The sequence below is a fragment of the Sapajus apella genome, unplaced genomic scaffold (assembly GCF_009761245.1).
Source record: "Sapajus apella isolate SASKATOON/1434 unplaced genomic scaffold, GSC_monkey_1.0 scaffold32, whole genome shotgun sequence".
Classification (NCBI taxonomy): Eukaryota; Metazoa; Chordata; class Mammalia; order Primates; family Cebidae; genus Sapajus; species Sapajus apella.
In genome coordinates, this window is record NW_022436972.1 from 7,762,005 (window position 1) to 7,834,093 (window position 72,089).

Genomic DNA, 72,089 nt, shown 5'->3' on the forward strand with positions numbered 1-72,089 from the left:
CTGAGATATTCTCTTCGACATGGAGTCGCATGAGGTCACCTGGTGGTATTGGCTGGTAGCTGCTCGGGTCTACAGGGTCTGAGACAGCTTGACCCACATACTTGGTGTCTATGGACTGGCTGTGAAAAGGATCAAAATATATGATCCAAAACCTGCCACTTAGACATATTGCTTATTTTGAGCTGACGGCACTTCAGAAGCAAAAGATACAGGAAGGAACTTAGCTCTTTCTATCTAAAAGCAGATCATACAACTTCCCCTTAGAAAAGTGCTACCCCTGCATCAGGGAGAGAGACTAGGAGTTGATGCTGAAATGGATCTGTACCAACAAGCCTTCTAAAATAATCTTTCTCTTCCATTAGTTTACTTCATCTATTTCCAAATCACTTTCTCTCAATACTGCCCCTAGAAGTTTAAACCCCGTTTCCTCTGTCTTGTCATTTCTCCATAAATTTATTGTTCTTTGATATAGTTGGTATATAAGCTCTCAGTCCTACAGCTTTTTGGAGGTCTTCATTTCGGAGGATCTCATGTGCATATAAAAATATTACAATTTGTATGCTTTTCTACGATTAATCTTCTGTCAATGTATATATTTATATAATATGTAATTATATAAAAATTTACATATGTAATGACATATGTGACTATATATAAACATAAATAATATAATTACATTCTCAGACTCAGACATAGAACCTTAGAGGGTAGAGGAAATGTTTTTCTTCCTTAGAGCTGACGTTGCTGTCTTTCCACCTAGCATGCTGTGTGTCTGGGTAGGTTAGACTTCCTCACAAGCAGAGCATTCCCAGGGCAGTCAGGCTTCTAACATGGGGGCTCCGGCTGTGAGAGGGAGTGTTTCCAAGAGATCAAGGATGAAGCTGAAAGTCTTCTTACCACCGAGCCTTATAATACATGCACTTTCATTTCTGCCACATTGTACTGGTGAAAAGAGAGTCCCAGGGCCAGTCCGGAATACCACGAGCCATGGATCACAGTGGGGCTCTCCTTGGGGACTAGCTATCACAGCCACTGAGACTCAGTTCCTGCCTCTATGAAGTGGACTGTGATTACAAAGTGTTTGTGAGACTCACATGGAAGAGATATAAAAAAATTTTGAAAATATTGCATTTCTGCTGTAATACATAAGATGACCTGTGTTGGACTTTTCTACTACCATTTCCATTTTATGAATATTGTGTGTGGTATTTTATTTATAAATAGCAAATGTATAATTATGCTATTTTGACATTTTATAGAATTGTGTGTATATAATTGCATATTATAAATAAATATAGAATACATGTGTATCTATAAATATATAACACACACATACACATATATACTACACCCTATGCCATCCTTTGTATGTAATGAATTAATTTTTTTCTGTGCACCTAAAATGATACTGTTTAGATAGTACCATCCTCAGGAGAGTTGAGAAAACAATAACTCAGTTTTATATGTGGCTTGATTCTGCCACAGAATCTCAGCTGGGAAAGGCCGATCTAAAAGGTTGAAATTACTTTGCATACATTAATCTATCTGCTATATAGTACTATCCTTTTAAAGTATTATATTACCTTGAGTTTAAATATGAAGAGACATGTTCTCTCTGACTATGCACACCTCCCTTCCACCCCCAGCTGCTGTCTTTACCTAATATAAGTACATTATTCCTGTGTGTGCATGTATGTACATGCACACACACACACACACAAATGAGGAAGGATAAGTGTACCTACATGTGATGCATAGAATCAAATCAGGCATGGATCTGCTAGCATTCTCATACCTCGTCTAATCATTAGGCTCACTTGTTAAGAAGCTCAAGGGCTGAAACTCGATTGCTGATTAGAATTCTCCTGTGGAATCCTCGCCTCTTCAAGAAAAACATCAGCAGCGTGAGATATCTGCCAGCCTGCAACCTTAAGCTTGTCAGTCATTTGGGAACTCCCATGACGCCATGAATTTAACACATTATTTATTTGAGAAGTCATATAAATTTTACAGCCTGTATCTAGCAAAGCAAAGATTTTTGAGATATCCGATACGTGATTTTATAGGATTTAGTTAGCAGCCGAATATTTTGGATTCCTGGAAGAAGTCTTAGAAAATTAAGCCTTCAAAATTTCACAAAACTAAAATTCTATATATCTGTAATAATATGTTTCTCTGACACATTTTATGAACCATCCTCTGCTAAGATGTTTGATAGCATAGGCAATTTTCACAAAACATACCAATCAGATTCTGTGTTTATTGGTAAGGGTTCTCCAGAGGAAGAGAACCAATAGAATATATATAGAGAGAGAAATATATAAAACGGGATCTATAGAAAATTCGCTTGCACGATTATGGAGGCCGGGAAGCTCCATGATATGCTGGCTACACACTGGAGGACCGGGGAAGCTGATGTAATTCAGTCTGAGTCCAAAGTGCTGGAACTAGAGGAATTGATGATATAATTCTCAGTCCAAGGCCAAAGGCCTGAGACCTGGGAGAAGCTCTGGTGTGGGTCCCAGAGTTCAGAGACCCAAGAACCTTGAGTTCTGATGTCTGAAGGCAGAAGAAGATGAATGGTTCAGCTCCAGAGAGAGAGTGATTTTGCCCTTTCTTCATCTTTTTGTTTTATCTAGGCACCCAACAGATTAAATGATGTCTTTCCACATATTTTAGGGGGATCTTCTTCATTTAATGTATAAACTCAAACGCTTTTCTCTCCTGGAAGTATCCTCACAGACATACCCAGATATGGTGGGTATCCCTTAACCTAGCCAAATAGATACAAAATTCACCACCAGATGCAGTGAGAAATACTAACATCTCTTTCCTCAGTGGAAATTGCAGAAGCTAAAACATCTTAGCATTACTGTGCATATACTTTGCATCTTACTAAAGAATCATCTGCCAATAATGTTCAGGATTTTTTCCATAGTACAGGCTTAAAAAAAGTTATTGTTGTTGTTTTGGTCTAAGGTAGTGTTCTGTTATATTATTTCCTCAAGGAATATTGCATAAGTAGAATAGTATTCTGTTTCCATAAGTACAGAGAAATTCAGGAATGAGGTAAGTATTCTGTGTCACTTAACTGGATGGATCTAGTGATTCTTGATAGTCCTTTAATTGTGGAATTCAGTCTATGTGTGGAAATTCAGAAAAATCCAACCGTCTTTCTTAATGTAGATGATCAACCTAAGGTCCAAAATCAGTATGTAGAAACCGCAGAGGAGATAAGATTTCAGTGCTACCAAGTTCTCAGAATTTCCAGAAACTTGATTTTCATTTCGCTATACCAGAAGAAACATATCCTAAAAGAAATGGTGGAAAGTGTGATTGAAACAATTAAGAATCATCAGGTATTTGAGTTATGTTACTTAATATATTTTCTTAGTATTTTAGGTATGAGTAGGCGGGATAAGAGGCCACAGCTAAACAAACAAGTTTGGAGAAGCATTACCTAAGGAACAAGGAAGGATTTGTTGCCATGGAAATATCAGTGTTAGAAAGAAGTTAGAGGCTGTGTTGGACAAGAAAAAAGGAGGTTTTTTTTAGGGAAAGTGGATTGTTCTGACGCTGAAGCTTCTCAGCTTGTGGTGTGTATTATTTGGGGTACCCTTGGAGATCACCTGGTGGGAACCTGGCAGCTGCTGTTAGGGATGCAGAGGCTGTTTGATCAAGAGACTTTCTTGACTTTTAGAAGCTTCCTGGGGGCGATCCCAGATGGCTTACTTAGCAGGAAACTCATTTATTTATAGCCACAACTACTTTGCCAGGTTCCCTAATGTCCATGTGAACAGGACCACAAGCTCGTAGCTGCTCCCCTGTAGTCAATTTGCAAGCCCATTGACTCTTTCAGTCTAAGATGGTGCCATTAGGAACCATGTCACTTGTGTTGTTTATTAATTTGTGGGTTGGATTTTGAATTAAAATTAACTCAGCAAAGAAGCAGATTGGATTAGCATGGTAAGAAGCTCTGAGTTAAGGGCTTTAAATTCTAGATTAAGATAAAAACTGGAGTGGAGATTGTTGGAAGAAGTGGAATACTCTGAGAAAGGCTGAGGTTCAATGGAAGGTCTGGGGTTTTGAGGAGAGTGAAGAAAGGCTTGAATAGCAGCACAAAAGATAGAGTTAGGGAGCTATTATATATTAGTGGAAAAATGCAATCTCTCTTACTTGGGGGCATATTAACGACTTTTAGTTTATTAATTGGCTGGAAAGATGTTCAGTTTCACTCAACCATAGGGTCCCTCGGTATCATGGTGAGGAACGGTGGTTGAATGGGAGCCTCAAAATGTGGGCAAGGCCCAGATCTCAAAGGCCCCTGTATGCTACCTAAAGAGTTTTCTCTTTTATTTTTTTTTCAGGCAATAGAAAATGTGTAGAAGTCTTCAAAGAGGGATGTAAAATAAGTAGACTTACTGTATGGGGAAGCAAACACTGATAACAAGAAATAGAAAAAAAACCTGATACCTATTGCTAAGGAGAAAAGAACAATAGCCCGGATGAAAGATGGTGTTAGACCACTGACAGCAGAAATGAAGATAAGAGGCCATTTATTCTACAGCTCAACGGATATTTGTTGAGTACCTTTTTTGCACTAAGTGCTAAGTTTTACGTACAAGGAATACAAAAGTGAATAAAATAAACCAGTTACCTGATATATTCTAGTGGTAAAGACAATAATAAATAATCACCCAAATTAATGACATGATTCTTTCAACTAGAGAGAAGTTCTTTGAAGAAAATAAAACCGGGTATAAAGGGAGGGTGACTGGGCTAGGCGGTCTCAATGAGGGAGTGACCTAAGATTTAGGACTTGACTGACAAGAAGGAGCGAGTCATGTAATCTAGAGGAACAGCATTCTTGGCAGAGGAAGCCACCAGTGTAGAGACCTTAAGGATCTAGGTGTGTAGGAGGAAGAGTACAGCGGCTGGAGCAGGTGACGGTGAAACTGTGCTTAACAGAGAGTTAAATAAACCAATGACTAAACAGAAATTCTTCGGTTTGGAGGATGGCAGATAAAAAAGAAACAACCTGCTGAAACACTAAAGCTCTCTCTGCTTATGAGATGGAAGAACTGGTTGAAATGGATTGGAACCAATATGGCTAACTGGTATCTACATAGAGTGAGCTTGCTGATGTCACAACCTGAATTTCCACCACATATTTTATAATAACTCCCCCTGAGTTTGCACATATGACCCATGAGATAGCATGACAAGATAACTACACATGCCCAAGGACCTTACAGACATCCCCTTTCCTCCCACCGATCACCTACTAATCTCAGGATCCACCCCCTGGCTGCTTTGAAGCCTGCAGGGCAGACAGATTTGAGCTCGACACTCCTGCATCCTTGTGAGTCAACTTGCAGTATATAAAGCCTCAAAAACCTGGTGTCACAGCTTATAGCACAGAATACCTTTTATCTGACAACAATGAGAGGGGTTATAATGGTATGGAATGGGGCTGAAGAGGAAGGTTTGAAGGCTAGAATTGGGAGTTTAGATTCTAAAGGCAATGGGGTGACCTCATTTGGCTTACACTTTTAAAAGATCACTAACTGGTATGTGGAAACAAGGAGGCCAGTTATGAGACTATTGTGGTAATCCAGATGAGAGATGCTGATGACTTTGATCAAGATACCAATTGCAGAGACAGAAAGAAATGGCAAATGTCAGCATATAAAAGATATGGCAGACCCTCAGCTTTTGAGAGGAAGGTGTTCAGAAAATTCCTCACAAATTTTTAACCATGAAGTGTGTAATTTTTAACTTATTCAGAAAATTCCTCATAAATTTTTAACTTGTGACATCATAATGGTAATCAAAAAGGTTCAGATTTTGGAGCGGTTCAGATTTTGGAGCATTTCAGATTTTGAATTTCCAGATCAGGTTGCTTAACCTGTGTAATTTTTATTTTTGAGTGTTTATTTAAATGCATTACTTCGTTTGTCCTTTCTGTAACATGAGATATTGTGATGCCTGTGTTAACATTTAACAAACAAAAAAGCTTTAGGACATCAAGCAGCTTCTCCAAGATCACACAGTCAGAAAGTGACAGAGCCAAAATGAGAATCCAATTGTCTTTGATTCCAAACTTTCTCTCTTAACCGCTACATTTACCACCTTAATATGCTGTAAGGTTGTTATAAGAATTAAATTAAATTACTATAAATAAGAAAACATAATTGGTCAGCATAGTTCTAGCACACAGAAGTAACTTTAAAAAGGGCAGGAGCTTTATAATTGTTTAATCATGAATAGTAAAATTATCTCTTCCTGTGGTTTGAGTGTGTCCCTCAAAGTTCATGTGTTGGAAACTGAATTCCCAGTGCAAAAGTGTTAAGAGATGGGACATTTAAGTGGTTATTGGTGCATGAAGGGCCTGCCCTTATAAATGCATTAACACTGTTATCACAGGAGTGGTTTTGTTTTTGTTTTTAATAAAAGTGAATTCTGTCTTGTTCTCTCATGTTCTCTTGCCCTTCTGCCTTCTGCCATGGAATGACACAGCACAAAGGCCTTTGCAAGACACTGGCACCTTGATATCGGGCTTCCCAGCCTCCAGAACCATGAGAAACAATGTCCTTTTGTTTCTCAATTACCCAGTCTGTGGTATTCTGTTATAGCAACACAAAACAGACCAAGAAATCTCTACCTTGCTCTTTTTGTTTGAGTGCTCTCTGACATTTGGAGATTAAATCTCATAACATATATTACATACACACACACACACACACACATAAACAAATCTATTGAATAAAGATGTATGTGTTATTTTGTTATGAGAGATCAATGGGTAGTATTATCATTTTCAAGAGGAATTTAGAGAGTAAAATATCGAGGCAGGAGCCTTAAGGAAAGTCTTCATGAAGCAGTTGGAACCTAACCTGGGGAAAACTTACCTGGTTCTTAGCTGGTAAACACAATTTCTCTAAGTACTTCTTTTACAATAGAATTTAGCTTAGGCACTGGATGAATATGACTCATTTAAATGCTCAAAACCATGAATTATTCAGTGTAGCATTATGGGTAATTTTAATGAACCATCTTTAATATCTGTATTCCTTTGTTAACTGCTTCTACTGAATTTAAATAAAAGTCCCATTTTATTCCAAATTTAAATCCAAAAGAGATTTGATCTTTTCTTCCTGCCATTTTGCAACCAATGTAATTTCTCAGAAGTGCCTGGAATTGAGATGTTGAGTTAGATGAGAAAACTGCATATGAAACTAAATGAAACGCCAAAGCAGAAGGGGAGACTTTGGAGTGACATATCCAGTTAAAACCACTCAAATGGCCTTTCTCAATTCTTGAGACTTCCTAAATCACAGTAGCTGATGCTCAATCACTTGGAACACCGTAAAATCAGAGGTAAAAAAAAATTAATTCGAAACATCAAAAATGGCTCACACAAAAAGATCTACATGTATTTATTAATATCAGCTTTATTCATAAAGCCCCAAAATGAAAACAATTCAAATGTCTATCAACTGGCAAATGAATAAACACATCGTGGTACATCCATGCAAAGAAATACAACACAGCAGTAAAAAACATACTGCTGACACATGCAGCAATAAAATCGAAGCCCTAGCATCATGCCAAATGTAAGAAGCTAGGCACAAAAGGTTACTACCTACTACATTATTTTATTTATATGATATTGTGGAATGGAAAAACCATATGGACAGAAATCAGTTGATTTGTTGCCAGGGACCAAGGATGGGATAGGGATTGACTGCAAAGGGACAGAGGGACTTCTGAGAATTGGATGCTGTGTTAGCTTGCTAGAGCTGCAATAACAAGGTACCACAGAGAAATTTATTGTCTCACAGTTGTGGAGGCTAGAAGTCTAAGATCAAAGTATTGACAGGGTTGGTTTCTTCTGACAGCTGGGAGGGGAATGTGTTCCATGCTCCACTCTTAACTCTGGTGTTTTGCTGGCCATCTCTAGTGTTCCCTGCATGGCAGATGATGCATCACTTTGATCACAGCCTTTGTCTTCATGTGGCATTTTCCCTATGTGTGTGTGTGTTCATCAGTTCTTCCCTTTTTATGACGACATTGATCATATTTGATGAGGGGTCCACCCAATGCTAGCAGGACCACATCTTAACTAATTATATCTTCAATTAACCTCTTCCCAAATAAGGTCATATTTGGAGGTACTGTAAGTTAGGACTTGAAGAGGAGTGAAATGTACTTTTTCTTTCACCTTTCTAAGTTTCTGGCTGGGACTCTGTAACAAAACAAATTAACAAGAGAAAAATAACCACATAAATTTATTTACATGTATATTTTATATATAGGGGAGAAACAGGAATGAATAATTCAAAGGGGTAATTGAACTTGGATTTACCAACTTGGGCTAACACAAAGGAAAGATGGTTTGGGGCTAGAAAAGCAAGTTATAGGAAGGTGACCAGGAAAAGTATGATAAACAAGGTTATGATTTAAATGTTATGCAGATTTAAGTCAGTCCCTTCTCCATTGATAAGAGTATCTTGTGATAAACAGTCCTCCTCTTCCTGGTATAAAGAGGGAGACGCCCTTAAATGCAGATTTCCTTCATAGATGTAAATTTCCTTTATAAATGGAAACTTACGCTCTGTCTTTAGAGATTCTCTTGTGTCTGCTGTTTCTCAAAATAATTAGCTCAAAATAATTCTTATGCCAAAAAGGCATATTTTGAAGTGGCACATTCTGGTCTCCTACAGACTTCAGAATATGAGTTTTGGGGTGACACAATTCAACCTATAACAGAAATGTTTTCTATTGATAGTGGCAGTAATTACACAGCTGCACACATTTGTCAAATATCATCAAGCTGTACACTTAAAAAGGTAAATTATACCTCAATAAACCTGAATTTCAAATTACACATCAATCAACTTCACTAAAAAAAAAAAGTGGCTCAGGTCTCTACTATTTCCTGCTTGGACAACTGCAGAGTCTGCCAGTCTGACCTGTCTCCTGCAGTATCATCCTTCTTGTCCTATATCCAGGTCACTTCTCTGCCTAATACTTCTTTAGCTGCCAATTGTCTTCTGCATAAAGAATAATGCTCCTTAACCTGGGACACATGGCTCATGTGACACTTTCATACTTCTCCAATCTTGTCCTTTGTCATTGCCTGGCTAGCACATTCTTTCATCAGCAACTGCCTGTGGCTATCTGTAACACACACACACACACACACACACACACACACACACACACACTGCCCTTCCCATTTCTTGCCTTAATGCCTTTGCTTTTGTACATACTTCTTTGCTGAAATGTCTTTCTCTTCTCTTTTTCTAGCCAAATCCTATACATTATTTAAATCTCCACTTTCTCTGACCTCTTGCTCTTCCCACTCCCAGGCTCAGTTAAGTGTCCTCCCCTGAACTCCCTAATCCCTTATGCAAAGTTCTATTGGTGCGCTTACCACCATTTGATAATTACCTACATGTGTATCATTAGACTGAGTTATTCAGTGAGTATAGCAGTACTTCAGCCCACTTGTAAGCTATACTCCAAGCTCAGACTCCCCTCAAACTGCCAGTCTCCTGCCTCCGAAGCTATAGTCACATTTCCTTATTCTGTTCCAGTGTCTTCTCCAAAGCCATAGAAACTAGCGCCAAGAGAATGCCCTGTACAAACTTTCAGCTAATGGGAGACGAAAGTTTTCTTACATTCCCTTTCACATTTCCCCACGCCCACATGACATGCTAATTCTCTTTATATGAACAGTGCTGGGAGGCATTCTAGATACAATACTGTTTAAAGACATGAAACAATTCCTTATAAAAACAGAAGTGTGCAGAGTCAAACCTACAGAAGCAGTTTAGATTAAGGGGGATTTGTCTTCTCTGTCCCACTCCTCTCGCTTCCTCCAATCCTGTATCCTGGCATCACCTCCCAGACAAATACTGCACCAGTTGTTGTATCTTCTTGTTGTAATGTCTATTAGTATATAATGTCTTTATTTGCTTGTTGTAAACTTTAAAAATTTAAAGTATTTTTTTTCTGATATTACTATATCTATCCTTGCTCTTTTTGGTTACTATTTGCATGGAGGACTCTTCTACATCCTTTTAATTTCAACCTATTTTTTGTCTTTGAATCTGAAGTGAGTCTCCTTTAGACAGCATCTAGTTGGATTATGCTTCTTAAATCCATAGTGCCCATCTCCATGTTTTGATTGGAAAGATTAATGCATTTATAATTAAAGTAAATACTGATAAAGGATTTACTTCTGTCATCTTGGGATTTATAGATTTTTGTCCCTCATTTCCTACATTACTGTATTATTTTGTGTGTAGTTGATTTTTTTTTTTTTGTAGTGAAACAGTTAAATTTCTTCCTTATTTCCTTTTGTATATATTCTTTAGCCACTTTCTTTGTGGTTATCACGGGAATTAACAACCAAATGTTACAACACTGTAATTTGAACATATACCAGCTTAACCTCAATAACATACAAAAATTCTGCTCCTTTAACAGCCCTGTCCCCACCTCTTTCAGTTGTTGATGCTACAAAATTACATCTTTACACACTGCATGCCCCAAAATATAAACTAATAATTATTAATGCATTAGCCTTTTAAATTATATATAAAATAAAATGTGAAGCTATAAACCAAGGCCACAATAAATACTGCCTTTGACTAATAATTGTGTTTTTAAAAACGTTATTAGCATCTTAAATTAAACAGAAAACAAAAAGTAGAGTTACACATTATCTTTACAATAATACTAGGTTTTAGAATTTTTTATGTATTTATCTTTGTTGGATATTTATGTCTTCATATAGCTTTAAATTACTGTCTAGTGTTCTTTTATTTTAATCTGCCAGACTCCCTTTGGCACATCTTGTGAAACAAGTATAATTCACAAAATATTGACCAGTTTTCTTTTTTCCTTTTCTATTTGAATACATTAGCCCACTCCTATCCACAGAGTTTCTGATGAGCATATGCTGATAATAGTATAGAAAATTCCATGTATGTGATGAATCACTTCTTTCCTTGCTATTTTCAAGAGTATTTGTTTTTGGCTGTCAACAGTTTGATTAAAATGTGGTTCAGTGTGGATTTCTTTGATTTCATCCTACTTGGAGTTTACTGAATATCTTGAATGTTTCTAATCATGTCTTTCATCAAATTTGAGTTGAGGTTTTGACTATTATTTGTTTCAAACAATTTATCCACCTTTTTCTCTTTCTTCTTCTGAGACTTCCAAAATGTGTGTGTTGGACTGCTGATGGTATCCTATGGGTTCCTTAAGCTCTGTTTACTTTTATTCAATTTTTTTTCTATTTCTCAGATTTGATCATTTCCATTATCCTATCATTAAGTTTACCACTTCTTTCTTTTGGCCACTTAAATCTGCCCGGGAATCCCTCTAGAAATTTTTCATTTTCACTACTGTGCTTTTCAGCTCCAGAAATATTTTATCTTTCTAGACTTTCTATCTCTGTATTGGTATTTCCATTTTGTTCATTCATTATTTTCTTGACTTTCTCCATATCTTTAAGATGATTGTTTTAAACTCTTCTGCTAGTATAACTTTTATCAAGTTGTTTTCAGAGACAATTTCTGTTGATTTATTTTTTTCTTTGCATGGGCCATACTTTCCTGTTTCTTTGCATGAGTTGTTGAAAACTAGACATTTGAATCCAATAGTTTGGTAATTCTGGAAGTTACGTTCTCCTTCTTCACCATTCTTGGTGTGTGTGTGTGTGTGTGTGTGTGTGTGTGTGTGTGTGCGCGCGTACGCGCGCACTGTTATAGACTGTCTCTGTACTGAGGATAGGTTAAGGTGTACACTTACAGTTTTCTAGGTTTTCTGTGACCCCATACCTTCTCCTGGGCATGTGTAGTGGCCTTTTAATTTCCTCCATATATTTGGTACTAGAGGTACACTGGGGAGATTCTAAACTATTCAATTCTGCCTACAGTACACATGGCAGAAATTATTAATTGATTTTGACTGTCTTTGACATAGAACCCCACAATGGCTTTGGAACTCTTTTCAACAAAATACTAGACTATTACCAAATCCACCAGAGTTTTTATTCTAACAGATGTTTTCTAAACAGAACACTCCAAAAAATTTGAGTTATCTAAAGCACAGACACTGTAGTACAGTAGCTTTTATTCTTTGTACTTCCTGCCCATACAGACTTCCCTCTTTAGCATTTTTCTTTTACTTTTGTGTTTCTGTAGATGCTACTAACACTGAGATGTCTATAATTTTTAATGATAGGCAGAAGATTTTTAAATTTCTTGCTCCAACTTGAGAATCTACTCACTCCAGCTACTTGCTTGGTAGATGGTAGTAAAGTTTCTATTTAATGGTTTTTCCTGAATCCCTGTATATTAAGAGTGTGTAATAGTCAACTCAAATTATTGCTTTTTAAATCTGTTGTTCTCTATACCTAGAGATGAAATATCCTTTTTCTGTATGTTAGTTTAATGTCATGCTGTGTTTCTGTAGCAATTATTTGTATGATACTACCTGGTAATTTCACTATACTTTCCTTCAATGTGGACAGAAAAGATTGCACCATCATTTCACAGTGTCTGTTTGATTTGCCACACTGGGCATTAGTAACTACTTTTGGGAAAAATAGCAATGAAGCAACATTGTTTCTCTTTTCAATAGAAAAATTCCATTTAAGGAAATAAAGTATTTTCTTTACGATAATGGATGAAAAAATATACCTGTCTCACTGCTGGTAACCTCTCCCAGGATTTGAAGGAGCCTCTTTTCAATGTGACTGGGGCATATAAATAGAAGGTGCGGAAGCCATTGCTATTGGCATGGGAAATCAAAGATTTGGCATTACAGGTTTTCCTGCATTTCACAATAATTTCGGTGGTTGGAGAGTAGTTCCTGGGAACTTAGCCTCTAGTCTAGGAAAAGGTATGGGTGAAGATGTCAGTGGGTAGGGTGGGGGTGGGGCTACTTTCCATTGCAGCTACTTGGAGGAGAGAGGAACATTTGGCAAATTCCTGCTAAATTCTAGGAGCTTGACAGACATTTTTTGGGGTCTTTTTGAGCGACTATGTTAAGGAACAGAAAACTTCTCCTGGAGTCCACAAGGGGCGTGGTTGGCAGGAGCTTCCCAGCGCCAAGTCTCCATCCACGCCCCCATCCACGAACCTAGAGTTCTTTGACTTCTGCGTGGCTAGGTGGAAAATCCAGCTGTGCTCCTTTGTTCAAAAAGCCCCTGAATATCTCTGGGAGGAGAGGCCCCTGTTGCAGACCTAGCAGCCAATCCAGTATCGAAGTCAAAGATCAATCACTCCAGCGGAAGTTTGAAAGAACTCCTCTCATTGGATGAGAATATGAATGGGGTGGGAATAACTCCAAGGTTAAAAACCCCGCTGCTCCTTACTTGTGCGGATTCCTCCCTTGCATCCCCTACCATGGCAGCGTGGGAGCGCTGTCTCTCTCTCTCTCTCTCTCTCTCTCTCTCTCTCTCTCTCTCTCCCCTCTCTCTCTTCCTAATAATAAATCACTCTCTGCTAAACTCTTTGGGGCCACGGTATTATTTGAAGGGTAAGCTCACTGTGCCTCTGGCCCCCCTTCCCCCATTCTTGGAGCAGGAGAGGCCAAGGACCTGGGCACATCAGGGAAAACATCGGATGGGAGAACTGGAAGCGTCTTTGGGACGCCCCGCAGCTCTGCTCCTGTCCCCCAGTTACATCTTTGGCAACCATGGAGAGGGAGCTGAGCCCCTGTGTCCCACCCCAGTTACACATTCAATAATTTCATAGAAAATGTTACTTTTCCCAGATGAGAAAACTGAGGCTCAGAAAGATTAAGCAATTGTTCCAACTGCCCATAGTTAACTAGAGGTTGTATTGTAATTAAAATTAGGTCTGGATCATAGATAAACATCACTTCCTTTTAACTAAAATTTCGCATGAATCTTTCGGTCTTTCAGTGAAAATCATCTCCAAATAACTACTCTTGACTAATCTTGGATTAGCACAGTATTGCTACATTACTTTCTCATTTATTCTCATAGACCGACTACAGATTGCAATGTCAGGTACTCTTTCCCCACTCCGGACAATCCATTCATCTCCTGTGACTCTGGATTTAGTGGCATCTAATGTTTTGAGAGCTTGGGGGGTCAAGGAGAGGTCTGTCCTTCGCCACTGTGGTGAAGAAAGAGATCTGTTGCCAGGCCATACTCCCCAGTCTCTCTGAGCATGTCCCATGAGTTTTTCTAGTAGCCGCTGCTGTCTTTCCCTTCTAGAAAAGAGAAAGATGATCCAAGCATCTATATGGAAAACCTAAGGCACTGGGGGTCTGCTGGGAGTCTGAGGCAAGAGGACTGAGATACCCTCAGAGGTATTGGAGGTATCCTCAATAAAGAGGCAGCAAGACATGACTCGTGAGGAGAGTGGAAAAGCCAGTGTTCATTCTGGCTGCCATCAATTCAGTTATTGCATTCCACATCTCTCTAAAGCCTTCCTCAGGTCCCAAATATGAACGAATGCGGTATGAATCATCTGTGTGACACTAAATATTTCCTTTATCCAGGATGGGGCAAAGAGGGACTTTATATAAATGAAGTTCCAGGGGAAGCAGTAACACAGCTAACAAATGGCAGCTAAGTTACTTTCTGATGTCTGCCAAGGTCTCTTTAAGCCCCATTTCTGCAAAGCGTGTTGTAATCAGCCTTCTTGGATTAACGCTCAGAGGCAGTAAACAAAACACAAAATTAAAAAATATGACAAGCAGCTGGCTAGTACCATCTAGTGGTAGCAAAGAAGCAATAACTTTTAAAATGACCTTTTTAAAAAGGGGAAAGGGGAGACTGAAACCATCCATTCCTTTCTGGGGACATGAAGCATTTACCATGAAGGTAGGTGTACAGCTTCAGCCTTCTCCGCGGGAGCTGGAGAGCAGCTGAACACCAGGGTGCTTTTCAGAGAGAAGACAGCTGAGAGAGATTGAGATGCACTTCAAGATGAACTTATTTCAATGCTTGAGATAGGGGCACACACAACTGCACACACAGCTCATTTTCTGTTTGGTTGTCTCTTGTGGGAAGGGATGGTGCTGCTGATCTCTGGGGGGATTTGGGGGTTTCCTGCAATCCAGCTACTTTGTTTATAAGCGTTGTCATTCAAAATCCAAGTCCTGGATAAAACTCTGGCTGTGGCAATTTGTTTTGGAGACTTTGTTGTTTGTGGCACCTGCCTCCTTGTATCCTAGGCAGAGTTTCAGAGCAGCAAATGCTTGCGTGATATTTCTCCAAAGGGTTTTAGCTGACGCAGCTGCATTCCATTGAGCAAATAATCACCATTGCTATGGTTTATTCAGTACCTACTGTATACCAGGTACTGTGGTGAGCCTTTTAGCTGCGTTGGCTAATACGATTCTCAAAAACATTTTGAGGCAGGTATTCTTGGTCTCCTTTACATAAAAGAGAAGTGAGGCTCATAGAACTCATATGATTTGCCCAAGATCACAGAGGTCACGGACGTGGTACCGAGAGTCACTCACATAGGAAGGTACCTGCCAGCTACTGTGGAGGATGAGCTCACAACTTCAGCACCATCCCTATCCTCAGAAAGCTTATGATATTTTTAGGAAGGTAGGACATGCACAAAAATAGAAATACACCATGAGGGCCTGTGCAAGATGGTTATGTTTCTGGAGATTGCTGACAAGGCTATTGAGTCTAAGAGACAGGCTGAGACATCAATTCCCCTATCCCCATACGAACAGGCAGCCAAGCCACCCAGAAATATTTTCAGTCTCCCCTTCCCCATTCAATGACATTTAAATTTGCCTGACTTGTTGATCATCAATGAGGAGGCTCCCGCTGGAATAAGAAAACGATGTGATCAAGAAAATGGACCTGGTGCCGGGACAAGGTGGGCTACAGTAAAGATTCTGGGGTCAGGAAGACTCATTAGGAGGAAGCTGTGAGTCACTCAGGTGTCAGGAGATGCACTGAAATGAAGAGACAGCTGTGGGGACAGAGAGGACAAGCTGACAGACCAGACACTATAAAAAAACCAGAGAGAGTAATTGTGCCCTGTTCCTTGAGAGATGAGGAAAAAATATGACTGGTGAGAAGGGGAAAAGGCTATGTGCATGCATGTGCTTCTGAGTGTATGCACGGTGTGCATGACTGCAGATGTGTGTGTGATTGTGTGTGGAAGAGTGTGCAAGTGTGGGTGTGGGTGTGAATGGGTCTGTGTGTGCATGAATGCGTGTATGTATGTGAATGAGTGTGTGTGTCTAGGTGACAGTGTGTGTGGGCATGGATGTGTGTGAATATGTGTATGTATGTGAATGTGTGTGTTTGAGTGTGTGTGAATGTATGCGTATGTGAGCGTGTGTGTGAGTGTGTATGGGCATGAACGTGTATATATGTATGTAAGTGTGTGTGGATATGAATGTGTGTGAGTATTGTGTGAATGAGGGTGTGTATGTGAGTGTGTGGGTGGGTGGGAATGTGCGACTGTGAATGTGTGTGTGTGTGGACTTGAATGTATTGTGAGCATGTGAGTGTGTGTGAATGTGTGTATGGAGGTCTATCAGGAGAATGTTGTACCTGGTCTCTGAGTTGTTTGTAGAAATGGGAAACAGCTTCTCTTCTCCAACCCATCTTGTTTGAGCAGATTGACCCCTCTAAAGAGGACATGTTTATGTAAAACTAAAACAAAAGGTATCTCTTTATTGGATGTGGTGTACAAGAAAACAAAAATTGGAGCCAACATCCTATTGGCCTTATTATGTTCCTTTGACTTCAAGACAAGACGGTCTCAATCAAGGCATTCCCTACTCTGGACTGAAGGGGCTGGTGGTGGACATGATATGAATGACCCTCCCTGAAAATGACTTGAATGTTACAAGAGCAGAGCTCCAGCTGAAGGGCAAAGAGGAGACAGGCCAACTGTAAGCCTTACACTTTGTGACCAGGTTGAATCTTCTTATAGTGTGCACTGTACACACATTCACACATATACAAATACACATGTACACATTCAAACACAAGCACACAAATTTGCATGTGCACATACACACATGCTAACATAGAAACACACATGTACACATAGAAACACACAAAAACAATCACACAAATACACACTCATGAAAACCAGGTATATAAGCACACACATACATGCACACGTACACACACAAATAGACACACACATATACACAAACACACATATGTACACATACAACAGAGCAGTGCTTACTCAGAGGGAATTAACAGCAGAAGCAGCAGGAGGTGTTTACTTCTCACTTGATACACAAAACCCAGGCAGAGAAAAACATGTACGTATTATTAGCTCAAAGTATAAAATCTTGCTCGAGGGTGCAAAATTTAGTAATTCAAGGAAGTGGAACTATTTTACGGGCCAAGACTTTCTGACCACTATGTCAATTAATTTATACAGACCCATACATCCTATATTAAGTGTAAGCTTCATTCCCACTTTCCCAGGGTGAGTGACAGAAAACTATCTTTTAGAAAATTCTTCAGAGAAGCAGTAAAATAAATTCAATTATTGTGAATGTTGAGTTTGAGGTGATGGTAGAACATCATCGATTTCAAACGATCTCCAAGGATCAGGTTGGAGTGGGTCTTGGGTGAGACTCAGGGCTGGAAATAGGAATGTGAAAATGAGTAGCACAGAAGGACATTTTTATTAGGAATTGAAAGAGCTCAGAGAAACAGCAGAGAAACAGCACCACTGGGAATGTCAGCCAATAATATTAGGTAAATATCACTCAAAGAATGTCAGCATTTAACGAAGACCCCCTGAATATACTTATATTAAATTGTAAGTGATATGCTCAAAGGGTTTGAATTTGTCGAAGTTTACTTTTGTTAATCAGATGAAATTAGGTTCTCCCTCATTGGTGAACCACTCCCTTAAGAAGGGCTATGATGATATGACCCCAAACTACCAAGTCATAATTAATTTGGGGCTTGCAGTAGGCCCAGCAAGTGATATAAATTGCTCTAAATTGAATTATGAATATAAATCAAGCATAGGCAAGTGAGGAAAGAGAGGAAGATGGAGACAGGAGGAAGAGAAACATTCGATTATGCTGTGGCCAATTTCATTATGCTGGGTAGGTATAACATAATTTGGAATCATTAATAGCTATATGAATCCATTCTGAACTCTTGGGTTCTAGAGGTAAGTTTTGCGCTAGTACAATAGTTGCTATATATGCCTGACTATAAGGTGAGTTTATCACTTTTCCTTAAACAATTTTCACTAAGGTAAGAGGGACTTTGTGATTACTTGGTACAGGCTCTATTATTAATACTTAATTTTGAGTAATAAAGATATATTTGGGAAAGACACATTTGCCTGAAAATATCCTAAGCAATGTTAATTTTGAAAAATTTTTAAGATCAGCTAAAATTGTTTTTTTTTAAAGACCAAAATGTAACACAGTTTAAATTATTTTAAACACCATTTAAATTATAACATTTCACTTGTACCCCTGTGTAATGATCATGTAATTTCAAATGTTGAATGTAAGGAAGGCTTAAAGTTTCAAAGATACTTTTGGGAGGAATGCAGTAAATGATAATGTAGAGGTTGCAAATAAATCTAAGACAAACAAAACAATTTTCCAAAAAAAAAAAATACACAACTTGGGTTCTTGTGGCTTGATATGAGATTTTCACTGACAGCATCTACGCAATGGAAAAGAACCATCTCTTAATCAATTTAAACTGTAAGAAAGACATGGGCTTTGGAACCTGGTAGAAAAGTGAGTCAAGCAATGGTGAAAGCGATAAAGACAAGATGTGAATGAGGCATTTGAATGAAGTTGTTTCAAATGCAATATTGCAAAATTAATATAAACTCTTTTAAGTCTGTATGTGAAGCCAAATTAGATAGTAGTTAGATATTTGCCTATTTGTTTTTTCCCTACTGATTTACATTTAATTAATAAAGACAATAGGAGGATGAGGTTTCAGTATTCTATTCAAATTTTAAGTAATGTTAATTACAGCATTTGAAGGGGGGCGGTTCTAATTCCACACAAAATGGAAGAACCTAAAATGTATTCATTAAAGTGCTAAAAACTAGAGTGGGGAGAATACAACAGAAGTCTAATTTAGATTCTGAGTGTTGTCACCATGTGATTACAATCACACAGCCTCTTCCAAGCTTATAGTTGGAGCTCCTGGAAGCTATTTCATTTTCTGGTGCAAGGAACAAAAACCACAACATAAAATGAAATTAAGTCCTGAATTATTGGCTTCATCCCATCTACTCTCTTCCACCTCAAAATGGCACAAAAGAAACAGTTACCATGCCCTGCAGACCTTTTGGTGGTGTTGAGGAACTGGAATAGAAACAGGTCACAAAGATCTGTCTTAGAAAGTCCCTTTCAGGTGAGTTCATAGACACCACCTAGTAAGGAGCCACTCATCAATTAGTGTTAGGAAATCACGATTCATTTCTCAGGAAGTCGCAGTTTCATTCGTTCACTAAATATGCATTTACAAAGTGCCTACATATTATCAGTTTCCAATTGCAGTCTTTTCTGGATAAAAAAGAAACCTGGCATCTCTGGAGGGGCCACTTAGTTACCCCCAAGTCTACAGCTGAAAGGACCTTTTGTGGAATGGGTTTCTTCTGTACTTCTGAAAGTGTAACATTTTAAAACTGAACAGTCTTTAAAATCTGGAGGTCTGATATGTTATTTAGCAATATTTGCATCTCAGACATGCAACATTAAAAGATACACTAACTTCTAAAGGTAGCTATGGTTCAAAATACTTTAAAGTTAAAGGATGGTACAGTATTCATTTAGGCTTCAAATTCCAGTCCTAGACTGAGCTTGTGGCCACTGGCATTGACGTTCTTGCCATCCAGGAGAGCTGACAGTGTCAGTTTGATACCTGGCTTTAGGGTCCTGAGTGTATCCTACCCCTAATAGGTTGGATGTGTTCACTTTACCTGTGAAGCAGGCTTTGGAGTCAATCTGATACCTGGTTGCTATTCAGAATTGAGTGTTACTATTTCCTGCTGTCCAGGAGAGATTGACAGCGCTCTCCAGTTTCTTGTTCACCTTCCAGCAAATGGAGCCACCGAACTCTTGTCCTGTCATTCACATGTGTGAAGCTGGAATTCATCAGTCTTATAGCCAACTGCAAAGTTACCCTGGGTCACTCAGGACTTTGCAGTCTCAAAATTCATTTGGTAACCAGCCAGCTGACCTTCCTAAGCCAGCACCAGAGTGCCCCAGATTGAAGGCCCAGTGATGTCCAAATACATGTTGCAACCCAGGCTGATGAGCTCCCACTCATACCCTGTTTGGATTTTAGCATGTTTTTTCCCCAGTGTTAGGTGAGAAGGATGAATGGAAAGTCAGCTTCAGTCCACATGCGAGCGGATCTTCCCTGGCAATCTTGGGGCCTCGCGTGTTCCATTTCCCCATAAATGCTGGGGCACAATCAGTGAGCATATACTTGGTTTCCAGGCTGCCCGTCACTTTGGTGGTCTCAGTGTTAGCTGAACCCAAACTTGTAAACTCCAATCCATTCCTAGATTTTGTTTTTAAATAAAGTTTTATTACGCCTAGTCCGTAGCCTCGGTGAAGGGATCCCTGGCAGATTTGACAAGATCGGATGTTTGAGTGGCACAGCCATCATCTGCTCAGAGGTGGTGATGATGGCCTCCAGCGGCCATGGCGGGAAGGTAGGGATATTTGCCTATTTGTATTAAGAAGGTTTATATTTCAATTGGTCAAAATCTTTTTGGGGGGATGAGAGAGAAGAGGGTTAAAAATTTCATTTGAAACACAGAGAAAGGCTTGCTTTTTGACATTTCCCCATTCCGAAAAATGAGAAGGCCACATCTCATCACTGGGTAATCTTTGCAAGGGACCAGTAGCTTTGTGTGCACATAGGAGCCTGGCATCAAAGAAGGATATAATGCACGGAAGAATTTGCTCTGGCACTGTCTCTAGCCTTTCCTTCACTAGAGTCGAGGTGATTCTGGCTTCAGCAATTTGTCTTTCAGCCTAGGTCCATTCTAGGTGGTATAAACATGCAGTATTTTTCAGACTTTTCCAAAGAAGGACTCACTTTAGCAAAAGAGCACGCAGACTGATGCCTGGACATCTTGGCATGTCTCAGATTTAATCTTAAAATTTTATGCAAATTTTGCAATCTGTTGCATAACTAGATGTCATGACATAGGACCATATGTACCCCAGTGGTGACTGAAACCCCAATTGAGAGGTATGGCACAGGCCTGGGCTTTGGAGTCTGAAAGATATAGTAGTCTTGCTGCCTATAACAAGTTGACCTTGGGTTTGTAATGTAAATGCTCTGAGTTTTGGTTTTCTTTTCTTTCCTTTTATTTTGAGACAGTGTCTCACTTTGTCACCCAAGGTGGAGTGCCGTGGTGCAGTGGTGCAATCTCAGTTCACTGCAGCTTTGATCTTCCAGGCTCAAGCGATCCTCTTACTTCAGCTCCCCTCTCCCACCAAGTAGCTGGGACTGTAGACATGTGCCAATACACCCAGCTAATTTTTGTATTTTTTTTGTAGAGATGGGGTTTTGAACTCCTGAGCTCATGTGATCCACCCACCTTAGGCTCCAAAAGTGTTAGAATTACAGGCGTAGGCCACCACGCTGGGCTACAAGCTTTGGTTTTCTTGTCTTTCCAATGCAGATACACCTCAGAGGGTTGTAATGGGGATTAAACGAGATGCCTGATACAATAAGTGTAACGAATGTTGGCTCCTCTCCAAGCACCAAGCTACCTTCAGAGACATAGCAGCTTGGAGAGACTTATCCAGGAGTTTACGCTTGTCCATTGTCAAGCCTGGAGTGGCTTAGATCCCAACTCCACATTGATTCTTGTAGAGATTTAGCATGGAGGTCACCCAACACACGTCTGGGGTTAATCTAGACCTCACTTTCTGGATTGCGTCCTTGGAACTTGGAAGTGGAGGAGGCTTAGAAGATAACTTACTTTGTAGAAAAGAATGAGGCAGTGACTGCCAGAAGCAAGTTTTCCCTTGTCCTTCTTGACCTCCCACTTCCTCTCCTCTCATTTTGTCTCCAGGCCTCTTCAATCCTTTTATTGATCTTTTCTTCCATTGAAACTCTTCTTGAAGACAACAAAGGCCTGTTAATAGTCAGATTTAATCATTTCTTCTTAATTCTCATCCTATTTAATCTTTTTGTCCAGTTTGATACTATGAACCTTTTGGTTTTGAAATGTTTCTCCCTTGGTTTCCCCAGAACTTCCCTAACAGGTTTAGGTTCTCTCCATCCTCCCTCGTTGCATTCCATGGCTTTTCGCATTCAGCTTTTAAATACCTTTGCTTTGTCCTCAGCCTTTCATATTTGGACTCCTTTGTGTATTTACCTGGGCTCATCTGTTCCTACGACTTGAATATCATCCTCTGGTTTTCCTCCCTCCGATTCATGCTCTGCACATCATTGTGCTTTAATTTTAAAGTAGCTTACTGGAATTTCTGGAGCACAAGTGTATCAGAGAATGATTGGGGTGTGCCTCTAGAGGTATACAGGAATACGATCACAGGTACCTTGTACCCATGTTAATGGATCAATCTTGGTAGAATAGTTATGCTATATAAAAAAAAAACTCCACAAACTCATTGGCTTCATACAGTAAGAACTTGCTTATACCAACATCTTCCACAAGTAAGCTGGGGATTTCTGCTTTTTGCCATCCTCACTCAGGAATCCAGGCTGCTAAAATAGATTTGATCTGAAACAATTCCTGTTGCCAAAATTGACAGAAGGATAGGAGACAGAATGGCATATTGGCTCTTAAAACTTCTGCCTAGAAATCACTTGTACCACTTCTGAAAATGTGTCATTGGCTAAATCAGGTCGTACGGCCACATCCGATTTCAAGAGGGCAGAGCATTGTTCTCCTTCTCTGTACCTAGAGGAATGCTGGAAATATTTGGTGAATAGCACTGATGACTTCCCAGTTCTGTCACACAATATGTAGTTAAGTTAGTTCCTTTTGACATGCAAAAATACTTGACTCTTTTCTAAGGGATTATCGCCCAAAAGTTTAACTCATGTCCTGGATCCCACTTCAAGACCAGTATATCTGAGTGATGCTTCAGTTACCTTCGTCCTGACGTGTACCCTGTTATTACGAGACCTATACCTATACAACTTACCTATTAAGTTGTTTGTCTCTCCCTACACCCCTTATAACAGTATGCCAAGGTCAGAATGATCCCAGTAGACACTCAGATGAAGGAAAATGCAAGATACATTCATCACCGGTATGCGGCAAGGGTAAATATGTTGCAAGGCTCTCTACACTCGGAACAAGGCATGCTGTACAGTCATCCCTCAGTATCTGTGGGAGATTAGTTTTGAGATACCCTGTGACTACCAAAATCCATGGATGCTTAAGTCCCTTGTATAAATGGTGTAGTATTTACATATAACCCATGTACATCTGCCTAGATAATTGTTATACTGCATTGTTTTACAAATTCGTATTTTTCATTGTGGTATTGTAATGTTTATCGCTTTTTCCCCCAAATATTGTCCATCTAAGGATGGTTGAAATTGAGATGCAGGACCTGTGGGTATGGAGAGGTGACTGTATATTATTAGATTTCAGATTCTGTTGTCCGGAAAGGGCTCTTTAGTCTGTTGTTTTCTGTAGCTCTTGGCTCCACCTCCTGTGAGGTTTTCTTCCTTTCATTATCTTCCTTGGGTGTTATTGATAGAATATGCCTTCAGCAGGTGCTATAACATTTTCTCAGTCTTCTTGCCTATTGATATTTGAAGGCCTATGGGTCATTTTCCGTTCCAAAAACTCAGAAAATCTCTTTTAGTGCAGGTTGATAATTCTTTCACTGTATGACTCTCTCAAACACTGAGATTCTTATCTGTCAATTACAGTCAGTTTCATATGCCAATAACCAAAAGTCTTGAGTCTTGAGTTCTCAAGTTCTCAAGACTCAAGAGTCTTAATTTTCCTATTAGCTATAATTTTTTACTTTCTTGTTCTCAGGAGGTAGCACCCCCTCCTCTCCTTGAATTGATTTTTGTTGCCTGAGCCTATCAGACATGGGTGGAAAAATCACCTTTACGTTCTTTTCCCTGATCTATCTGAACCAACTTAAAAGATTTACTGGACACTACAACTTAATTTGATATTTACCATGGGTACCTTAATTTATTCAGAGATTTAAAGAATGGGTCTCATGACAAATTCTTACTTTGGTCCTAGATGAAACATTCAGTTTTAATGGGCCATCTTTGCCCAAAATCCTTCTCATTTACTTCTGTTTGAGTTTGGGAAGCAGTTGCCTTTTTAATGCCAAATTCTCTGAAATTCTGGGCCCTCTCCATGTTTTTTACATTATACTTACAAACGAGCCACTACTTTTTTGAGCTCATTTCTTTCTCCCAGAATCATTTCTAGCACAGACAATTGCAACTGACACATACTATTGACTGTTTTTCAATCTCTTCTCCATCTTGCTACACATATATTGTGTTTGTAATCTACCTAAAAAGCTCGTTTTGCCCAGATATTCCTGTTTCTCTATTGCATAACATGAGTTTCCAATTTTGTAACCTCCAGTATCATTTTTCTCACTACTATCATCCAGCCCCTCAACTATATACATGTAACTAATTTTCTTTGTTGTGAAATTACTCAACTTATGGTAATGATATCTATATCAGTCAGATAGGTAATGTTATGGTGAGATAAAAAATCAAACAAACAGAAAACTCTGTGGCTTAGCACAGCATAAGTTTATTGTTCCCTCAAAATTAATTATAGACCTGGACAAGGCCTCAACACAGGTGGGTAACGGGCAGAGGTTGGAACAGTTTGGAGGGCTCAGAAGAAGACAGGAAGATGTGGGAAAGTTTGGAACTTCCTAGAGACTTGTTGAATGGGTTTGATCAAAATGCTGATTGTGATATGGACAATGAAGTCCAGGCTCAGATTGTCTTGGAGATAAGGAACTTACTGGAAACTGGAGTAAATGTTAATTTTGCTATGCATTAGCAGAGAGGCTGGCAGCATTTTACCCTTGCTCTAGAGATCTTTGGAACTTTGAACTTGAGAAAGATGATCTGAAATTGGAACTTATGTTTAAAAGGGAAGCAGAGCATAAACGTTTGGAAAATTTGCAGCCTGACCATGTAGTGAAAAAAGAAAAGCCCATTTTCTGGGGAGAAATTCAAGTCAAATTTGATTAAGTCAAGTGTTAATTGCCAAGACAATGGGGAAAATGTCTCTAGGCCATGTCAGAGATCTGAATGCTAGCCACTCCCATCACAGGCCTGGAGGTCTAGGAGGGAAAAATGGTTTCATGGTCCAGGCCCAGCCACACCCCACTCTGTGCACCCTTGAGACATGATGCGTCTATCCCAGCTACTCCATTCAACTCCAGTGGTGGTTAAAAGGGGCCAAGGTACAGCTTGGGCCATTGCTTCAGAGAATGCAAGTCCCAGGCTTTGGTGGCTTCCACTTGGCATTGAGCCTGCATGTGACAGAAGTCAGGATTTGAGGTTTAGAAACTTCTGCTTAGATTTCAGAGGATGTATGGAAATGCCAGAATGCCCAGGCAGAATTTTGCTGCAGGGGCAGAGCCCTCATGGAGAACCTCTGCTAGGGCAGTGTGGAAGGAAAATGTGGGGTGGGAGTCCCCACACAGAGTCCCCACTGGGGCACTGTCTAGTGGAACTGTGAGAAGAAAGCTGGCATTCTCCAAATCCCAGAAGTGTAGATCAACCAATATCTTGCACTGTGCACCTGGAAAAGCCATAGACATTCAATCACAGCCTGTGAAAGCAGCTGGGAGAGGGGCTGTACCCTGCAAAACCACAGGGATGGAGTTGCCCAAGATCATGGGAGCCCACCTCTTGTATCAGCATGACCTGGATGTGAGACATGGAGTTAAAGGAGATCCTTTTGAAGCTTTAAGATTTAATGACTTTGCTGTTGGATTTTGAAATTTGATGGTCCCTGTAGCACCTTTGTTTTAGCAAATTTCTCCCATTTGCAATGAGAATATTTACACAATGCCTGTACTCCCATTGTGTCTTGGAAGTAACTAACTTGCTTTTGGTTTTACAGGCTTATAAACTGAAGGGACTTGACTTGTCTCAGATGAGAGTTTGGACCTGGACTTTTAAGTTAATGCTGGAATGAGTTAAGACTTTGGAGGATTGTTGGGAAGGCATGATTCATTTTGAAATGTATGAAGGACATGAGGTTTGAGAGGAGTCAGGGCAAAATGATATGATTTGGCTCTGTGTTCCCACCCAAATCTCATCTCAAATTGCAATCCCCATGTACCAGAGAGAGAAGTGACTGGGTTATGGAGGAGTTTCCCCCATGCTGTTCTTGTGATAGTGAGTGAATTATCACCAGATCGAATGGTTTTTTAAATGGTAGTTTTTCCTGTATTCTCACAAGCTCTCTCACTGCCATGTAAGATGTGCCTGCTTCCTTCCCCTTCTGCCATGATTATAAGTTTCCTGAAGCTTCTCCAGCAATGAGGAACTGTGAGTTAATTAAACCTCTTTCCTTCGTAAATCATCTCATCTCGGGAAGTTCTTTATAGCAGTATAAAAATGGACTAATACAATTAGCTTTTTACTTTTAACTCCTTTACCTTTTCTTGGTTTCTCCAAACTCCCCACTAGCATTTACTAGATTAACTCATTTTCAAAGTTTAGTTCAGGTGTTATCACCTTGAAGCAAAATAATAATTATGATAGCTCACATTCAGTAAGCATGTATTATGTTCTAAACGACTATGTGCTTTTTGTTTTTTTTTTGAGTAAGAGTCTTGCTCTGTTGCCTAGGCTGCAGTGAAGTGGTGCAATCTTGGCTCAGCTAAACCTCTGCCTCCCAGGTTCAAGCTATTCTCCAGCCTCAGCCTTCTGGGTAGGTGGAATTACAGGTGTGCACCACCATGCCCGGCTAATTTATTTTTAATAGAGACAGGCTTTTACCATGTTGGTCAGGCTGGTCTTAAATTCCTGACCTCATGATCTGCCCACCTCAGCTTCCCAAAGTTCTGGGATTACAGGCTTGAGCCACCACACCCAGCCAGCTATGTATTAATTTAGTCTATACAATAACTCTACAACATTGGTTTTAATATAACCATTATATGTGGAAAAACATGTCTTTCATTTAAGCAACTGTCTTAAGTTCATAAAATTAAGTTGTTGAGTTAGAATTCAAGTCCAAGTGAGACAAAATTTGAAGGCTGTGCTTTTATCCACCATTCTAGTTCATCATAATATGATTTACATGTTCTGTTTATGACTCTTGCATTACACTTATAATGCACTGTGTTTGATTATTCTCTGCCCATCTTCCTCTCCAAGTATAATCTTCTTGATTGTAGACACTATATAATCAATGCCAAATATGGAGCATGGCATTTTAAGACATTGAGCATATATTTGTTAATATTAAAGTGTGATAAATATTGAGTTTAATTAAGATCCTGTAACAAATTTTTACATTGTGTTTCTGCATTAGTTTTTTTTTTTTTCTTTTTTGCAGTGAAAAGAATGACCACAAATTTAGTGATTTAAAAAAGCATGTATTTATGATCTCCTGGTTTCTATGGGTCAGAAGTCAAGCACAGTTTAACACAGTCCTCTGTTCAGAGTGTCACAAAATTGCAATCAAGGTGTCAGACTAGCTGTGTTTCCCTGCTGAATTTGAGGTCCTCTTCCAAACTTAAATAGTTGGCAGAATTCAGTTTCTTGTGGTCATAGGACTCAAGGCCCAATTTCTCACTATCAACTGGGTACCAACTCTCAGGTTCTAGGGGCTTCTGCATTTATTTTTCACATGGCCCATTTGTAGCTCTTACAATGTGGCAGCTGGATTCTGTAAAGCTAACCAGAGAAGCCATTGCTCTAGTCTACTGAGAAGAAGTCTTATATAAAGTAACATAATTATGGGGGTGACTATTCCATATTCTGTTTGCTAGAAGCAAGTTGCAGGTTTTTCCCACATTTAAGAGAAGGGAATTATACAAGGACATGATTCATTGAAGGTTATTTTAGAATTCTGCTTCTCATAACTCCTTTTTCTCCTGTAAGTCTATTCATTTTTCTCTGTAGATATTAGTGACATAAAAATTTTCCATATTTTTATCTCTCAAACTGCTTCTTCCTCACTCAGTTTTTTCTTAGATCTTAACTGCTATTTAAGTAATGTCCAGATTGCCTTGATACATTAAAACTCTCCACATCCCCCAACAATAAGATATCACCACTGTTAATATTTCAATGTAAATTCATAATGCCATTATATGTATGGTATATTGAAATTATAACTGTGTAATTTTAAACAAAAACAGGTTCACTGTAATTCTATATTACAATTTACTTCTTACTTTAATAATATATAGTAAACATTCCAACACCATTAAATTTTGTAGCATAATTTGTAATTTCTGTGCAGTAGTATATCATACAGACAACATGTAGTTTATTTAATTAATTTACTATTGTTGGACATTTACATTGTTTCAAATAGTTTGCTATTGTGAAAGCTCTTTAGTAAACTCTACTGTAGTTATTTCTGCCTGTAATCATTATTTTTGGTCAGATAAATTATTAAAAGTAAATTTTTGTGCATCAAAGAATATGTGAATTTTTAAGTTATTTGATTTACCAAATTGTACTCCAGAAATTTACAGTTTAGCCAGCAGTGCCTAAAGAAACCCAATGTAGAGAATTATGTATGTGTACCTGTGTGTTTTCTATTACTTTTCTAGCATATTGCTATTTTTCAAGTTGTATGATTGATACATGTTTTTTTAAACAGGGAATATCAGAAATTTCTAATGCATAATTAATTTGCTTATTGCTTTTCTAATTCCATACATCTGAGGTAGCCAGTATTAACAACATGCTGTACATCCGCACCCAAACCAGCCTTATTAGATGTGTCTGTATATTTCAATATAATAGTTGAAAAATGGCATCTCACTCTTGCTTTAATTTGGTTTTCTGGACTTTCTAGTGAGGTTAAACATGTCTTCATTGGCTTTGGTAAATTTGCAATTCTTGTTTCTTAGTTTTTGTATCATTTCTTTTTATTTGTTATTAACCATTATGGGTCAACCATTCATAGCTCTTAGAAGCTCCAGTGTCAGTATTGTTTGTAACTGGTACATTTTAGTATGTTTCCCTTTGCTTCACAAAATCTCAGTTTTGCACATCATTTCACAGCACAAATAACGAGTGTGAGGCATAAACACTTTTAATGTAGACCAAAGAACATTTCAAAAGTATCTTTAGATTATAAAATATTTTAATTCCCAAGTGATAGCTCATTTATTTCAAATAAAACTCATTATCCCATAATTCCAATTTATTGAAAGTATTTGATATACCCAAAGTTATTATCATAAGATTTTATCTGTATTACAAAAAATTATTAAAAATATGTTCAAAAGACGATATTACTTTTGTACTTTTACATTACTCTTATCTTGGGTATTTCATGCCTCTATTATATTCTTGGCTTTAGTGTTAGGCTTAAAAGAGTTCAGATGCTTCCTAAAATTGCCCAGATGCAACACCAGGAGTAAAATGTGTACTGTGAGAAACTTGCATATTTCCTGTTAGCATAGTGACAAAGCTGATGTAAGAAGGCATGCTGAATTTTCAGAGGGTAGATTTTCCTTTCGGTTCTTTGATTTATAAAACTCCAAAGTGCTTCTGTGAAGAGCATCATATTTAGAGAAGCAGATGAAAGTAACAGACAGAGCTTAGTGGAGTTAGCTTTCAAAACAGTTTTTGTTGTGCTTTTTCCTTTCCCCTGGAAATAGGTTATGGAATCTAATTTCCAATTTTATAAATCTGTGTGGAAGACAAGGAAATTAAGGAGTTGTCTGTTCTTTATTGATCATGCTATATTGTCCTTTAGCTGCACCAATCTGCACCAAGGTTTTCTTTCATTCTCTAGTTTTGTGTATTGCATGCTGGATTCCCTCAGCATACCTTTTTTTATTTTTTTACAACTTAAAAAAATACTAGGACTGCTGTTTACTGTTAAGAGAAATTGATTTCAAGTGTAAAAATGATAGGCGAGCTTAGTATCAGTGACTAAGAGATATTAAAATTCAGCACAGAAAGAAATGGGTTCACAGACCTCCGTGATGAAAACACCCAAGAAGAAAGCTGGGAGAACAAATTGTATTCAGTTTTGGAAATTAAGAAATCTTCTGAGCACAGCAAATAAGGAAAATACTACCAAAGCCCATGAATGGGAGAAAGCAACTGGAATTTAAAAGATATCTGGTAAATGTAGGATGTAGCTAGAAAGATACTGTGAGATTATTTGCAGGACTTGTCTGTATTCCCACAACATTTTATAATGAAAATAGAAGACTTTTTAAAATGCATAGGGAAAAGAGAAAGCAAATATTGATGATGATGTTCCCGCAACGGCAACCTTCAGTTGTGGGATAGAGCATCTTCTTGGTAGTCACCTCTTTGCTGGTACTGCACCGCTTCACTCTTAGCAAGAACATTCCTCTCACAACTACAGCATTCCTTAGAAGTCACACTGCAAAATGATTTCAGTGTAAATACAGCTGAGAAATGTAATTAGAATTTCCTTAAAACCTAATGGAAATTGGGCCAACTCTAACAGACCCTCACCTTAGGGAAAGAGAGTCAAAGTAAACGTAGTTGCAAACGCATACCAAACCTGAAGAGATCCCAGCATGGACCCCAACAGTCCTCTGTGTACCAGGCAGAGGAGAGATCTCCTTTCCCTCTGCATGTGGGTGCCTTTCCCTTGTGCTATAGACACCCCATTTCCCTGCCAGCAAGGGGTGATTAATCTTATGAGCAATGTTCATTTGAACATGTAACATGTTATAGGTATGAAAAGTCTCATCTCCTCATGGACGTACTTTGGACTAATATTGAAATGTTTTTTTAAATGTACTGCTTTATGTTGTTTGTTATCTATCTAAGAAATCTTAGCCTACCCAAAGGTGGTGAAGATTTTCTCTTATTTACTTATAGAATTTCATGGCTTTAGATTTTATGATGAGGCCTATAATCTGTACTTAATTAACTTTTATGTATGGTGTGAAATTAAAATATGATTTTTTCCCAAATGAATATTAACTTATTCCACGATGATTTGTTGGAAGTCTGTTTCTCCCTCCTCCTTGGAATTATTTTGACACCATTGTTAAAAATCTATTGACCATGGGCAAACTCCAGTGCTCATTATTAGAACTACAATTATTTTCAAATGCTTCCAATTGATTCAGCTTTATGGTGGTATCATTTATTTTGAAATAATATTTTGCATGTTTGAAAGTATAAAATGTTGACAAAAGCAGAACTTATGTTAATTAAAGAATCTGGTATCATAAATATGAGTCTATTTCTGGACTTCGTTTTCTAGATATATATATTCAATCTTATGTCATATCATAAATACATGAGTCTATTTCTGGACTTAATTTTGTTTTCTTTATATATATATGTATATTCAGTCTTATTTCATCACCACTAAAAATGTCTGCTTTTTGAATGACAAAGACAACATTAAAAAAATGAAAGGCAAGCCACCAACAAAAAGAAAATATTCACAATATGCACATGTAACAAAGGATACATATCCCAAATGAATACAGAGTTCTAATAACTCAATCATAAGAAGGAAAGAATGCAACAAAAATGGGTGGAAGATTTTAGTAGAAATATCACAGATATGTAAATGATTAATAAGCACATAAAAAGATGCTTTATTAAAAAAATGCACATAAAAATGCAAATGAGCACCAGAAAGAGATACCACTGCACATCCAGGAGAATGATGAAAGTTAAAAAACTTGATAATTCCAAGTGTTGGTGAGGGTGTACGTAGAATTTTGAATATTGATTTTTATTAAATTTATCCTCAATTAATACTCAAAGTGTTCTGGACACTTTGGACACCAAACATCTTTTCTTTAATTAACGAATTTACGTCAGTAAATATAAAGAGAGGGCGTAAAAAATTTTTATATACTACATTATGATATCTGTTAAATATAAGTTTATGACATTTGAGCTTTGTAACGATGTTGCCTAGTGTTTACTTGAAAAAATATGGTTATCTATGACTTAGGATGTTTCAACTTACAATTTATCAATGGTGCAACAATGATACACATTCAGTAGAAACTGTACTTTGAATATCCACACAACCATTCTATTTTCCACGTTTAGTACAGCATTCAGTAAATTACAAAAGATAGTCAATACTTTATTATAAAACAGGCTCTGTGTTAGATGATTTTTCCCAACAGAGGGCTAATGTAAGTGTTTGGGCCATGTTTAAAGTTGGCTAGGTTAAACTATGATGTTTGGTTTGTTAGGTATATTAAATGCATTTTTGACATGGTATTTTCATGAGTTTATTGGGACCGAATCCCATTGTAAGTCAAGAAGCATCTGTACTTAATTATACTAACAGTCTGTGTAACATACAAAATTGGTGATTAAACCAGTGTTATAATAAGGACTCAGTGAATTTGAATACCATATCTTTATCAGGATTTTAATCTTTTATAGTATTGTTTCTATGGGGAAAGTAGATGCTATTTTTAGTGTTATTTAATTTCAACAAAGGGTGCTAAGACAAATTGATATTCACATGTAAAAGAATGATGTTGGGTCCCCATCTCACACCATATACAGAAATTAACTCAAAAGGGAGTAAGGGCTTAAATGTAAAAGCTAAAGTTTTTAAAAGAAAACTTAAAGATAAATCTTCATGATCTTAAATTTGTCAATGGTTTCTTCAATATGTCAGTAAAAGAATAAATAATAAAACAAAGAAAAATTGGTGCATTCGAGTTCTCTACAGAAAAATAACCAATAGGAGACATAGATGTATATGCAGAAAGAGAGTGATTGTGAAGGATTGACTCATGCAGTTATGGAGGCTGGAGGCTGAAACATTCCATGATCTGACATTTATAAGATGGAAACCTGGGAAAGCTGGTGGTGCAGTTCCAGTACATGCCCAAATACCTGAGAACCAAACAGTCAATAATGTAAGTCCCAGTCCTAGTCCAGAGACCTGAGAACTAAGTGCACTGATATTCAACAGCAGGAGAAGCAAGGAGAGCAAATTTTCATTTCCTTTGTCTTCTTGTTCTATTCTGGCCCTCAATAGATTGGATGACTCCACCTATGTCAGTGAAGGAAAGCTTATTTACTCAAAAGTTAATCATTTATGAAAAGATTCTCACAGACACTCCCAGAAATAATGTCAGCTATCTGGGCATCCCTTATCCCACTGAAGCTGGCACATAAAAATAACCATCATAATTGGTCTTTATCAAAATTAAAAATGTTTCTGCTTCAAAGGCACTATCAAGAAAGTTAAAAGACAACCCACAGAATGAAATAAAATATTTGAAAGTTATTTATCCAATTAGGGACTTGTGTCTAGAATATATAAAGAACTTCTACAACTCAATCATAAAAAGACCACCAAATTTAAAAATAGGCAAAAAATTCAAATGGCATTTCTTCAAAGATATAGAAATGACCAATAATGCCATTAAAAAGGTTCAACATCATTTGTCCTTAGGAAAACACACCTTAAAACCACAATGAGATTCCACTTTACACCCATTAGGGTGGCTACAATCAAAAAGAGATGTAATAAGTAATATTGGCCAAGACATAGAGAAATCAGAACCCTCACAAACTGCTGATGGGGATTTGAAAAATGATGCAGTTATTTTGGAAAACATTCTGGCACTTCCTTAGAAAGTTAAACATAAAATTGTTATTTGATCCAGCAATTCCATTCCTAGCTATATACCTAAAAGTAATAAAAACATATATCCACACAAACACTTGTACACAAGTGCTTAAAGCAGGATTGTTCATAATAGCCAAGAGGTAGAAACAACCCAAATGTTCATGAACTGACAAATAGATAGACAAAATGTGAATGTGGTATATGCATAGAATAGAGTGTTATTCAGTCATTAAAAGGAAGGAGATTCTGTCACATGCTACAGCATGAATGAATCTTGACAACATCATGCTATGTGAAAGAAGCCAGGCATAGAGGACCACATATTATACAATTCCATTTATATGAAGTGTTTAGAAAAGGCAATTCCACAGAGACATAACATAGATTAGGGGTTGCCTAGTGGTAGATTAATGCTAGGGGAGGGAGCAGAGATGGATGAATTTGAGAGCAATTCATGGAACATGGTTTTTTTGGTGGCGGAGTGGTGATGAAAGTGTTCAAGTTGATTGTGTTGATGGCTACACAGTTTACTCACTTACACATGTTCATGAGTACATTTAGAATACATATGTAAAATTCAATAAAATTCACGGTACAGTTGTTCTGTGAATGTATCAAAAACCATTGAATTTTACACATGAACTCTAAATGAGTACGTTTTTATGACAGCTTGATTGAGATATTTTAGATTCCATAAAATGGATTCACATAGGGTACATTTAGATACATTTTATGGTATCTAAATACTATTATAATTTAGATACCGTAAAATGTACCCTAAATGAGTCTATTTTACAGTATCTATCTTAACCAAGCTGTTATAAAAATAATTTTATTTGTCTTATTTTGATTTATAATACTTTCTGGCAAGATAAGTCAGTATAAGTACAAGGTTGGTCTATAATGTTTTAAAAATGCTATAGCTTTGAGATGCTCACCTATATTTTTTGAAATTATTGTACATCGATTACGACGTAGATCTTTTCAAAAGATGGATGTATGAAGAGTTTGCAATTTTTAGGTTATGGTGGATGTGAGTTTTAGTTGAATACACTCATTATTAAGTTGTGATAAAGTGTCTTATTATCACTGGTAGTCAAATATTTAGACTCTTATGTAATTAAGATAAAAATTTTTACCTTAGAAATTGCCTATTTTCAGGAAAAGTTAAATGGGAACACACACACACACACACACACACACACACACACACACTAGATGGGATTGTTCAATGGAAAAGATCTAGAATGGAGAAACCACCCATGGGCCAGAATGAGATTCTGGAGGAGAACAACTCTTGAGTTTCACGGGAGTACCCATGAACATGAACAAATGAAAATTTCCTGCCATCCTGAGTAATTCATATAAGCCTGTCACACCTGTGGTGCGATCATGGACTATTTCACATCTTAAGTTACAAATGGATCTACAATAAACCTTAAAAGACCAATATTATGTACCAGTGTTGGTCACATAAGACCTACAATGTAAGGATTTTTAATGGAAACCTAAAACTGAAAGTCGTCGGCTCTTGAAACACAAAATCCAACAGTCCCTTGATTTCCAGAAAAGGCAAACATAAACCCCATACCAAGAATGACAATGAGGTGTCAACATGGTACTGAACTCCAGAATTGGCTGTGGGTTAAGGGAGTGATACAATCAAATAACTACTTGAAAGACTGGAAGAAGCCTGCTGACCTGGTCTCTTGTGTAATTTTGCCAATGCAGCTTCACAACATCACTAGGAATGAAAGCCCCAGTTGTGGCACATGGCCAGTTGCCCTGACTGGGCACTCTGGAGGTGATACAGGATGAGTGACAGCAGAACACTTCACCAGCTTCTGGATGGTGTGAGCAAATGGGGCTACCTCAATCAGGAAAGAAATAATAAACAGTTTAAGGGAGCTCTGAGGCTCAATTTTAAACAATCTGGCACAGTTGTGAACTGCTGAGAAACAGCAGCAGCAAACGGATAAGGCACCTTGAAGGTGAAGGAGCTCCCTTTGAACAAAGGCTTCAGGCTGAGTTGAATCTACGTGGCCAACTCTCAGACGTGGGTTTGGCAAATAGTGTTTGCAGCTATAAATCAAAGCTCTGGTTTTATATGGACAGAGTGTGGGGAGAAACCCTTTGCACTGGTCTTCTAAATTGTGCATGCGCACATCACTAGCATTGCCTTTTAATCAACAGAGAACAAACAGTAAATTCTGGGACTCTTTAAGCATTATTTTGATGCGTTCAATATTGCCCATAGGGTGTTACATTAATGAGTTCTTCAGATGTATGAAAAAATAAAAATATTAAGAGAATTTGGGAGCGGACCAACATAACATCTCTCCACCAGAAATTTGTATTAAATACTCATTTGTGACTAGAGAGATTTTCGAAAATGAAAAAACAGACTGAGAAATCGGACACTTCTCTTTGAAATGAGACCTCTGAGAATTGATCTAAAAATGATGAAAACCATTATTTGGCCATTATAGATCAAAAAGAAAGAATATAATTTTCAGATTCAGGTTAGCATTTTGAAAACAGTAAAACACATTTATATTCAAATTAAGTTCAAACATTTATTTGTTTTCATTTCTACAAAGATTTACATTGTATGAACTCTTTTATTGAAAAATTTCTTGAGCTAAGCAAAAAATCAAGGTCAATGTAAAGAATAAGATGGATTACCTGTATAGGTTATAATGTCCTATTCAAAAATAATTCTGCAGTCACTTTTCAGCCTTCCTTTCCCACTTAGTAGCTGGCTTCTTCTTTGAGGCAAACACTTATCCAAGAATGATTGAATAAGTTAGAGGACAAATCCTTAAAAAGATCCACCTTGCTTGATGATTTTAGGAGTCTGTTCTATTTTCCTTGCTGTCTTGTTTACTTGACCTTCTCAGTTACTAAACAAGAATGGATTTAATGAAGAGCGGACTTTTATTCATCACTCTAGTGACAAGTTCTTTGTCAAGGGACAGGTCTTTCTCTTAGGGAGGAATACTTAGGCAACTATCCAGAGAATTTGAAACTCAACTCTGCGATAGTCAAGATTTCCCAAGAGAAGTTTTTTTTTCCATATTATGGTGTTACTTTTTCTATGATGAATTTTGCAAAGGCAAAGTGGATAAAAGAATCAGAGCACTTAATTATGCTTCAGGGGGAAAAAAGCAGTCTTTTCCCTTTGGTAATTATCTCAGTTTTCAAATTAATTTCAACAATGGGCAATTGGTCTCAGGCAGAACTTTTAAATAAAATTGGAGGAAAATTTTAACTACAAATGTAAAAATGCTTACTTCTAGGGTTAGTTATGGTAAAAGATAATTATTTGGGTGATAACTTGTACAGCAATTTGAAAGATATGTTTTATTTCTGTCCAATGAATACATGTACATAATTTTAAAGACAAATACACTATAGAATGTAATATAAAGAAATATCAGTAACCCTGGTCCTGCGTGTGGTTAGAAAGGATTTAGCTTTTAAAAGTATACTCTCTTCCCCTCCCGTAGGTGATTGCATTCTCTTATCTTCCCAATATAGCTATGTTAAAAATTCTACAAAATTATTTTATTAGTCACTCCTCAGCCACATGACATCCATGACTACATTTCCTTTTTTTGGTAAAGCTTTTGAATTCCCTACAGTTGATAATTGCCTCTGTTTAATTTTTCTTCTGTTCTTTATGCCCTAGGGATTGTTTATCATTGCCAGAGATGTAACTCTCCCCTCAGTAGATTCAATGTAACAGGTAATGCAGCCTTCACGTGTGTGTGTGTGTGTGTGTGTGTGTGTGTGTGTGTGTGTGTGTGTTTGTGCGCGCGCGCGCGTGTGTGTGTGCGCATTTGTTTTATTTTTTCTTAGAGATATAACTCCTGGATCCTTCTGTACATTTGTACCAATTGCTAGTGGCTGTTTCTTTGGCTTACTACAAGTCATCATCACTAGATTACCCTTCTTTCAGCTGTGTTAGACTTCTTGTGTTCTAAAACTCAATTTTTCACTTTCTTGGTCTCCTCCCTTATTTCCATTAAGTACATCCTCCAGTAACTCCATGAGGTAGGGTGCCTAAAAGGTAAACTTTTTGAAGTATTGTTTGAAGATATTTGAACTTTACCTATGTACACTATTGATTGTAGTTTTCCCAGCTATACCATTCCATGTTGGAAATAATGGTTTTTAACTTTGAGGCATTCATTTCCCACATTACCAATCATGGATTAGTATGCCATGATTATTAGTGGCAAAGTCTTATATCTGCTTAGGAAGATATAGCACTACTGAGTGACTATGGCATCCTACAGGGAACTTCAATTTTTGGTCATACATTAAGAGCTCTTGGTTTTGCAGCTCCACAAGCCCTCTTTGAAGTGATCTGTATGTTAGAGATAATTTTTTTCTCATAATTTTGAAGGCCTCCTATCACTATTGTCTGATTTCTACTGTTGTTTTTGGGATACGTCCTAAAGTCATTTTTATTCATGACTCTTTATAGGTTGCCCATTATTTTTCGTTCTGGGAGCGTTTTGCTTTTCCTTTGCCTTAATATTGTGAAATTCCATGAAGATATGCTCTTTCAGGAAGATAAGAATTTTATTTTATTATTCTGAACACTTAATTTGGAAATTTCTGTTATTCCACTCAGAAGGATTTTCTTGAGATTTTGATTTAATCATTCCCTCCCTTCTGTTTTCACTCTTCTGTCTTTCTGGTGCTTTTAATTAGTATACTGCTGGAAGTCCTGATCCTTTATACCTTGTATTTTGCTTTCCTTTTTTCCTTGTATTTTGTATCTCTGTGAGTTTTTCTTCTCTCTGAAATATTTATTAAATCGTGGCTTTCAACTCTTCTATTGAATTTTGTTGTTTAAATTTTTGCATTCTATTTTTATCTTCCAAGAACTTTCTATTGTCTGAATAATCCTTTTTAAATAGCATCCCTTCCTAGATGCCATTTCTTTTCTTACATCTCTGAGAATATTGTAGTTCTAAAAAGATTCTTTTCTGTTTTATTTGCTGTCTTGGTGTTCTCCTTTTTCTTTGTTTCAAATCAGTTTGTTCTTTTATATTAGACTTTTCTAGTGATCACATTAAAAACAGACATAAAAATATTATATTTATGGGTATGCCTTGTTAACCACTGAACTTCTATATAGGGCGATTGGTGGTGGCCCAGCTGTTTAGTTTCAGTCCTTTGTTTGTGTGTTTCTGTAGGTCCTTTCCCATGAGCAGATCAGTTTTCTTAGTTCATTGCTTTAGAGACATAAAAATCCAGTTGCTCATTTTCTGGAAGCTGAGTGATGAAGATTGAAGATTGCTGAATGTCTCAAGGTTCCATATGTCAAAGTTCACATAACTTCCCTGTTTGTAACATAGCCCCTCATCTTTGCCCTCAGCTGTATCTCTTGTGAGCAACCTAAGATCCTCTCAGGTTAAATTCTCCAGAGGGAACGTTCGTCCAGGCTTTAGCTGTGTTGCGAAAGGGATAATTGCAACAGTGAAGCTCAATTTTCCCTTTAAAAATTTAACAAGTCCTTCAACTTACCCTGTTTTCAGCCACTCTCACTCCCTTTTTAGAAGAACTTATTTGTGCCATTTCCAGAGCATTTCGGAGGGCTTCAAGGTGAACATCAATTTGCTTCTCGTAAGCCTTCTCCATTTTAGGATCTGATTGTAGTTTCCTCTGAGATTGGAAGTCAGTTACTGCTCATAATCTATCTTCCAGTTTCTAGATTTTGTTTTTATCTCTTGTATGTTCTGTCTCTGTTCCTATTCTCCTTGTCTTCCTGGGTTATCTTTCCTGTGTCTTTTATATTAAATGTGATTTAAAAGGCAGTGGAGATAGACTGTGTGTTCAATATTCTTGCTTAACAAGAGGCCCTGACATTTGGAAATAGCAGTGTACTTCTTGAAAACCCTAAGAATTAGGGAATTCTCTTGACTGGCGATGTGGAGAGAGTCTCATGCCTTCAAGTAACATAATTTTGCACTAAGTTAGAGATTAAAGCCATACCATGGACAAGATTTATTTTTAAAAAGGTAATTTTCCCATCAAGTGACAACCATGAAGAATCACAAAGACCTTGAAACTATGGTCAGGGTGTGGAAAATTTCAAGGTTAGAGAAGAAGAGGTTTTTTTTTTTTTTTTTTTTTTTAATCACACAATTTGTCTCAATATTTGTATATCATGACAACCTCTTATTGTACAGTTGTTTTTATGAGTTTAAGAAGAATATGATCATGTTTAATACAATGTATCATGGGCATGGCTGCTACATAATGCAGTTGGTCATTATGTTACTTACCACTGTGGGTTAACCTCAGAAAGTCTAAAAGAGACTCAAATTTGGCTATATTATAGAAAATGCCTCAAAAACACCTTTCTGGGAGGAGTCTAAAAGCCAATGAGATGGAAGTCTTTCTATTGAAATTCACTAGAAATATAAACAATGACAAAACTAGCCAGCTGTGTTGATGCTGGTTGATGTTACTTCCTGTGCTCTGACTACATTATGGGGCGTGGCTGGAGGTAAGGGCTTTTTGGTCAGTGCAGCACCCTGCAGCACCCAGCAGATATGTGGCCTCTGGGCCCTCATCCTGGACTCCTGTGCTCCCAGTTTAGCTCCTCCACATATCCCCATACTCTATTCCTTCTGAACTCAGATCAAAATCTCAGATCAGGACCTTTCTTTCGGTTAGCATCTATTAACAAGGTATTGGAGTTGACTTGTAAGCTGATCCCTATTTGCCATTCTTTACCTGGAGAAAGCTGGAAACCTGAAGAAGGTACAACGTGCAAAAAAAAAATCATCCTCAGAAATAAAGATAATATGAAGCTCTTAAGATTTTAGAAAATTGGGAGCTGTAGACTAAGGCTTGTTGCTGTAAGAAAGTTTAATGTTTTCTTAGATTTTGTTTGATTTTCCGAAAGATATAGCCAGTAGGATACTAAAAGTAAAAAAAAAAAAAAAAAAAAAGCTGTCATGCAACCTCCAGGATAGTTGAAAGGTGAGAACCCTCTGAGTCACAATTCACAGCCAGGCTGGTAAATACATATTTCCTAAATTAGAGTGCCTCAGGACAGAGTTGTATAGTTGTACAGAGGATCCGGAATTTGCAACTATAAGAAAATGGTCAGTTAATGGACCAGCAGGTCTAAGGAGACTCTCGGTGGTCAAGATGAGGCGTAAAAGTGTATACTAATTAGAGGATATATAAATGGATTCAACCGATTATTTGATCCAATTAAAATCAGCCATATTAAATTCTTTTAAACATAGGAAAGTAACTCTTCATACTGACCTTAAGCAACCCAAATATGCACAAGTTCCGTGAGAGTACACATGAAGTAACAGTACTGATATTAGTATTCATAAGTATGGCTTCTTGTTAAACCCCCGACAGGGGACTTCAGCACTTTCTGTCACCGGGAAGTTTCCCTTTCTCCAAAAGCTGCTCACAGCTGTGCAGGGTCTAGTTTTCCTGAATCTCCTGCTGTGCTTCTTTTTCTGTTTTGCATTTCTGTTTCTCATGGTTAATAATAATTAAGTACTTCCTTTGCTCTAGATATTGTGATCAAAGCTTGACAAGCACCGTCTGGGTTAGTCTTCATACGGAGCTTATGACACAGGTGCCATTTTTCTCCTTGGTGTATATTTGGGAGCACAGAAAGTCTGGAGTTGTTAAGCAACTAACTCCTCCACTGAAGTAGAGTGGAGTGGAACCTGGACTCACCAGCAGAGTTTCTGTAATGGCAAGTCCTGTGCTTTCCGTAACTAGGACGCAGAGGACTGTTGATGAAGGCCTGTCCTCGTGGTCACTGCTACAGGAGGGGATGGTCTTGGGGCTGCTCCCACTCATCCTCATCCAAGCACAGCCTTTTCCACTCCTGACTAGCCTGACACATAGTCAGACTGCAGGACCCCTGAGACAACTATTCTTATGCCCTCAGGAACCAGGCTCCTAAGTCTTTCATTAAAAGGGCTCTTAATCTTCCTCTAATTCTTGCTTATCTCCTTCGTATAAGCCCTAGGACTTAAAAAGAAACAACGTGGCAGAAAGGCATTCTCTTTACTGCCTCAGTCCAAAATTAATGCTGTAGTGAAAACAGACATCTAGCTCATAAGATCAGAGAACAGCAAGACCCTGAAATTCCATTTCGGACCCAGCTGGGGTGTTTTTCCTTTTATAAGTGAAACTCTCTCCACATGTATCTTCCACACAGCGGAAGTAATGGCAAACCCAGGGCGACAACCTGAGCATTTAGATCCCATGGGACAAGTAAAACCACCAGGAGAAGGGGAATGAACTCTAAGGAACTAAATCTAAGTACTTTTTAAATGGAATTTGATGAGTATTGGGGCAATTTTGGAGAAGTTTTATGGAGGAGTTGGGTACAAATATATTGTGCATTTCAAAAGGCAGAATATTTCTACAAGGAAATATTTTATTCTTGTAATATTATCTTTTTCAGGTGTTTCTAGAATAAGTCTCTTTAGAATGGTGATGAAAGGCCCCGTATTTAAAAAATAACAGTGATGCAGCCAGAACTTGGCCTCTCAAGTCCAGTGAGACCCTGGCATGCATGAACAGGGTCATGGCCACTCAGTTCCCACAGCAGAGACTGGTGGCCAAGGACAGGCTGAGATCTGCTCTGTCTGCTCCTGTGCTAAGGCCACCTTAGTTCTAAAATCATTTTGTAGCTTTGGCTGAACACATAGGGGCTTCAGCCAGGTCTATGAGTATTGGGAGGTAGGCAGGGAGAAAAATTGTTTAAAAAGTAGCCACCGAAAACTTGAAATAAGGGTGAAAAAACAAGAGTCAAGATGTTAAAGAGAAAGATGTGGCCAGGCATGGTGGCCCACGCCTGTAATCCCAGCACTTTGTGGATCGAGGCTGGTGAATCACCTGAAGTCAGGAGTTTGACACCAGCCTGGCCAACATGGAGAGACCCTGTCTCTACTAAAAATACAAAAATTAGCAGGTACCTGTAATCCCAGCTACTTGTGAGGCTGAGGCAGGAGAATCAGCCTTAGTTTGCAATGAGCCTAGATCGTGCCACTGCACTTTAGCCTGGGTGACAGAACGAGACTTCATCTCAAGAAAAAATAAAAATAAAGAAAAAGATGTGTTAAAATAATAAACACTTGTATAAGAATATCACAGTAAAGAGAAATTGATGCACCTGAGCACAAAATGTGGGTGTCAGATAAAGAGGTAAAACAGAAAGAGTTCAGGATGACTTTAACAGCTTTTATTATTTAACAGAAGAAAGAGTATCAATTTATCAAGAAAGATCAACTGTTTCCTGTGACATCATTTTAAGTTCACAATTTCTTGTTACAATTATTTTATTGTATTCCTTTTTATTCCCGGTTGCTTTATTAAATCATGGAGCTCAAGAATTATGTCTACTTTCCTTTTGTCTTCATATCCTTAGTAATATATGTAGTGTCCAGAAGAGATATTGATTAATAAGTGGATGAATAAATAACATAATAATGATCAGGCATAAATAACATATTTTCTAACATATTTAAAAACTTAATAGTCAACTGTACATCTGGGAAAGTATTTCTGTGAGGCACAAAATAATATAATCCAGGCTAAAGTTTTTAGATGCTCTGACTAATATAAGGACAGAGCTTAGAAATAGGGGAAATCATTATTAGTAAAGTCATCAGAAATTTTGATTTTCTTCAGGAGGTTTTTTTTTTTCAAGACTTGGATGGTCAGTAATTGAAGATAGAAATTCTAAGTGATACTTAAAGTATAGACGGCTCTTCTCTGTTTTTGACAGGACAGATCATCCATATAACTTAGATTCTAAGCACATAGGAATCAAGGGTGACTGTAACCCCAGCACTTTGGGAGGCTGAGGCGGGTGGATCATTTGAGGCCAGGAGTTTGAGACCAGCCTGGACAACATGGTAAAACCCTGTCTCTACTAAAAATACAAAAATTAGCTGGGAGTGCTGATGCATGCTTTTACCTCCAGCTAACGGGGAAGCTGAGGCACGAGAACTGCTTGAACCTGGGAGGTAGAGGTGGCAGTGAGCCAAGGTCGCACCACTGCACTCCAGCCTGGGCAACAGTGTGAGACTTCATCTCAAAAAAAAAAAAAAGAAAGAAAGAAAGAAAAGAAAATGAAAACGAAGGTGAAATTTTTGTTATTTTTAAAACATCTTAAAATTTAAAACTCTTCCAAATCAAATTTTTGCCCATATGGAAGACCATACCAAATTGGTTATACTATCAGCGGATATTGGGAGGTAGGATCAAACCCCAATATTGTACAGTAATTTTAGTTCTGTTTAAATATTAAGGAAAGCCTTGGAGTTCTGCAACACAAAATAAATAACTAGTTTTAGTAGATTCAAAGAAGAGGTCGAGATTATAGACTTTGGAATCAGGTAAGTTGGATTTAAGGCCTTGCTTCACATAATTTCTACCAGCCCTGTGACCTTGAGCTAGTTAGAGCTAGCAATACCTACTCCAGCAGGCTGATATGAGGATAGACAGAATAACACGCTAAGCACGTAGCATGGAGCAAGGCATAGCGGGTATTCCATAGGTAGTCACTGTTATTTCTCTGCAAAAATAAAAATAACAAAGAAAATGGTTAGAGAAAAATGTTGAGCCTGCCTGGCCCTGAAGGGTCAAGGTTATGTTGTTAAAATACAAAGAATTTTGCATTTTAAATGTAGAATATGTTTTTAAAGCACAATTCATATATTAGTACATAATAGTAACATAGATAATAAATAATCCAACTAATAGTTTTGGATTTCAAATAAGTAATGTATTAATTGAACTGTTCTCACTCAGGACATCTTACCTGCATAATAGAAGGCGTGTGTTTAGCGTAGGCTCTTGTCTGGGAGCAGAGATCCAGTTGCCCAAAAGCTATACCATATTACTTAGGTGTGGATTGAAAAGCTAAAGGAATAAGGAATGTCCTGACTTGATGACATTTAAAATGTGAATTTGCTCTTTCAAAAGGCCATTACTGTCCATTGCTTCTCAAAGTGATGTGATGGAAATTTAAAGGAGCGTCCAGAGCATGCCTGATGTAACACCCTGATTCATAGGTGTGGCTTTTCTTTCGTGTTAAGGCCAAAACGTTTTCTATGGACTACACATCTCTGAAATGACAGTGTAAGGCTTCTGGAGAGTGATTCCATACACTGTAACACTGTTTTTGCTTTACTGGTTCTCAGACAGGTTTGTAAGACTTGGAGAGGTGGTAAGTCCAGCACCCACAGTGCTAGCCTGCACTTCAGGTGGGTCGGAACATAGAGGAAAGCTGGTTTGTGGCTTTCCTCCATGCTGCAGACAGTGGGTGCCTAGTCATCAGCTCTTTGCTTTGACATCTTTTATAGTTCTTCATGCTTCCTATTTAGGGAAGACACTGTTCACAAATAGACTCACTCTGGTCCTTGAGATAAAAGAAACCAGGATAGAGAGCATTGGAGGAAGGGAGTCAGGGGCTGGGAAGAGCAGAGGCTAAGAGATAGATCTGGAGAAGATGTTGATGACCGCTTAGCAATGAACTGTTTTGATAAGGTATTGTTTGTTTGAAATTCTAGGCAAGTCGTCACTACATTTTACTGGTTCTATTTGTCCATTTTACAACCCTATTTTGATACATACTGAGCTAGTGTGTCATTCACTGTTCAATCAATCAGAAGAAAAGAACCACTTTATCAAGGGCTTTGTTGCTAGGGTGTGATCTAATGCAACTGTGGAGCTGGTTAAACCATCTCTGTGAGGCTGTTGCCCTCACATCAGATGCTGGAGCTTGCTGTCTACAGGCTTGGGAATCAGGAAGGATACCATAACTGAAATAGAGCTCACTTGATCACATACACAAGGCTCTGCACTGATGTGGCAAGATTATATAAAATAATTGATATCCATGTGGCTCAGAATATATTTATATTTTCAGATTCTCAGCACAATTCAATTTTTTTAATTAAACAAATTTAAAATACTAAGAGTTAGCCTGAAATCCTTAGAGACTTGTGAACCTACACTTTAAGAAACCCCCAATTAAGAAACATTGTTGTAAATGGAAAAAGAGTCAAACAGACTGGATTCAAATCCTGTCTCTCCTACTTATTAGTTGTAATCTGACGCGTTCTTAAAATCTTTACAACTCTGTTTCCTCATAAAAAATAGATAGTAAATGCATTGGTTGGAAAAATTCAATGACAAATTCACTAATTCAGTAAATACTTATTGAGAATTTACAATGTGCCAAGACTGCTTCTAGGCCATGAACATATAACAAGAAACAAAAGGGTGTATAAGTCCAGTAAATGAAGACAAAATATTGTGTGTGTGTGTGTGTGTGTGTGTGTGTGTGTGTGTGTGTGTACATACATAATGTCAGGTGGTGATATGGACTAGGAAGAAAAAAAGCATAAAGCAGGACCAGGAGACAGGATGAATGACAAGGCAGTATTTTATAAATGGCAGGTAAAAAGGCTGTGTTAGCTATCAGTGGCTGAATAAAAAATGACCCCCAAAATTCTTAGCTTAAAGCAACCCATATTAATTATCTCAGAGTTCCTGTGGATCAAGAATCTGGGCAATGTTTAGCTTCAGGATATCTCATAAGGTTGCAATCAAGGAGTTGGCAAGGGCTGAGGTCTTATCTGAAGACCTGACTGGGGAAAGATCCACTTACAAACTGCCTTATGTCGTCATTGAATCCTTGAGAGCTGTTAGACTGAGGGCCCAGGCCTGTGCTAACTGTTGGCTGGAGGCTGCACTCTGCTTCTTGCCACATGGGCCTCCCCAACATGGCAGTTTGTCTCATCAAAGCTTGCAAGACAGACACCCTGCCACTCAGGCAGAAGTAACAATCTTTTTAACCTAATCATTTATGTGACATCCCCCAATGTTGCTATCTGCTACTGGATAAAAGCAAATTATTCCAGGAGAGGGAATTATGAATGCCAAGAAGTGTGACTCTGTAGACACAATCTTAGAGGCTGCTTGCTACAGAGGGCCTCCCTATAGAGAAGATACTTATTTCTCTCTTATATGAATATTGAATTAATTGGGAGAGTAAAATTTATGTATAACTCAGGGAAGAGTAAGTGCAAAGAATTGGAAGTGAGAGTGTCCTTGATGTGTCCAAAGGTCAGAATGGAAACCAGAGTTGCTGAAGACGCAAGGGGGAGGCAGAGGGTAAAAGAAGTTTAAGAAGTTAAAGAGGCTGATTCATGAAAGTCTTGAAGGTCATGGGAAAATATTTGGATTGGATGAGATTCTTAATTTATTTTGAATGAGGTGAGAAGTCATTAGAAGACCTGAAGAAATGGAGTCACAGAGTGTATTTGTCTCTGAACAGGGTCTGACTGGTGTGGGGATGGTGGTGAGGAAATAAAAGTAATATAAGGGGCACCCAGTGACAGGCTGAGGCAATGGTCCTGGTGAGTGATGAGGGTTGTTTGCAGGATGGTGGTAACAATCACTGAAACATAGAAAGCATTCAATCAATGTCAGTCATAATATTATCATTGTCTTTGCTTCTCAGATTCACGAATTTCAAATAATTATACACGTGAGTATCACCTAAGTAATTTGTTTCAAATACACATATGAGGCTCTCCCTCTGGGGCAGTGACTTAGTATGTTTTGAGGGCAGGGTGGTATACCATAAATCTCCATTTTAAAGACGTAATTGATTATTCTGATGTGAGTCGCTCATAGCTACATGATAATAAACATTACCTTTCTTATTGTTATTTTTTATAAAACACAAAGTAAATGTGATAGGAAGAATCCCCCCAACTCCCACATACACACTCACACAAACATTGGCATCCCTGAATTCATTTTTTAGTGAAGACTTGCATGCTCTTGGGGACATGGGTGGTTCTGCTGTGAAGAATATAGGAACAGGGCAACAGAGCAGAGGACTGTCCCAAAGTCATTCCTATTCTCAAATTCCCATGAGGAGAGAGCAGAGTGGTGGGGATATATTTCTCTTTCTTTTAAGCCTAATTTCTCCAGGTAACTCTCTGAATTCAAGCCTGTAGATAGATGTGTCTCTGTTTTAACCAAACTTCAGGGTGTCTTAAAAGGAAAGATGTTGCATAAACTATCAGTACAGGGGTTGGAAACTAAAGTTATGTTTCTCTCATGCAATCTTGACAATAGTGGCAGATTGTGTTTGACATGTCATTAATGACACAAGAGTTAAAAAATGACTTAGTTTTGTGATAAACTAAGCATGCTGCTCGGATAACTAATTTCTACTGATAAAATGTAAAATCATCTTCACTAAAGCCAGTGATCTTTGTGTATGGCTGTGTGTGTGTGCACGTGTGTGTGTGCTTAAGGGCAGCTTTGGTTATTGAAATGATAGTATCTCACCTAGTTCAAGGACACGTGATCTTTTAGAAAGTGTGAGATTAGGCTGGGCACGGTGGCTCATGCCTGTAATCCCAGCACTTTGGGAGTCCGAGGCCGGCAGGTCACCTGAGGTCAGGAGTTTCAGACCAGCCTGACCAACATGGAGAAACCCCATCTCTACTAAAAATAGAAAATTAGCTGAGTGTGGTGGTGCATACCTATAATCCCAGCTACTTGGGAGGCTGAGCCAGGAGAATTGCTTAAATTTGGGAGGTGAGCCAAGATCGTGCCATTGCACTCCAGCCTGGGCAACAAAAGTCAAATTCCACCTCAAAAAAATAAAAAAGAATCATTAAATTAGACATCGTGTCTCCTTTTTTCTTAGTTCACCCCCATTTCATATTTTATATTTACATTTTCCTCTGTAATTAAAAATATTATGGATAAGAAGTGTCTTTTACCTATTCCAGAATCCATGCCCCATTCCTTAGAGTTAACCAATATTAACTCTTATATATCTTTCTAGAAATTTTCCATTTATATGCCCAGATCCTTCTGTTTACCCAAATGGAACCATGCTTAGTATACTGTTCTATACCATGCAATTTTCTCTCTATATTAGCTTTTTCATTAAACAATTAAATTCATTTTTTAATTTGAATAATACAATACGTTATAAAAAGATTCAAACATCACAAAAGAGAAGACAGTGTAAAGCAAGTCTTCTTCCTAACCAGTTACCCTGAACCTCTCAGTTACTCTCCCCAGAAAAACCCCTTTGGATTCATTTCTTGTGTATCCTTCTAGAGATCGTCTATGCATATACATGCATAGAGATGCATGTATTTATGTCATCCTTTGTGGTGCTATATAGTGAAAATCACTGCAGTACTTCTGAGCATATAGATAGGAGACAATTTATTCTTTTTTAAATTATATACTTTAAGTTCTGGGGTACATGCGCAGATCTTGCAGGGTTGTTACATAGGTATACATATGCCGAGATGATTTGCTGCCTCCATCCCTGTGTCATCTACATTAGGTGTTTCTCCTAATGTTATCCCTCCCCAATATCCCGACCCCCTGCTATCCCCACCCCTCAACAGATCCCAGTGTGTGATATTCTTCTCCCTGCGTCCATGTGTTCACACTGTTCAGCACCCACCTATGAGTGAGAACATGAGGTATTTGGTTTTCTGTTTCTGTGTCAGTTCGCTGAGAATGATGGTTTCCGGATTCATCCATGTCCCTGCAAAGGATATTAACTCATCCTTTTTTAAGGTTGCATAGTATTCCATGGTGTATGATTGCCACATTTGCTTTATCTAGTCTATCATTGATAGGCATTTGAGTTGGTTCCAGGTCTTTGATATTGTAAACAGTGCCACAATGAACATATGTGTGCATGTGTCTTTATAACAGAACAATCTATAATCCCTTGGGTATACACCCAGTAATGGGATTGCTGGGTCAAATGGTATTTCTATTTCTAGATCCTTGAGGAATTGCCACACTGTCTTTCACAATGGTTGAACTAATTTACACTCCCAACAGGGTAGAAGCATTCCTATTTCTCCACATCCTCTCCAGCATCTATTGTCTCCAGACTTTTTAATGATCACCATTGTAACTGGTGTGAGATGGTAGCTCAATGTAGTTTTGATTTGCATTTCTCTAATGACCAGTGATAAGCATTTTTTCATATGTTTATTGGCTGCATAAATGTTTTCCTTTGAAAAGTGTCTGTTGATATCCTTCACCCGCTTTTTGATGGGGTTGTTTTTTATTGTAAATTTGTTATAGTTCTTTGTAGATTCTGGATATTAGCCCTTTGTCAGATGGGTACCTTGAAAAATTTTTTTCCTATTCTGTTGTTTGCCGGTTCACTCTAATGATAGTTTCTTTTGCTGTGCAGAAGCTCTTAAGTTTAATTAGATCTCATTTGTCTATATTGGCTTTTGTTGCCATTGCTTTCAGTGTTTTAGTTATAAAGTCCTTGCCTATGCCAATGTCCTGAATGGTTTTGCCTATGTTTTCTTCTAGGGTTTGTATGCTGTTAGGTCTTAAGTTTAAATCTTTAATCCATCTTGAGTTAATTTTTGTACAAGGTGGAAGGAAGGAGTCCAGTTTCAGCATTTTACACATGGCTAGCCAGTTTTCCCAACAGTTTATTAAACAGGAAATCCTTTCTCCATTCTTGTTTTTGTCAGGTTTGTCAATGATCAGATGGTCGTAGATGTGTGGCATTAGTTCTGAGTCCTCTGTTCTGCTCCATTGGTCTATATCTTTGTTTTGATATCAGTACCATGCTGTTTTGATTACTGTAGCCTTGCAGTATAGTTTGAAGTCAGGTAGCATGATGCCTCCAGCTTTGTTCTTTTTGCTTAGGATTGTCTTGGCTATGCGGGCTCTTTTTTGGTTCCATATGAAGTTTAAGTTGTTTTCTTCCAGTTCTGTGAAGAAGGTCAATGGTTGCTTGATGAGGATAGCATTGAATCTATAAATTACTTTGGGCAGTATGGCCATTTTCACAATATTGATTGTTCCTCACCCTCATCATGGAATATTTTTCCATCTGTTTGTGTCCCCTCTTATTTCTTTGAGCAGTGGTTTGTAGTTCTCCTTGAAGAGGTCCTTCACATCCATTGTTAGTTGTATTCCTAGGTATTTTATTCTCTTTGTAGCAATTGTGAATGGGAGTTTGCTTATGATTTGGCTATTTGTCTGTTATTGGTGTATAGGAATGCTTATGATTTTTGCACAATGATTTTGTATCCTGAGTCTTTGCTGAAGTTGCTTATCATCTTAAGGAGATTTTGAGCCGAGACGATGGGGTCTTCTAAATATACAATCACGTCATCTGCTAGTAGAGACAATTTGACTTCCTCTTTTCCTAAATGAATACCCTTTATTTCTTTTTCTTGCCTGATTGCTCTGGCCAGAACTTTCAATACTATGTTGAATGGGAATGGTGAGAGAGGGGACACTTGTCTAGTGCCAGTTTTCAAAAGGAATGCTTCTAGTTTTTGCCAATTCAGTATGATATTGCCTGTGGGTTTGTCGTAAATAGCTTTTATTATTTTGAGATACATTCCATGGATACCTAGTTTATTGAGAGTTTTTAGCATAAAGGACTGTTGAATTTTGTCAAAGGTATTCTCTGAATCTATTGAGATAATCATGTGGTTTTTGTCTTTGCTTCTGTTTATGTGGTGAATTACGTTTATAGACTTGCATATGTTGAACCAGCCTTGCATCCCAGGGTGAAGCCTACTTGATCATGATGGATAGGCTATTTGATGTGCTGTTGCATTTGGTTTGCCAACATTTTATTGAAGATTTTTGCATCGATGTTTATCACGGATATTGGCCAGAAATTTTCTTTTTTATTTGTGTCTCTGCCAGGTTTTGATATCAGGATGATGTTGGTCTCATAAAATGAGTTAGGGAGTATTCCCTCTTTTTATAATGTTTGAAATAATTTTAGAAGAAAACGGCACCAGCTCCTCCTTGTATGTTTGGTAGAATTCAGCTGTGAACCCATCTGGATTTGGGCTTTTTTGGTTGGTAGGCTATTTATTGCTGCCTCAACTTCAGACCTTGTTATTAGTCTATTCAGGGATTCAGCATCTTCCTGGTTTAGTCTTGAGAGGGTGTAAGTGTCCAGGAATTTATCCATTTATTCTAGATTTACTGGTTTATGTGCATAGAGGTTTTTGTAGTAATCTCTGATGGTAGTTTGTATTTCTGTGGAATCAGTGGTGATATCCCCTTTATCATTTTTTATTGCATCTATTCGATTCTTATCTCTTTTCTTTTTTATTAGTCTGGCTAGTGGTCTATCTATTTTGTTGTTCTTTTCAAATAACCAGTTCCTGAATTCACTGATTTTTTTGAAGGGACTTTTGTGTCTCTGTCTCCTTCAGTACTGCTCTTGTCTTAGTTATTTCTTGTCTTCTGCTACCTTTTGAATTTGTTTGATCTTGCTCCTCTAGTTTTGTTAACTGTGATGATAGGGTGTCGATTTTAGATCTTTCCTCTCTTCTCACATGGGCATTTAGTGATATAAATTCCCCTCTAGACACTGCTTTAAATGTGTTCCAGAGATTCTGGTACATTGTGTCTTTGTTCTCATTGGTTTTGAAGAACGTCTTTATTTCTGCCTTCATTTCGTTATTTATCCAGTAGTCAGTCAGGAGCATGTTGTTCAGTTTCCATGTAGTTGTGTGGTTTTTAGAGAGTTTCTTAATCCTGAGCTCTAAGTTGATTGCACTGTGGCCTGAGAGACTGGTTGTTATGATTTCCAGTCTTTTGCCTTTGCTGTGGAGTGATTTATTTCCACTTATGTGGTCAATTTTAGAGTAGGTGTGATGTGGTGCTGAGAAGAATGTATATTCTGTGGATTTGGGGTGGAGAGTTCTGTAGATGACTATTGTTCCACTTGGTCCAGATCTGCATTCAAGTCCTGGATATCCTTGTTAATTTTCTTTCTCATTGATTTGTCTAATATTGACAGTGGAGTATTAAAGTCTTCCACTATCATTGTGTGTGAGTCTAAGTCTCTTTGTAGGCTGTTAAGAAGTTGCTTTATGTATCTGGGTGCTCCTGTATTGGGTGCATATATATTTAGGATAGTTAGCTCTTCTTGTTGCATTGACTCCTTTACCATTATGTAATGCCCTTCTTTATCTCTTTTGATCTTTGTTGGTTTAAAGTCTGTTTTATCAGAGACTAGGATTGCAACCCCTCCTTTTTTGCTCTCCATTTGCTTGGTAAATCTTCCTCCATCCCTTTATTTTGAGTCTATATATGTCTTTGCACGTGAGAAGGTCTCCTGAATACAGCACACCAATGGGTCTTTACTTTCTATCTAATTTGCCAGTCTGTGTCTTGATTGGGGAAGTTAGCCTGTTTACATTTAAGGTTAATATTGTTATGTGTGAATCTGACCCTGCCAATTTTATACTAGCTGGTTGTTTTGCCCATTAGTTGATGCAGTTTCTTCATTGTGTCAATGGTCTTTACCATTTGGTACATTTCTTCAGTGGCTATTACTGGTTTTTCCTTTCCATGTTTAGTGCTTCCTTCAGGACTTCTTGTAAGGCAGGCCTGGTGGTGATGAAATGTCTCAGCAATTGCTTGTCTGTAAGGGATTTTATTTCTCCTTCACTTATGAAGCTTAGTTTGGCTGGATATGAAATTCTGGGTTGAAAGTTCTTTTCTTTAAGGATGTTGAATATTGGCCCTCAGTCTCTTCTGGCTTGTAGGGTTTCTGCTGAGAGATCTGCTGTAAGTCTGATGGGCTTCCCTATGTGGGTAACCTGACCTTTCTCTCTGGCTGCCCTTAGCATTATTGCTTTCATTTCAACCCTGGTGAATCTGAATCTGATGATTATGTGTCTTGGAGTTGCTCTTCTTGAGGAATATCTTTGTTGTGTTCTCTGTATTCCTGAATTTGAATGTTGGCCTGCCTTGCTAGGTTGGGGAAGTTCTCCTGGATAATATCCTTGAGTGTTTTCCTGCTTGGATTCATTCTCCCCATCACTTTCAGGTACACTGATCAAACATAGATTAGGCCTTTTCACATAATCCCATATTTCTCTGAGGCTTTGTTCATTTCTTTTCACTCCTTTTTCTCTAATCTTGCCTTCTCATTTTATTTCATTGAGTTGATCTTCGATCTCTGTTATCCCTTCTTCTGCTTGATTGATTCAGCTATTGAAACTTGTATATGCTTCGCGAAGTTCTTGTGCTGTGTTTTTCAGCTCCATCAACATTGTTTCAGCTCCATCAACCTAATTTATGTTCTTGTCTAAGCTGGTTATTCTAGTTAGCGTTTTGTCTAACCTTTTTTCAAGGTTCTTAGTTTCTTTGCATTGGGTTAGAACACGTTCCTTTAGCTCAGAGAAGTTTGTTATTACCCACCTTCTGAAGCCTGCTTCTGTCAGTTCATCAAACTCATTATCCATCCAGTTTGAGCCAAATTATTCTTTTTTATTTTTTTTATTGCATTTTAGGTTTTGCGGTACATGTGAAGAACATGAAAGATTGTTGCATAGGTACACACATGGCAGTGTGAGTTGCTGCCTACCTCTCCTTTGCCTATATCTGGCATTTCTCCCCATGCTATCTCTCCCCAACTCCCCACCCCCTGCTGTCCCTCCCCTATTTCCCCCCGACAGACCCCAGTGTGTGATGCTCCCCTCCCTGTGTCCATGTATTCTCATTGTTCAACACCCACCTATGAGTGAGAACATGCAGTGTTTGATTTTCTGTTCTTGTTTCAGTTTGCTGAGAATGATGGTTTCCAGGTTCATCCATGTCCCTACAAAGGACACGAATTCATTGTTTTTGATGGCTGCATAATATTCCATGGCGTATATGTGCCACATTTTCCCTGTCCAGTCTATCATCAATGGGCATTTGGGTTGGTTCCAGGTCTTTGCTATTGTAAACAGTGCTGCAATGAACATTCGTGTGCACGTGTCCTTATTGTAGAAGGATTTGTAATCCTTTGGATATATACCCAGTAATGGGATTGCTGGGTCAAATTATTCTTAAGTAAATATGAGGCACCTCTCTGTCTGCTCTAAAAGGGAAATACTGACTGTGGGGTTAGGAAAACTGAAGATCAAACAAAACTCAAGCATATGAGCTCCCTAGACATATGCAAGAGGGGGAGGAAAGTTTTTCATTTAGAAGAAGCTTGGCTTGAAGAAATAGAAATGAAGGAGATTTCTATGACCTTAGCATGGATGAGAAACAGATTAAGATGCAGAAAACATTCTGACATTGAGATTCTAGAACAAAAATAGAACTGGCATCCATCCAGTAACTGGATATGAAGGTCTGAGCTCCTAAGAAGGCTCCATCTGATTTTGCCTGTCATTACCATTGATATGTTTTTGGTCCCCAAACAGCTGGATGGCAGTTTTTCTAAATGTAATAAAAACTTGACCAATCTTAACTGAAATAAAAACAATTTTATTACCACTTGTAAGACTTTTAGCGAGAAGAAATAAATGGAGGGTCTTACTGTTGACATTGCTGCAAGAAATAGCCTTTAAAACCATAGATGGTCAATGTGAAGGTAACAGGGGTGTGATGCTGCTAATCTCCAAGTCCCAGTTCTAAGATTGCTAATCTCAGTGGGAAGTATTCTTTGGATCCATCCATCCCTTTTCCTATTGTTCTTTCCTGTTGTCTGTCATCAGAAATGACAAACATAGTGATATGAGTGGGATACAGGGCAATACTGGATAGAAGAGGGCGGTTCCCTGACAAATAATCCACCCTCAGGCTTGGAAACCTGTGACCCTAAATGGGAACAAGTATTTCTGTTTTTGCACCCAAAAGTTGCCTTTTGGCCTACCACACCCCCTATCCTGTACCCATATAAGCCCCAAACCCCAGATGAACAGAAGAGAAGAAGAGCAGCAGAATAGCAAGACACAGATGGAGAGAAGAGAAGGAGAGTCTAAATGTCAAGAGGAGTTCAGCTGGGGGTGGTTGGAGAGGAAACAGGCTGCTGGAGGGGAAGATCATCTTCCCTCTCTATCCCATTTCCAGCTTCCCATCTATCCCACTGACAGCCACCTCCATCACTCAATAAAACCTCTGTATTCACTATCTTTCAAGTCCGCGTGTGACCTGATTCTTCCTGAATGCCAGATGCCAGGCAAGAATACAGGTATCAAGAAGGCACTGAGCTGATTAACACTTAAGCTGTCTATAGATGGCAGAGCTAAAAGCACTGTAGCACACCCACTAGGGCTTTGGGAGTTGCAGGCACCCACCCTAGATGCTACTGAGGGGCCGGAGCCAAAAGTGCTTGCCTTGGCTCTCACACCTGCCCATCTGTGTGCTCCCCTTCCCATAAGGGATTTGAGCAGCAGTGGCAGCTGAAAAGACGAGCCATTCTGAAAGGGGGGTTAGGGAACATCCAGAAAGGGGGGTCTGAGAACTCTTTCATTTCAACAGAGCCTTGAGCTCTTATTAATATACATCAGCAAATACATTCTGCTGGAGAAGCTGATGTCCCAACAGAATACTGTAAATGTCTTAAAATCTGAGAACTTATTTTCCAATTACAATGAGTTTCCTCATAATTGTAGGTAATAGTCACCAGAAAATAGGATTTGAAGATAACCAAGAGAAGTCTTTGCTGGAGGTGTGAGTTCTGATCGACTCCTGAATCATAAAATTTTCCCACCAAGATTTTCTAAAGGGGCTATTGACTTACTTTCCTAATGTCTCAAACCAACCCATAAATCATAGAAAAGAATATACACAGACTTTATTTCTTAAGCCAAAGAGTGAGTGAGAAAGAAAGAGAAAGGTTAAAACATTAGTTATTGATTCTTTTGGCAGGCAAAATTAATAGTAGCTTCTCCTCCTCCATAGTTAAATTCATGTCCTAACTATAACCTCTATTTTATTGAAAAGCCCTAGAAATGCTTGAAGAATTTTAGGATTACTGCTTTGATTGAATCAGTTAAATTAAAATATTATTCTTCATGGGAGGTTGAATTGCTGTTTGGGCTGCTGATGTGAGGTTTTCCATTTTGGCTGCTCCCTCTGGGAGCAGTAGCTCAGCCTTAAGCAGGGCTTCCCTCCTTAGGGAACCGGAGTTTCAGAAGCAAACCTGGCTAGAATAGACAAACTGTGAGGCCCATGAATTCCTGTGTGTTCTAGTACATGATTGAAATGAGACTCAATTACTTTTGACTCACTATTCTTACCAGAAGTGATGTATAAATAATGACACAATTTTCTTTCTACATATTTACATTAATTGGTAGAGGGAAAATAAATGGATACACATTTAATTATTTCCAAGTCATTTTTACAATCATATTTGTTGTTCTGCTGTTCCTGTTATCTCTTTCAGAAAGTACATGAAAATGAGTTGGCATTTATGTGACACAGTAGTTGGAAAGCAAGCTTGAAGCTGTTTATAGCAATACAATGAAAAAGAGGGATTTATTTCCAAAAAGGCCTTCATGTTCAGGTCTTTTGGGTTCTATGCATGCTCACTTGTCATTTCTGTCCCATGCCATTCTTCCCATGTTATTTCTGTCCATTCTCCATGAGTTAACCTAAGAAGATTTAGGTTTCATATAGAGATACAGTCACGCACCTGGTAGACATTGGTCACACTAGGATGATTGAAAGATAAAGAGTTGGTGTCTGGAACCAAGCTGTGGGACAAAATAACAGCCTGCAGAGGCCGGCTGCAGTGGCTCACACCTGTAATTCCAGCACTTTGGGAGGCCAAGGTGGGCAGATCATGAGGTCAGGAGTTCAAGACCAGACTGGCCAACATGATGAAACTCCATCTCTACTAAATAATACAAAAATTAGCTGAGCATGGTGGCCCGTGCCTGTAATCCCAGCTACTTGGGAGGCTGAGGTAGGAGAATTGCTTGAATTGGGACCCCGGAGGCGGAGGTTGCAGTGAGCCGAGATCACGTCACTGCACTCCAGCCTGGGCTACAGAGCGAGACTCTATCTCAAAGAGGAAAAAAAAAAAAAGCCTGCAGATAGCATCATTCTTTCTCAGACCTTCACACTTAACTCCATTGCAAGAGTGAAACTCCTACTCTTAAGCAGTCTCAGCATTCCTTAGACACCAAATCTAATGCAAAGCATAAGGTCCTAGATCCCCATTTTCCTTGGTTGAGGAGGTTTTTGGATAGCAATAGGTGGCTCAGGCTGTGGTGGAATAGACAGCTGGAGTGAGAACACTGGAAATACCTGGGCTTGACATCCCAGGATGCAGCATTTTTGGGCAAAATGGGGAAGTTAGAGTTTCCTCTGTTTAGAAATGGCTCACTGAGGTCAGTGCCTGATGGGGCTGATCATCTTTCCTTTGAGTCACTGTATAGTGTAGATAGATCTCAGGCCCTGAGCAAAACTAAATTCATCTATTTCTAGTGGAAATGGCCTCAGCATTATCACTAATTCATGCCTAACATTGTTGTAACCCTTGCTAATTTTATCTAATTCATAACTGCTTACTGTATCTTCAAAGTAATTGAAAGAACAAAATAACTTCTAGTAAAAAATATTTCCGTGTATTTATATTTTTGTCTTCTTGGAATGCTATTTTAATTTATTTTCCCCTTTACTATCAGTTTTACTATTGCCAGCATATTTATTATACTGGTATTGATCATTTAATAAATCTTATCAATTCTATGTTCCCTTGCAATGTTTTGATATTCAGTTCACCTCATCCATAGTTATAATCTTTGCCTTTGTCTCTGCTTTATTTGAGATTTGAACAATTGATTATATTGTCTTAATTCCCTTAAAAGTTTACTCACAAAATTCTCATTCACTTACATGTAAGATACTCTGTACATAAGCTTTCTGAAGGTCTTCTAAATGTGATGGTTGGTACTGAGAAAATATAATTCTTGCATATCGTGCAGGCTTGATGTCAAATATCACAGGCCTTTGGAATTAGAAGCATCCTTAAAAGTCTTGCCAGAGCATCAATAGCTTAGCGTAGTTTTAATTATTTATCTGTATCTTAAGCCTTATCTTTTATTCTTGAGCATGTGGTTGACTGGCTGCCTTTGGATTTGCATTGCTATTATTCTTATTTTGTAGAATAGGACAGTCATACCTTGCTCTCCCTGTCCCATCCACTGCACCTATCTTCCACTTCACCCCTAGGCCCCAAGAACTATCAGCTGGTGAAATAAGAGGGGGTGGGAAAGGTCAGACGTGGTGGCTCATGTCTGTAATCCCAGCACTTTGGGAGGCCGAGGTGGGTGGATAACCTGAGGTCAGGAGTTCGAGACGAGCCTGGCCAACATGGTGAAACCGCGTTTCTACTAAAATACAAAAATTGGCCAGGTGTGGTGTCACGTGCCTCTAATCCCAGCTACTTGAGAAGCTGAGGCAGAAGAATCACTTGAACCCAGGAGGCAGAGGCTGCAGTGAGCTGAGATTGCACCACTGCATGCCAGCCTAGGTGGCAGAGCAAAACTCTGTTAAAAAAAAAGGCAGGGGTGGGAGGTTCCTGGGTGGGGAATCTGCCTACACATTCTACATTTCCTAGTGTCCTCAGTTGTACCAGTGTGCCATCCAACCTTTCTGGCTGGATACTGCAATTGTTGCTGAGTCTTCTCACTTCTTCATCCAGCCACCATTTCCTGATGATTATTTCTTTTAAATATCTCTGATATCCATCTTTCCCTCCATTCTTGCTGTCACTCCTTTGATGGGAGGCCTATGCACCATATGTCTTAAATATTCTGACAGCTTCTTATTTATTTCTTCATTGAACAAAATCTGCTGAATGCCTTCAAATCCCTAGACTGCAGCCTGGGGATATAAGGAGGGAAAGATCACACATGCTCAGAAAGAGGAAAGCAAACAAGAAAACAGAAAAAGCGTTAAGACAATTTGGTTAAGTGTAGAAACAAGTGCTTTGGAAACTCAGAGGAAGAAAAGATTCATTTCCTACCACTGAATTTATAGGTCTTATGAAAATGTAACACCTCAGGCAAGGAAAACTCCATTGTCTTGCCTCCTGACTCTTCTACCCACCTCTGCTCTTAGGATGGATTCTCTGAAATGCAAGTTTGATCAGACCTCTCATCAAAGATGACCCATGACTTTCCCACCACGTACAGATTAATCTCCATTGTTATTTAACACCACAGTTTCCATCAGTGATTCATATTTAGTCCCGAGCCCATTGGCTCCCTTCTCTTCTCTCTGCTATTATTCAGCATCCATCAAATGCACCGCCTTCAATTGTTTACCCACTAGAGTAATCCCATTTTCCAACTTGATGTTTCCTCCCTGGTTCAGCCTTTTACGACAAGTCTTTCTCTTCTGTTGTAAGCCCACCATTTCAACTCACACATCTTCCCATAATTCTCCCTTCAACTGTTCTGCTTAAGTGAAATCTACCATTTTCTCTGAAGCCCCATCTTTCTTGCAATCTCCCTGGGCAGGGGCTGCTCCCTTTTCCTTACCCATGTGGTCCACAGCTCATATAGGAGCTAGGCCAGCAGGAGGAGGCTCAGCGTTCTCTCTCATTCCTATTGTCAGACCTACACATTTTTCTAAAATACCTTCTTTCTTTCTTTTTGAGGAGAATAGCAGCTATGTATAGCCTTCTCCTTTTTTGTCTCTCTCCTTCTCAGCTATGTATTTCATCTCTGTTTCATGTGTTCTGAGGACTTTACCTCTCACGGTTTCCACAGCATTACGTGCTGCATTAGGCAGGGTAGAGTTAGATTGCTGTCAAAAAGACAATCCCAAATGGCATGGCTTAAATTAGTCTGGAGTTCATTTCTGTCATATAAATATCTGAGCAGGTGGTCCACAGCCAGCATGAGGCCTAATAGATTTGAGGATGTAATAGGTTCTGACTTTATTTCAGATGTGGGACTGACTGCTGTTATACCTCACCCCTCACTCTTTCCCTGTTGCTATACACTTTTGCAAGCCAATGAGGAAGCCTCTGTGCTTCCTCCTTTGAAATCTGCAGGAAGTTCAATCCACACAAGCTCTGGCCAGCTTGAGAAACCTCACCCCATGTCCTCATCACAATGAAAACTAAAGCCACTCGCTCTACCTTTTCCTCAAGCCATTTTGAACCTGCTTGGGTGCCTGTCCTGCTCTCAACAAAGAGCCTCAACATGTGAATACTAAAACTTTTCACTGTATGTGTGTGTGTGTGTGTGTGTGTGTGTGTGTGATTATCAGTCTTGACATCTGACTCAATTTTAGAAAGAAGGGTTCATTCCTACACTCTGTTGAGCAGCCACAAACAAGGACCCAGATGTTTTCTATCTTGGAAATACACTCCTTACTTAATTTCTCTCTCCAAAAGTCAGTGAATATCTGTTTCTCTTCCTCTCCAGAGCAAATCTTTTCACTTCTTTCCTTCTCAGTCACTTAGTTGTTTGGAGCCTTTGTATTTGCTACTCATTTAGCCACTCCATGTCCACCATCATCTTTTCTTGGAAGGTGTAATGGTAATCTAACAAATTTGTGGTGTAACAAATTGTCCTCAAATTTCAATTTCTGTAGTTGAGAAATATGGACACAGCTTAGGGTTTCTCAGAAGGTTGTAATCAAGGTGTCATATGGGGCTGGGGTCTCATCTCAAGCTTAAGGAAGAACCTCTTCCAAGCCCCCTCATGTGGAAGGAAGGTCTGAGGTCCTAACTGGCGGGTGGACTTAAGATTCAGTTACTCACCACACAGGCTGCTCTGTAGAACAGTTCCCAATATGGCAGATGGCTTCCCCCAGAGAGAGTAAGGGAGAGGGTCCATACAGAACAAGCAAGATAGGAGCTGAAATAATCTAAGTATTGACTCCCAACTTTGTTACTGTATTCTCCATACGAGAAGCAAGTCGCTAGGTAGCCCAGCCCCATCAAAGGAAAAGGGATTGCACAGGGCATGAACATCAGCATATAGGAGTCACTGAGAGCCATTTGTGAAGCTGCCTACTCTAGAAGGTTACACATGCCTTCTTTGTCATCAAGCCGCCTGAAAAGGTGGGCTAAGTCCACTGTTTTCAATTCTTCTTCTTCCCATTGATGTCTTGCTTCTGTCCCCACCACTGTTCCGACGGCTCTCCTAGAGTCATTAATGCCTTCCCAACTGCTAGAGTCAGTAGGCAATGTTTTTGTCTTAGATTATTCTAATTCTTTGTAGCATTTGACAACACGTTGATGTAACTGACTACTGATTATTCTATTTCCTTTGTCTATCCTGCCATGATTCCCTCTTGGTTCATCCATTACCTAATCTCCTCCTTTTTCATTATCATCTTACATGACAATAATTATTCTCATTCCTCTTCTCCTCATTTTTTCTATTCTTCCTGAGAGGTCTCATTGGCTTCAGCTGCCCTATACATGCTAAGAATTCCAGCCCAAGTCTCTCTCTTGCCCTCAAGACAAATATATCCTGATGAACTGCCAAGTGACCAACCTAACTTTGACACTGAAAATCTAATAGGTCCCACACAGAAATCAAAACTTTCTGCCATCACATTCCTCTTCCTGAGTTTCTCTCTTGATGGATTGCACTATCATCCACTCTTTCGCTCCAGCCAGATTCCGGGAGTCAATCTAGGCTCCTCTTGCTCACCTCCTACAACAAGTGATTGGATGCTATTCATTTCATGCCCTCTCCTCTTATTTAAATTGGTGCCCTCCTCTCTGTCTTCACTGTTGTTTTTGCCAGCTCAGCCCCTCATTACTTCTCTTCTGGATTATTAAATTGTCTCCCTGCCTTCTAATCCTTCCCTTTAACCTATGCTAACCACAGCTCTGTCAAGCTGATCTTTCTATGATACAAATTTAATCACCTCATTGCACTACTTTAAAATCCCCAGATGGCTTCCTATCTTCCATATGATCATGCGTAAATGCTGAACGACATGGCATACAAGCATTTGGTCTTTGCCTCATTCTCCTACCTTTTTCATCTCACTCTCCAGCAGGATCCTACAAGTTTCCAACTCTGCAGCCACACTAAACAATGTACAATTCCTTGACCATACCCTGTGTTCTCTTGCCTCTATTCTTGGGCACATGCTCTTCCCAAGAATGATCTTTGTATTGATGATCTTTTTCCTATACCGAGCTAATTTCTATTATTTACTCAGACTCAGCATGAAAGTCACCTTCAGGTGTCCTTTTTTGAGACTCTTTCTCCTAATCAGACTCATTTTCCTTCCCTTATTTTATGTCCCCATCACATCCTATGCAAACTTACATTATAGTGCTTATCCCAATTGGCTATTAATATTGATTTTTGCTGTCTCACTCAAGAGAAGGTAAGACAGGCATACAGATATTCTACCTCTGAACCTTTCATAATTCCTGGTTCATAGAAGTCATTAAATAAATGTTTGATGAGTAAATTGTAGGGGAGAAAATGTAATATCTTTCCCTCACTCAGGGTTTATGGTTGAGACCCCTACAACAAAAGATAAAAGCATAGAAATGCATTTAGTAAAAGTTTTGCGTGATATGGGAATCTTCAGAAATGAAGACTCAAAGACTCAGGGAAAACTGTAATTTACGAACAGTCGTGTGGAAATACGATTGGAGGATAAAAGGGTAGGATGTAATGGTCATAAGCTGATGGGGGATGGGGACTTAGGATGATCTATTTGCTCATATGCTTTTCTGTGTCCTTGTGACATTTCTTCCTCTGGGTATAGGGTAGGATACTGTCATATGAGGGTCTTCAGGAGAGAAAGAATAAGAGAAGCTCAAAGCAACCTTCCTGCTTCTCTGGTTTTCTCAATTTTCTTCAGCTCAAAACACTCACTATGCCAAGATACCACATTTTAGGGTAGCACGTTCTGAGCCCTGATAGAACCAATTTGTCATTCAAAGTCCTCAAGGCAAACCAACTTCCTCAGCCAGTCACTAAATTTTTCTGTCTCCTACCTTGTGTTCTAGCTTTTCCTTGCCCCCACATCAACAATCAAGAGCAACTTGTAAGCAGATAAAAAGGGTTCCGGCAGGAAGAAAAGTCACTATATATTTAGCAAGTTGGAAAATTAATAGCAGTATTATTTTAGTTGTTATTTTTATTGTTTTTAAGAAATACAAGATACAAAAGAAGTTAAGTCTAAATTTATCTATTTTGGTAATTTATAATCTGATTGAGAAAGAATGTTGTATAATAAAAACTGGTTCTCATATATAAAGGACAATAAAGACAGGAAGTCCTCAGTCAGTGGGCAGTGTAGGACAGGCTATAAGTTCCCCAAGGACAGGAAGAGATAAGTGCTCGTCATCATTCCTGGAAGACCACAGAGGAGAAATACCACCTCGGGTTTGTCAGCTGAAGCATTGGATTGGCGGCTGAAAATTAGATGTGTGATGTGTAGTTGGGAGTGAAGACAAAGAGAGAAGTCTGTTTCTGGTAGTTTTAGGAACTTAGGAAAATATTCAAGAAAAATCTGAATATTGTCTTTTTTGCATTTGGACTTGATCATGTAGTGAAAAGAAAAGCTCTTGACATGCATGAACTGAAAATCCCATATAGATTCTGAAATATGAATGTAATCTTCACTGGCCAGGTCAGAAAGTCAAAGATGTTGATAGTGGCATGGTTGTACTTATTTTTATTTTAATTTTATTTGCTTATTTATTTTTTGAGACAGGGTCTTGCCCGGTCACCCAAGCTGGAATGCTGTAGCGTGAGTGAACATGGATCACTGCAGCCTCAATTTCCTGGGCCTTAGTTTTCCAAATAGCTGGGACCACAGGTGTCAACTCCCATGCCAGACTATATTTTAAGATTTTTTTTGTAATCATGAGGGTCTTGCCATGTTGCCCAGGCTGGTCTTAAACTCCTGTTCTCTAGCAACCCTCCTACTTCATTCTCTGTTATTGCTGGGATTATAGCCATGAGCCACTATTCTGGCTAATTTTTATTTTTGAAGAAAACTTACTAACAGTACTTATAAAAACAGCAATTTAATACGGAGCTAGGAAAACCTGAGTTGGAACCAATGCTGTTTTAGTGAACAGTACCTGGAAAATACTGTATAAAATAAACATCAATCCAACTATAGCCAGTTGTGATTTTTCATATGACAATATTCGCTTCTAAATTTTATTCTCAATACCCTAAATAGTGTCACTTATTATAAAATATTTCATCAATCCATAAAGAAATGCCATAGTACACATACATAGTGTAGGTTAATTTTTTAAAATATTAGTATGTGGACCATATCAACTTACATTAATATTTTCTTTGCTTACCAATTAGTCAACATTATTTTTAAAGACATTCTCTTTCATAGATTGAAATTTCTGTCTCCTATTATTCTATTTGACATCACACTTTTAGATAAAAATGATTTATTGTAATAAATATCCCTATGGAATTACCTGATTTTAAATTATCAATTATTTATTTATTCCTTTACCAGTTCCTTCTTTCAGTGTAGAAAAAATGGTTAGTTTATGTGACATTAAAAAAATAACAAATTGGAAATTAGTGCAAGGGTTTTTTCCCACATTCATTTTTTTTCTGATAACTATGTTTTTGGATAATTAGTTTACTAAAATATGCCAAATAATTTAATTCCTTAAATGTGTAATTCTGCTATGCTTATATACATGAGCATTTTTCTTCATTTTTAATCATATTTTGATATCTTACCCTCGAAATACCTTTTAGCACTTTTGTTAACCATTGTATGCATCTAATACATCCATATGAAACATAGTTTTAAAGACATGAGGGGTTAGTTTTATGTTTAGATATAATCCAAAGCGTCTATATCTTTGCTTTCATTTAAGTGACAAAGTGCCTTGAATTACTTTTAAAAAATAGCAACCTTGGACAGCTATTCTTTCAATAAAACTCTATTACACTGTTCTCATTTTTCAATTGAGCTTCTGTTGAGCTGAATTTTATGGCATTAATTACTGACTTACCTAAGTTGGATTCATTAAAAAAAGTCTAAGTACATATCTGACAAGCTGTATACATTAATCTTGGGCTTTACTTCCTTTAAGCCACGGGTGTAGGTGTGAACCTCTAAACATTGATTGCCGCTTGGGGTTTGGGGTTGGTGGGAGGTAGGAATAGTTTCCTGCAAATGCATATAGTCAATTAGCTTTTATAACTACTCTTCAATTAAAATAAAAATAGAATTCTCTGGGGAGAAATCTAACCAGAAAGATCACTTCTCTGTAAATAGGCCAGTCAATTTAATAGAAAAAAGCCTCCAGCACCTAGCACTCATTCCCATATATATTGATTTATTCACTTAACAAATATTTACTGAGTGCATATGATGTCCATCAATTACATTTTATGTACACAGTGACATGACTCAGTTATGGCAACAGGGCAAGTGAAACAGGGACTAGTACTTTATACTACAACCACTATTGCTGCTTGCAGCTGCTGCTGCTATTAGCACTCCTCCTCCTTCTCCTCCTCCTCCTCCTCCTCCCCCTTCTCCTCCTCCTCCTCCTCCCCCTTCTCCTCCTCCCCCTTCTCCTCCTCCCCCTCCTCCTCCTCCCCCTCCTCCTCCTCTTCCTCCTCCCCCTCCTCCTCCCCCTCCTCCCCCTTCTCCTCCTCCTCCTCCTCCCTCTCCTCCTCCTCCTCCCTCTCCTTCTCCTCCTCCTTCTCCTCCTCCTCCTCCTCCTCCTCCTCTCCTTTCTCCTCCTCCCCCTCCTCTTCCTCCCCCTCCTCCTCCTCCTCCTGTATCTCTTACGTGCCAGGCAGTGTTCTAATGTCCTCATAACCAAGATTGCTTTCAACTATCTGGAAATAGAGAGATTATAGTGTCCATTTTGCAGTTAAGAAATTGAGACAGTTTATGTTTTTCATGAAATCGCCAGACATAGAAATACAGGAAAAATAGCTGGAAAAATCTTTTATTTCCCTTTCAGAGAGGAGATGCCAATCTAAGAGTAATGGTAAACCGAAAGGAATGAGGAGGATACAGAACACACAAAGTGAGTTTTCTTATTCTCAAAATCCAGAGAAAATGAAAGAGGAACGAAAATCAGGGTGATGGCAGCAGTTACTTTGTGCCATTTACCTTCAAACCGGATTCTTTGATAGCGGGGAGGAGGTAAGCAGAAAGTGAGATGAAAAAGAAAAACATGATGGATTCCAACCTGCTCCTCTCTGTTTTATGTTATAATATATTTATTTCAAGTAATCTAAACATTTTCTTTGTAGTTTTTGCATTTCTTTCTTTTGCCGAGTTTTCTTTGAGCCTGCTACTTACTCATCCCCAAATCCTCTGCAAGGTTGAAAAAATCCTTCAACACATTTACAAACAATGTAAAATGTGTCCACCTCATCCCTGATTTCACCATGGATACTTCCAGAAATTTCTGTTTGTCTCCAATGTTTTGAGATTTCCCACTAATGTGACTTAGTGTTAGATATTCAACCATTGTATTAAGCACTTACGGGTGTGGTCATTCAGTCGGAAATAAATCACACCCTGCATTTTGAGTAGTTTATTGCTGCCATTATTATTAAGTTATTCGATAATTATTCCCTTGTATGTTCTCTGAGGAATCCTTTATTTTTATGTTTCCCTTACTATACTGATTCTCTATTTTATTTTTATCTTCTGTTTTTCATCTCTGTCTTCGTGTTCTAGTTTCTTAGAAATTATATTCCAGTATGATGTTGAGTTTTATATTTCTACTATGATATCCTTAATGTTCTAGGAGCTTATTTTTGTTCTCTGAGTTTTCCTTTTTTAGTTTATTTATTTTAAGGATTTGCCTAAACAGTGCTTTGGAGAACAATACTAATAATTTTTGAAGTATTGCTTTACTCCTTATACTCTCTGTTTCCTTCATTAAGAATAGTGAAAAAATAGAAATTAACTGGGAATAAAAATAACTGAAATAGACCATTGCAAATAGCATCTGCCCTACCTATTCTCCAAATTCTCTCTAGCCAAATATTCCATTTCTACAGAGCACATATGACTCCTTAACATTGTGTTTTATATGTATTTGATTACATAATCAGTATCTAAAATGCTGCAAAGCACTCTGCCTAAGGGTAGAAGCCTTTCTCCACCTCATTCCCTGTTGTACTCTTGTGTCTAGAACAGTGACTGAATACATGCTAAGTGAGCAATAAATTATTATTGGATTAATTTATGATTAAATAAGTGAAGAAAACTATAAAAATCTTATTTAAGAACATAATACAAAAATTGAATCAATGTGAAGATGGCCCATAATTCCTATTTGGCAATACATATGCTACACATATATTTTAAGGTCATTTTTGCCATCATGTTAAGTGTGCGCCAAAAGTAAAATATAGGGATCTGATTTTGGATGTTACAGACATCCCTCAGGACATAAAGCTCACTTGAACCGAAGAGATAACAGCAATATAGAATGGAAAGTTCAGGAAAAAATCTATTTTGGCAAGAAAATTCAACAAGATTTTCTGCGTCATGTTGCATATTGTGCGCTCACAATTATATTCTACTTTTGAAAAATTAACATATTTCTTGAATGATGAATATTTAGTTGCTCCCAATACCTGACTTCCGCTGGTAATGCTATATTGAAAACCTTATACATGTCTTTTCATGATCTTGTGCAATAATTTCTCTGGATGGAAATACTAAGATATGGGATATATCCGGATGGTTCTCTGAATGACTATACCTGCTTACACTCCTAACAGTATTCCACCAGAATTTCCACTGCCCCATACCCTTGCTAATGCTTGGCACCATGTAACATTCTAAATTTTTCCAATCTCATGGATGTAAAGTGGTCTCTCATTATCTTAATTTGCATTGTTTTGCAAATTAAAAGGTTGAGTTCAACTGTGAAATTGAACATTTCTACATGTTTAGTCACTATGATTTTTCCTCAGCTTATTAATATACTTTTTCTATGTCTCTATTTGATTACTTCTCTTTATCATGTTGATTTGTAGAAGTTCTTTGTATGAACAAGTTATTCATTCCATGTTGATTTTTGATATCTATCAGTCTGTTGTATACCTTTTAACTTTGCCTATGATTTTCATGGGGCAAAAGAAAGACTTTCATTCTTGAATTCAATTGAAATGATGGGATCCTGTTGTGGCAGGGACCAAGGGACAGCACAGCACTTCATCACCATAACAAGATGGGCTGCTTACCATAATGAATAGCAGAACTAAAGCAATAACTTTTTTGGTTTTACCCACAGAGATTGTCAGCATTGCCTAATTATTCATGGTATCCTTAGATCCGAAATAGGTCTTACTTGATTTGTATAAGTAAAAAGCTGCATATATTTTTCTAGAAGCCTGACTTGAATCACCAAAGATAGTCATGATCCCTCAATTACAAGAATCAAGCCAGATGAGAGGTCCAGAATCCCTTAAGTGAAGAGGAGACCAAGTCCCCTGTGGAGGGACACTGCCACGTAGATAAAAATTTATGCTATCATTTTGTCGTTTTCTCTAAGGGAAGCTGTGGTCATTTGCTAGGGTGGTTATGCATCGGTGAAAAGAAAATAACCAGACTATTTAGGGATTACTATAGACTGCCTCTGAACTCATACCAATTCTGAGAGATTCTGATGTCACTTTGACCTATTAGGCAGAGTAGGAAATTCTGAAGTTCAAGTGATCGATGGAGTTTGGCTGGGTTTGTCTCACAGGGGCCCACTGAACACATTCTGTGGTTATTCTCCAATTCTGAATGCATAATTAGAATTGACATGTGCATTAACAGTCACAGTCTCCACATTGTTTCCATGACTCTGGGAGAGAGGGCTATTATGATAGGAAAGTGAAAGCCACTGGAACGATTCATCTTCTTAAATAGTGAATCAAAAGCAATACTATATCCCTAGAGGGGCTGCAGAGATTAGTTCCACTGTCATGGACTTTAAGGATACAGGGGTGGTGACTCTCCCCACATCGCCACTAAACTCATTATTTGGTTTATGTAGAAGACAAACGGATATTGAAGAATGACTATGGCTTATTGTAAAACTTGTCCAGCAATGAATTCAATTGGAGCTATTGTTAAAAATGTGCTCAACTCTCTAGCCCTGTCATAACCTGATCTATAGCAGCCTTGATCATCTCCCTATCCCATAGAAAATCACACTGGGCCACTGTGTGGGGGTGACAGTGTTGATTAGACCTGGTGAGCAGGAAAGTAAAAAGTATTCTATAATAGATGACTAAGTAAGATACTTGCATGCCTGAAGGTGTAAAATAAATTCCACAAAAATCCAGAAGTTTGCCACCTGACAAAAATAATTTGAGTTTTGGTGTTCTATGACTCAAAGGCCAAACTGTGACACTGGTCAGAGGCCAGTTTTTATATAGCCTGTAGGCTAAAATGTTTTTTAATATTTGAATGATTACATATTTTTTTAAAAAAGACAACTACATAACAGAAATTGTTTGTGGCCTGAAAACTCTAAAATATTTACTATTAGGTTCTTTTTAGAAAATGTTTTCTCATATGGACCATGTTGAAATATTTTTCCAAGGTAAAGAACAAGTTGATGCATTTGAATTCTCCTACTACTAAGAGAGAGGCATTAACCCTAGTGGGCATCTTTATATCTTAAAAGCAATATATACTTCATTTTAATATGCAACTCTGATACATTTACTCAGTATCCAGAAGATTTCCGATTCTTAGCATGGCTCAGGACAAGAGTAGTCTCTGTAACAGGTCCTGCTGCTGTGCAAATGCTCTCTCACTCCATATGCCCTACCAGACCTCATGGTGCTTGAAGCGTCTGTGCCAGATAAGAGATGCTGTTTGCAGCCTTTGGCAAGTCTCAATAGGAGAATGACAGTGCACATCTTTATGATTTGGGATAAAAGTTATGCCAATCTGTGCAGATAGCTACTCTTTTGAGAAACAGCTTCTGACTTGTTACTAGCACTCACACACACACACACACACACACACACACACATCTTACTGGCAGGTTGATACATTGAACTATTTTCATCATGGAAGATGCATCACTTTCTTCGCGCTGGAATGCAATAGTTACTTTGCTTTCCCTAAACACAATGCATCTACCAAAGCCACTATGCTAACAACATTGCTTTTAACTATATATATAGTTATATGAGTATATAATGTATACTATTATTATTACCCCAAATGTAATATAATACTGAGTTTAAGAAGGCCCTGAAAGTAATGAACAAGCATCCAGTTGCCCAAAACTTCTACTCACATCTATGTCTTTATGTCCTTATGATGAGTTTTATGTCCTTATGATGAGTTTTATGTCCTTATGATGAGTTTTATGTCCTTATGATGAATTTTCTTTTCTTCTTTTTTTTTCTTTTTAAATTAAAGATGTGGTGTCACTATGGTTCCCAGGCTGGTTTTGAACTTCTGAGCTCAAGTGATCCTCCCACCTCAACCTCCTGAAGTGCGAGTATGACAGGCATAAACCACCTTGCCTGGCCTTTGAGAAGTTTTCTATGACTAGTTGACTGTAGAAGAAAACCTTTAGATCTGCATTACATATGATTCTGCATTATTTGCTGTCACTACTGAAAGTAGATCTCTGCAGCACTCTAGCCTCATATAGGTGGCCCTGAAGGACGGTCATAAAGGAAAATTCTCCCAGCAGAGCTTTGAGCAGTGCACTTGGTTGTTTTCTGGAAAGAATTATGGCCGAAAGTACAGATCTACGTCACTTCAAAGGCAGTGGTTAATGGTTTGGCTTGTGGGTTAGGGACTGAGAAGAATAACTAAAACACAGGTGTAAAGGAAGTCTAGGGAAGAGGTATGTGGACTCACCTCACCTAATGGGTACAGAATTTGAAGATATTCATGTCTCATGTGAATGCTCACCAAAGAGCAGAGAAAGATCTTAATAATAAGGTGGACAGTATGACATATTTTGTGGATATCAGTGAGCATTTTTTCTTATCTTACCTTAAACTTACCCCAAAGTCTCATAATAAAGTGGTCATAGCAGCACAGATAGAAGTTGTGCATAGACTCTATAATGTAGACTTCTACACATCGAGGTGAATCTGGCTCAACTGCTGCTGAATGTCCCACCTGCCAACAGCAGAAAGTAGTGATAAGTCCTTAATATGCCATTATTCCTCAGGGAATCATGTTGGCAGGTTGATACACTGAATTTTTTTCATCATAGAAGGGGCAGCACTTTCTTCTCTCTAGAATAAAATGAGTGACTCTGCTGTCACTAATCACAATGCATCTACCAAGGCCACTATGCAAACAACATTGCTTTTGACCGAAGAACTCATTTTCGATATAGCAATGGGTTTATGCTTGTGGAATGTCCTGATTTTAACATATCATATCAATATTAATCTGAATTATCTGATCTGATAGAAAGTGGAATAGCTTTCTAAAGATTCAGTTTTGGCACTGGCTGGGTTT

The 72,089-nt window shown here is 38.3% G+C and overlaps 1 non-coding gene and 1 pseudogene across 1 annotated transcript; both read right to left on the minus strand.

Annotated features, from left to right (window-relative positions):
- Window positions 1–19,817: 19,817 nt before the first annotated feature.
- On the minus strand, window positions 19,818–41,666 carry LOC116562211 (annotated as a pseudogene).
- On the minus strand, window positions 38,056–38,183 carry LOC116562581. Its single transcript, XR_004274032.1, has one exon. It is a non-coding gene; the product is annotated as a small nucleolar RNA SNORA25 (small nucleolar RNA).
- Window positions 41,667–72,089: the final 30,423 nt, after the last annotated feature.